This window comes from Prunus dulcis, chromosome 4 (assembly GCF_902201215.1).
Source record: "Prunus dulcis chromosome 4, ALMONDv2, whole genome shotgun sequence".
NCBI lineage: Eukaryota > Viridiplantae > Streptophyta > Magnoliopsida > Rosales > Rosaceae > Prunus > Prunus dulcis.
This window is the reverse complement of record NC_047653.1, coordinates 13570909-13632990: the sequence shown is the minus strand read 5'-3', so window position 1 is coordinate 13632990 and position 62082 is coordinate 13570909. Positions and strand designations below refer to the sequence as shown.

General features: G+C 37.5%; 11 protein-coding genes across 32 annotated transcripts in view; 5 read left to right on the top strand and 6 right to left on the bottom strand.

Annotated features, from left to right (window-relative positions):
* Positions 1–1826: 1826 nt before the first annotated feature.
* On the bottom strand, positions 1827–7796 carry LOC117626614. 5 transcript variants are annotated; one of them, XM_034358386.1, is made up of 10 exons: positions 7393–7796; positions 6742–6863; positions 6497–6651; positions 6004–6154; positions 5388–5645; positions 4785–5042; positions 3472–3558; positions 3302–3352; positions 2724–2811; positions 1827–2383 (listed from the first exon to the last, which is right to left on the bottom strand). In XM_034358386.1, the coding sequence occupies exons 1-10, from the start codon at positions 7565–7567 to the stop codon at positions 2265–2267; spliced, it is 1464 nt and encodes a 487-aa protein (XP_034214277.1). In that variant the 5' UTR covers positions 7568–7796; the 3' UTR covers positions 1827–2264. The 5 variants fall into 5 exon arrangements, with proteins under 5 accessions (XP_034214277.1, XP_034214273.1, XP_034214275.1 ...); XM_034358382.1 differs by having other exon boundaries at positions 2038–2383; positions 5388–5663; positions 6004–6157; XM_034358384.1 differs by having other exon boundaries at positions 2038–2383; positions 2724–2799; positions 5388–5663; positions 6004–6157.
* A 2210-nt stretch (positions 7797–10006) lies between these two features.
* LOC117624860 (polyadenylate-binding protein RBP45C) lies at positions 10007–14939 on the bottom strand. Its single transcript, XM_034356350.1, has 7 exons — positions 14535–14939; positions 13613–14090; positions 11187–11242; positions 10983–11113; positions 10785–10881; positions 10527–10700; positions 10007–10402 (listed from the first exon to the last, which is right to left on the bottom strand). The coding sequence occupies exons 1-7, from the start codon at positions 14811–14813 to the stop codon at positions 10400–10402; spliced, it is 1218 nt and encodes a 405-aa protein (XP_034212241.1). The 5' UTR covers positions 14814–14939; the 3' UTR covers positions 10007–10399.
* Positions 14940–15152: 213 nt separating this feature from the next.
* On the top strand, positions 15153–29248 carry LOC117624859. 2 transcript variants are annotated; one of them, XM_034356347.1, is made up of 14 exons: positions 15153–15200; positions 15353–16475; positions 16572–17289; positions 17756–18251; positions 19276–19427; positions 19504–22920; positions 23034–23246; positions 23712–23915; positions 24009–24212; positions 24443–24601; positions 25120–25470; positions 26267–26702; positions 27587–27671; positions 28752–29248. In XM_034356347.1, exons 1-14 carry the CDS (start codon positions 15167–15169, stop codon positions 28960–28962), a joined length of 7803 nt encoding a protein of 2600 aa, XP_034212238.1. In that variant the 5' UTR covers positions 15153–15166; the 3' UTR covers positions 28963–29248. The 2 variants fall into 2 exon arrangements, with proteins under 2 accessions (XP_034212238.1, XP_034212240.1); XM_034356349.1 differs by lacking the exon at positions 25120–25470.
* A 1015-nt stretch (positions 29249–30263) lies between these two features.
* On the top strand, positions 30264–33092 carry LOC117625898 (purple acid phosphatase 18). The gene is made up of 5 exons (XM_034357487.1): positions 30264–30457; positions 31289–31957; positions 32100–32288; positions 32373–32461; positions 32561–33092. Exons 1-5 carry the CDS (start codon positions 30320–30322, stop codon positions 32778–32780), a joined length of 1305 nt encoding a protein of 434 aa, XP_034213378.1. The 5' UTR covers positions 30264–30319; the 3' UTR covers positions 32781–33092.
* Positions 33093–33501: 409 nt separating this feature from the next.
* Positions 33502–37811, bottom strand: LOC117624708 (CRS2-associated factor 2, mitochondrial). Of its 17 annotated transcripts, none has more exons than XR_004585359.1 (8): positions 37485–37811; positions 36607–37154; positions 36323–36450; positions 35999–36224; positions 35697–35824; positions 35413–35545; positions 34060–34147; positions 33502–33958 (listed from the first exon to the last, which is right to left on the bottom strand). XR_004585359.1 is itself a non-coding variant. In XM_034356119.1 (7 exons), exons 2-6 carry the CDS (start codon positions 37106–37108, stop codon positions 35423–35425), a joined length of 1107 nt encoding a protein of 368 aa, XP_034212010.1. In that variant the 5' UTR covers positions 37109–37154; positions 37485–37811; the 3' UTR covers positions 33502–33961; positions 35409–35422. The 17 variants fall into 17 exon arrangements, 9 of the variants coding, with proteins under 9 accessions (XP_034212010.1, XP_034212009.1, XP_034212007.1 ...); XR_004585360.1 differs by having other exon boundaries at positions 33502–33950; XR_004585357.1 differs by having other exon boundaries at positions 34060–35545.
* A 389-nt stretch (positions 37812–38200) lies between these two features.
* On the bottom strand, positions 38201–39824 carry LOC117625759. Its single transcript, XM_034357306.1, has one exon. It carries the CDS (start codon positions 39751–39753, stop codon positions 38452–38454), a length of 1302 nt encoding a protein of 433 aa, XP_034213197.1. The 5' UTR covers positions 39754–39824; the 3' UTR covers positions 38201–38451.
* Positions 39825–42639: 2815 nt separating this feature from the next.
* On the top strand, positions 42640–45450 carry LOC117626603 (protein FATTY ACID EXPORT 6). Its single transcript, XM_034358355.1, has 3 exons — positions 42640–42955; positions 43885–43972; positions 45134–45450. The coding sequence occupies exons 1-3, from the start codon at positions 42757–42759 to the stop codon at positions 45204–45206; spliced, it is 360 nt and encodes a 119-aa protein (XP_034214246.1). The 5' UTR covers positions 42640–42756; the 3' UTR covers positions 45207–45450.
* Positions 45451–46196: 746 nt separating this feature from the next.
* Positions 46197–52423, bottom strand: LOC117625432 (ankyrin repeat-containing protein At5g02620-like). Its single transcript, XM_034356985.1, has 3 exons — positions 51805–52423; positions 47332–47855; positions 46197–46832 (listed from the first exon to the last, which is right to left on the bottom strand). The coding sequence occupies exons 1-3, from the start codon at positions 52421–52423 to the stop codon at positions 46197–46199; spliced, it is 1779 nt and encodes a 592-aa protein (XP_034212876.1).
* A 3156-nt stretch (positions 52424–55579) lies between these two features.
* On the top strand, positions 55580–57606 carry LOC117626488 (cytochrome P450 716B1-like). The gene is made up of 4 exons (XM_034358202.1): positions 55580–56261; positions 56437–56878; positions 57008–57195; positions 57304–57606. The coding sequence occupies exons 1-4, from the start codon at positions 55767–55769 to the stop codon at positions 57604–57606; spliced, it is 1428 nt and encodes a 475-aa protein (XP_034214093.1). The 5' UTR covers positions 55580–55766.
* A 745-nt stretch (positions 57607–58351) lies between these two features.
* LOC117625431 (cytochrome P450 716B1-like) lies at positions 58352–60358 on the top strand. Its single transcript, XM_034356983.1, has 4 exons — positions 58352–58849; positions 59245–59686; positions 59776–59963; positions 60056–60358. Exons 1-4 carry the CDS (start codon positions 58352–58354, stop codon positions 60356–60358), a joined length of 1431 nt encoding a protein of 476 aa, XP_034212874.1.
* A 1268-nt stretch (positions 60359–61626) lies between these two features.
* The window catches only part of LOC117624772, a 4361-nt gene continuing 3905 nt past the window's right edge, over positions 61627–62082 (bottom strand). Inside the window, exon 7 of the mRNA XM_034356216.1 lies at positions 61627–62072. Coding sequence (XP_034212107.1) covers positions 61857–62072 — 216 coding nt within the window. The 3' untranslated portion in view covers positions 61627–61856. The remainder of the gene's footprint in view (positions 62073–62082) is intronic.

Below are 62082 nucleotides of genomic sequence, written 5' to 3'. Positions count from 1 at the left end.
TTGATGGAGGGTACGTATATGCTCGCAGTTAGGGGTGATAACTTTCATACCACTTCGAGGGCTGTTTTGTCAAAGCCTATAGATCTTACCCTCATGTCTTAGCAGAGAATGGTGTGGGCCCTGGTGATCCAGTGATAAGAAGAAATGAAATTATCCAGATGTTCATGGTTCATCAACTTGTGTTCCATCAGCTCCTCCTCCATCAAATGGATCAATGGTTGAAACCCGAGGCAGAGAAAATAAGGGTTAATCAACCCTCCATAGAGGCGCTGCTTCAGGCAGAAGCCAGATCGATGATACTTCCTGAGATGCCTTTTGAAGAATTGGTCACTGAGTTAGTCAAGAGAATTCATGATCCTTTTTCATAAGGCCAGTCATCATCAGCTGATGTGGTAGAATCAAACAATTCTATGTAGAAGAGGGTTTTGTTTTTCTTAAATTAATAGATTCAGGATGGTGGATAACTTGTTGTACAGAGAGAGAGAGAGAGAGAGAGAGAGAGAGAAGCTTATGGTTGTTTTCTTGAACTAGGAACCGAGGAAGATGTGTTTTACCCATTTATAGTTTATTTGATCAGTCGTAACTTAATGGATATGTCTCGTCTCATATCTTTCAATTACGGCCTTTTGAATGTGTATCAACTAATGAACAAAACTTAAGCGCACACCAGGGTGTGCCTCCAATTACACTCCTTGGTCATGATGAAACAATTAAATTTTGACACATGTGATGTTGTCATTGGATCCCTCCATATTTGCATTAACTTTTTGCAGTTTGTATTGACCCTTAGGACTATTGTATTTGTATCTGGCATTATGTTTTACCATCTATACGAATGAATTATGAATGCAATCTTTCGACTTTGGCAAAACAATTTAAAAAAAAAAAAAAAAGTCTCTAGGGTGTGTCAATGAGAGTATGAGAGAAATGAAGGCGAGTTTCCTTTTTTTGGTTTTTTGTTTTTTGTTTTGTTTTTGTTTTTGTTTTTTTTCCTCCTTTTATTGTTTTAGCCTTTTAAAACCATAAAGCAGAAGACAGAAAATGATGAAACATTCAAAATATCATAAATGCTCTTCGTTAATTCAAACATTAAAAATTAAAAATATTAATTAAATGAGGATAATATGGTAAATTCGTATTTTTTTTTTTCATATTAAAAACAAAATCAAATAATAAGTCCTATTTTTATAGAACATAACTACCCATATTATCTTTTCTTAATTCTAAAAATAAATAATAAATAATAAATAATAATAAAAGAAACCAATTGGCACATGCATAGCGTTTATTAAAATTTTGTAAAAACACATGTATTAAATGTGAAGAATACATATATACATATATAATACATGTATTGTATGTTTAATTTTAAAAAGTGTATTTTACCAAGTCTTTTAGAGGTATACAAAAAACAAAAGTATTTTTAAAAAAATACATAAGTATAATACAAGTATTTTCAGGGAAATACTAACTAGGGTAGAGTAGTATAAAATACAAAGACACTCCCAACCATACTGTATTATAAGAACATTAACTAATGAGACCATGAGCTTTAGCACTGTTGAAAGAAAACCTCCTTCCCCCTTTGATTAAAAATAAACAAAAACCCAAAAGAAAAGTCAATTAGTAACTTCATTTCCTCAAAGCAGACAAAAAAAAAAAAAAAAAATGGAACAAATAACAAAGAGAGGATTTAGGAAAACAAAAAGATCAACTATGGTTGATCTCGTATCAAAAGATCCAATAGAGATAAACATAAAAGCATCTCCACTGCTTAATGGAAAACTTCCGGGCAATCAGTTGGAACATATAAACATGAGGGGATATAACATTTTAAAATCAAACGAATCATGTATCCAAAAAGCAGTCAATCGAATCAATGCAACTCTTGTTCAAATACTTTACATGTTACTCTATTGACAAAATTATTCAAGGAAAAGCATGAAACCCACTCCCTTTTTGTAGAAGACAAGATCCCTACATATTTCAAAAAACAATGAAGGCTACACGCCCTTTAACCAGGTTTGACAGAAACCCTTGTGCAAAAGTTGTCCGACTTTTATGTATAGAAAAAACACAGTGAGCGAATACAGGTTGACTGGACTCTTGTCCAGTAAAAGAATTTAAGGCCAAAATTTTCTAGAATTATAATATATAAGGATGGGGAAAAGAACCCCTAGCTGAGGTGACTAGTGAAAGAAACCAATATTCACCCAAACTTAGGATCAACAAGATCATTAGATCCTGGGACTTAAATGAGACAATTAGAAGGGAAGGGAGGTTGCAAAAAGGGGATGTGTCTTGGCAATGGGGAAAGGCTGCTGTCCAGTAGCCATGAACGGCGGAGGCACACACAGCTGAAAAGCTTGGGCTGCTGCAGGTCCTGCATTAAATAAGGAAAAGAAAGCAAAAATTACCCAAAGAGAGATTCAAAATGTGGAAGAAATTCAGACCTGCTGTCATTTGAAATTTAAATGGTGAAAGTTACATTAGCATCCATGAAAATGACACGAAAAGAATTCGTGAAAAAAGCTATAATTTTGTTCCTCAGGGTTTCCCTCAGCAAATAATTCACATTCAACATTTGTTTTAACAAAGAAATTTTTTTTTGGAGCGGAAACAGAAACAGAAAATACCACGCAAAATAATACAGATGCTCATTAAATTTTCCATTTTCATTGTCAAATGAAGATTCATTGGGAACATAATAACTTAGCCCATACCCTGGTGCTTCGGAAACTGGACCTGATGTGGGGTCAACACAGGACGAGCGGGCAGTGCTGACATAGCCGTTGCACCCTGAACCAAATCCTTCAATATAAGATGAAGGGAGATCAATAAATTTGAAATAAATGATACAAAAATCATTACCACCACAAGTCTTACTATTTACTTTTATTGTTATCACATTTCGAAAGAATATTATTATCATTTTTGTTGTTGTTACTGTTACTACAATACCCATTATTTGTACTCAGCGATAAAAAATATTCTTTTTTATTTCAAAAATAATATGACGGGGTTCATGGCACATAGACAGAAATCAGAATAACTCTAGTAAAATGTATCAACAGGTGCGTCCTGCTACACCCCACAAGTGGACTAAAAATGAATATTTCTTGACCACTGAATAATTAACATACCCTGTAGAGCATCAACTTCAGTATATACTGTAATACTATTTTTAGCCAAATACAACTCAGTGCAAATCTCAAAAAGCATCCAGGTACCACTTCAAACTTAACTAATTAGAAATCATATCATAAGACAGCTTCAATCATAGGACCATGAAGTATCTTACTTGAGAAACTGGATGCATGTATACAACCTGCCCGAACCGTCCAACCATAACCTAGACAAAGGGGAGAGGGTTTAGTAAATCAGCAAAATAGAGTAAAAGATTTATCCTGATCCTAAACCACCGAAAATAAGTTGACATAAAGATGGCATTAATGTCGTTCAATTACTTACAGCTTGAGAATTTGGATGCACATAGGTAGGTCCAGCCTGAACAGGATACCTAAGCGTCTGCACCCTGCTTCCCACGTGTCCAACAATCTATATGCAGAAAGGGCAACCAAAGATGAATCCGAAAGTTCCACAACACCTCTCTCTTATATATTGTGTATTATATACAATGTTAATGCATTATAACAAGGCACATACCATGCTCTATTCCTGTGTTATTTTAACCATTGGATTTTCATTCTAGGACTTATATGTATCTCATTGAGATACTAAATGTTATCAGTCTAAAAACTCCTATATGTAATCTTCATTTCCTACTCACAGGTTAACACAAAAATCAATGTTGACCAACCATTGGACAAAAAACAATGTAATATTCAAATCCCTACAAAGCATTTTATCTTAAACAAATGTAAGCTATTGGATTTTGACCTAGTGATTAGTGATAAGAGGTTTTTGTGTTCACTAGTGAGTAGAAAAGATCACGACTACACACACGCATGCAATTTTTATCTCAAACTCATTAATAAGAACAAAATCTAAGTTCACCAGTGAGTAAGAAATCATCACTGTGGGTGTGTGTGTGAGTGTGTGAGTGTGTGTGCATATGTACATTGTATATGGGCAGACAAGAACTGGTAAGGAGCTAAATTAAATAGTCAATCTTGGGCCGTAAGATCACTTTCCAAGGCTAAGGTTAAAACACTTGTATTTCAAGTTGTCTGAATGCTTTATCTCCTTATTTTAGATTCAAGTTGTCTTGAATCTAATGGTCCAGGATTGACTACTTACTTTATCTCCTTATTTTAGTTACTAAAGAATATTAACATAATCAACTCTACAAGTGTTTATAACGCTAACTCTGCTACACTAATGCTGCTAGTAGTTATAAGCAGAGCTTTAACTAAAAGTCAAATTTCATATAATAACATCAACATGAATTCTGTATTCTATGATACATTCATATAGTCATCAATGCCCTATTCACAAACTACTGGAACAAAATCTAACTGCTGATATTCAAATCAAAGAGAAGTTATTGGTATACAATTTTATGTCCACCAGTGAGTAGGCTGAAGTGCACACACCCCCATTATATATATATATATATATATATGCACACACACATATATAGTTGTTGTATGATACGGTTAACCGCACTTGCGTATAAAAAGTTTTGTGTCTGGCCAGTCACCGCTCACAAAACTGGTTATCCGAAACTGCAGTTAATCATATCATACAAAGACTGTACTATATACATAGATTGTATCATATAATAACCCGGATATGAATTTAGAAATGCCTATGGTACATACAGGTTGTGAAAATTGAGAACCACTGCCACCATGTCCATTGGTGAAATTATTGTACGGGACCACCTTAACAGGCACAGATGAACGAGATGGGAAAGGATTTGATCCGACTTCTGGCTGAGCAGCAGGAACAGCTACCACGGGGGAGTTGTTTGGTATATAACCCATGCTCACCACTGTTGGCACCGAAGGAGGGGTTGATGTTATGGGCTTTGTAAAAGATGGAGAGAATGTTTTTGCTCCTGGGTTGAGCTTAAATTCCTAAAAAGGAATACCAAAGAAAAAGGTTATCAACTTGACTATGTAATTAGGAAGCACATCATCAACTTTAAAAAATTTATTAACGCCACCTCATAATATACTAGAGTAGTTGCACTTGGGATCACCAAGCATTAAGTTTCCTTAGTATTAGGACACTAAACCCATAATCTATTAGAACACAATTACCAGCAGATTTCAACATAAGGTTCTTAGTGAACCAAGTGACGCATAAATTAGACAGCAATAAGGTGACCAACCAATTCTAAGACAAGAATATACAAACCAATATAAATAAATTAATCATTCAAATTGAATTTAACATGGTTCGTCCAATAATAGTGTTACCTTGGCACTTCTATTAAATTCTGGACCCTGAGGATGGACCATTTCAGTTGATGTTGCCACCAAACGTCGACAAGAAGCATCTGCAGCTGGATTAAATGAAGTTGAGACACCTGAAGAAACAACATCAGAAGAAATGTCTGCTGAAGTTGTCCTTTCACAGCATTGATTGTCTGAATTAACAATTACAGTAACAGGATCACAAGATACTCCGGAAGGCAATCGCTTTGATGTCATCTTTTTATCATTGACTTTATCAGCCTGCAGAAGCATTTTGCACTGATAAATAGTAAATACAACGTATATTAGAATGTGACAGAACAATCTTAGCAGCGGTTATCATTATATACACTTTCTTCCCTATAAAACTCTGATTTATGTTTGAAATCATTAGGGGTTGATGTTATGCACCTCTTATCAAAGTGGCTTTTCTGCATGTATCTTGAGTGCTAAAGTTGGCCATGTTTTTGTTCTGTTCAATAGAATTGTTCATTGTTTTCTAAAAATGAAAAACAACCTCTTAAATTCCAAAAGAGATATGGTCGAGTAAATATATGATGTCAAGTACAAACTAAGGTATAAAGTAGACGGATAGAACCATGCATATAGAAAAATTTACCTCTGATAAGTTCATCCCTTCACCTTTCCCATGTTCAACTTCCATGGTATTCCCACCATGTTTCAGTGGCAAATTCCTCCCTTCATGTTCCTTTCCAGCTCCTGTGGAGGTGACGCCATGAGCAAGTCCATTGCCATTTTGCATTGGGCCCCTGCTAATATAAGTAAAGTATGACTACATACTATACATAAAATCGAATTGAACAGCAATAATTGAGCAAAAGATTATACAAGGGTATCCTTTCCCGTAGGAAAAACAGGCAGTAGCCATCGGCCAGTATAATCAGTTTCTATGATGAACAACTGAAGAAAACATATTTTCAGTTGAAACAGCAAATACGAAAACTTCTTTTATTCTCGAGACTTAGTGCAGATAACAATCCATACAAGTCCAACACTGAGACAATACCTGACACCATTCATTTTCTTCTTATTTATGGCAGACTCAATTAGTCCATATAACAATCCATACAAGTCCAACACTGAAAAAATACCTCACACCGTTCAATTTCTTCTTATTTATGGCAGACTCAATTGGCTTCTTCGCATCATTCTTTATACAAACATCAGAAGGAACAGTACCCGTAACAGCTTCAGTTTTGTCACCAGCCATATTTCCAGCAATATCAGCCGCTGGAAGCAAAACTCCCTGAATGATGCATAAAGAGCCACATTTACCTACAGCAGATTGCTTAAGTTGTTTTCAAAAAATATAAGAGGAATGACATGAACTACATACCTTAGCAACAACTTGAACAAGGTCACCTGAGAGAATTACTAGAGTGTCAATCAATGTCCCATTTCCTACATTAGCATCACTCTTTCCCTTTTTAGTCATCCTTGCTTTCTTCAGAACAATACCTAAACAACACAAACACCAACTGAATGAATCTCAATCAGAAGTCTGTGTGTGAGTGAGTGACAGAGAGAGGGCCCATTCTAAAGTTTAAAACACACGTCCTGTGTCGATTGCTAATTATACTTCAGGATAATTGAATAAAAGCACATGCACACACAAAAGTAGTGGTTACACATAAAGATCCAGTTTTCTCAAATCCAATATATCTCAATGCCTTTGTTCTAGTGTACATTCTCCTATGGTTCACCCTTTCTCAGTGAAAATGAAATCAGAAACACTCATAAGAAAATCCACAGAAAATGAACTGAAAACCCAACATAACAGTAAAAGCCAGATCAAATACTTCCCATCCATCCCAATCTATAGGATCACCATAACCAGTCAAGCAAAATGTGAACCCAGATACAAATCCCTCAAAATAATAAAACCCAGATACAATACCGCATAATATTAAAAACCCAGAAAGAGTTCTGAGAAATTCGCCATTTTCAAAAACACATTGAAACGACAACAAAGATCAAGAGAACCCACCGTATTCGTTCTCCACAGAGGCGGTGTAGAATATTCCAGAATAGACAGAGCCGTCCTTGACGTGAACATCGACTGGGAGACCAATGATGCACATGGTGGCAAAAAGCAAGGCCTCACTTAATGAAGAAGAAGAGACAGTCTCGTCGTCTGTGAACTCTCTGTTTCTGCAACCCATGTTTCTTTTTCTCTGCTTTTTTCTGATCCAGCCCAATTTCTCTGACTACAAGTTTCAGTACTTCTGTGTGTGTGTCTACGATTTTGGAGGGTTAATATAGAAGGGGAAGAGATCTGATGAAGCTGCGCGAGGGAATTCGAAAAGGAAAATCACTTTCTTTTCTTGTGCGGCAATGCGCCTCTGTTCCTAAACATTGAACAAGTTCGCTTTTTTGTTTGTTTCTTTTTACTTTTTCCATACGATACATACATGTGGTTTTATTTGTTTTTGTTTTCTCTTTTTTATACTAATTCCTTCATTTATTACAAACCCTACACGAAATCAGAACGAGAAACGATCGGAATAAAAGGAGTCGAAGTCAAAATGAGGAATGAGTTGAAAACATACATTTCTTTTCTTTCATTCTTTTTCCAGGTAATTAAACATGTCATTGGTGTATATATGTTTTTTTTTTTTTTTCTCAAAGAATTTTATATTGAGAATATACGAATTTCTAATTTTATTACTTGTTTATTTTTAATTGATATTAACATCTTAGCACGCGTTTACCTGCACACAAATTTATGGGACTTATCACTTTTTTTTTTTGTTCCAACTCCCTATTATGAGCATATCATTCACATATAAACATGTAATGTCACAACCCTTATATAAATACATTTATCACATTTATTGTATAATCAAACGATTCATGTCATTGTTTTGGTGCAATATGATTTCAATTTTTTTTAAAAAAATTCCATTTATAACTAATATGTTTGTTACTTGGAGGTACGTCAACCAATTTTCATGTGCTTTTCTATGAAGTGGATTCAATCTCACTTTGTATTGCTTCCTTCCAATAAGGGGCTTTTAGTGAAAAAATATTGTCCTGTTATAAAGTAAGAAGTGAAGTCCACATGAATAAAGTAAGGGGGTATTAGTCAAAAGATGAAATTATGATGTTGGGAGAAAATGTTGAAGATGCATCCACAGGAGGCCATTCTAATTGACTATAAATAGGCTTCCTCTTAAGTTGTAAAATACACAACCAATTAGAAGTGAAGAGAGTGAGAGTCAGAGAAGAAAAGAGAGAGTGAGTTCTATCTGAGAAGAAATTTGGTCAGTGTAAACACCACAAAGAGAAAATATAATTCTACTCATAATAACTCCCAATATTTAGTGGTACTTCTCATACTCTTTGATTATTCTAGTTCTATAACATGTCCAACCTTTTTATTGGGGTTTTTCATCCTTTTCCCCTCCTTGGTTCCAAGTCCTGTTCTTGGACACTAGAAGATGCATCATGATCAACATGATTTCCATCATGTGTAGCATGACTATCTTGACTATGATCATATGCTTCTATATATATGTAGTGGATCTATCTTTACCTTATAAAAAAAATATATATTGACAAAAATTCAAGATGAATATATTTCGTAACTGGTGGAAAATAAACACGATGATTGCACGCGTTCCAAATTTATGCACTATGAAACCATATGCTACATTAATATGACAAAACCATACAAATGCAATTCACGGTTTCATGTCCAAGTTTTTTTCTTATGGAAAGAGGAACCTAAACTTTTGCAAGTTAACCTCACATTTGGAGTGTCTTATATGTGGGTAATCAATGTGTTTCCACACTGTAGAATTGCACTTATTAATTAGCCTTCTTTTGTAGAAATATTTACTCCACATGACATTTGCAATGAGTTAAGCTTCACCCCACATGTGAGAGCCCTAAACTATTTAATATGGAAATGATCATGTTTTTACTACCTCATTTTATCGAGGAGTATATGGTACAATTATATTATGTACAATTTCATGTAAAGAACAAAGTTTTGAAAATTATAAATACGACTTAAACATATTAAGGGTTTTATTTTTGCTATGCACTTATATACATAACAATTCTTACTGCAACCAACCGTCTTTTCTTCCGCCCATTGGTGTAAATCCAAGAAATTATTGAATTTCTTAACATTTTTAAAAAATGCCCATTGGTGTAAATCCAAGAAATTATTGAATTTCTTAACATTTTTAAAAAATTGCCTTGAAAAGACCTATTCGGTATCCTATTCAAAAAATTGAATTTAAAAATAATGATTTTTTTATTTTTAAAACATGAATTTTTAAATACGGATTTTAGGATCTAAACTAGTGGCAATTAAGATCATAATTCAGGGGTAAAACGGCTGAAAACCCTAAGTTTAAAGCTTAAAGGTATCCTTTCCCAACAAGCATTCTTCCTTGGTATACAAATCAAATCACCCACCAACATAATGGATAGCTTGTAGCTCATCGGGTTTTACCCTTCATATTCAGCGTCCTAATATTAATGTAAAATAAACCTGGCTGCCTAACACAACCCAATTTAACTGATTTAATTGATCTATCTACCGAAAATTAATCATATCACATTGTTATACTTCAAAAAAGACATCCAGATTTGAGAATATGCACTCTTTTGACCAGGGAAAACAATCCAATGTCCAAACCCATACCGTGAATTCTTACACGCCAAAAATACACGGGTGACCAAAAACAACTAACAAACAAGCTTAAAAGAAAGAAATGATGGCGCATACAACACGAATAACTGATTAACATATTAAATTGCAAATGGCATATTTAAAGTGCACCGTCTCCCGAATCTCATTCGAGGCAATGAAAGGTTGGGGAAGGAGGGAAAAAGAAAGCATGAAGAAAATGACAAAGATAATGTTAAAAGTTGATATTCGACTCCACAACATCATACAACAGTCGTACTAAAACTGCAACCTAAGATGCACCGGAACATGATGATACCCAGCTTCAGCCTCCAGAGCAGGCAGCTACAAATCACTGCAACCATAGAAACAAACTCATGTCATGAACAATCCTAATCCCACTTCATTATAACACACTAGCAAGAACCTCCAATTCTAAATCTCTACAGGGCAAGGAAGCTGAATCTAGTGATAGTTACCTGCTGTTGCTGTTGGTAAGCACCAGGCTGCTGGTAATTTCCATATCCATGATAGCCTCCATAATACAGGTTAGGGTCTTGGGCAGGAGGTGCATATGTATACGCATCATATCCTTGTGGATATCCATAATATCCACCACCACCGCCATTCCACTGTGCCTGATCTGGTTGGTTCTGAATCAATCAAACCAGTTAAAAATTATGGTTAGCATGCATACCAGCAAAAAGTCAAAAAATTATAAGGTCGCCAATAAAAACCTGTTTGCTTGTAGGACTGCGGCCCCATGAAAGTCTAATACTTTGTCCTCCTAATTGGGTTCCATTCAACGTTCCCAATGCTTGCTCTGCACAAGATCTGAAGATACATGCAGACAACATAATCACATACGAGGATTATTTTCTAAGGAGGAAAGAAAAGGGAACTTTTATCTAGACTATAAGGTGTAGAACTGTTACCTATTACCAAATTGAACAAAACCACAACGCTTGCCTACTGGTATTTTCACATGAACTAGCTCACCAAACTGGCTGAAGACTTGTCTCAACATGTCATCATTGACAGAGGGATCCAAACCCCCAACAAATATCTGCACTCAAATGTCAGGGGTTACTATCATGCAGAAAGAAATGTACAATGCAACATTAGGACAAACTACCCACTGTTGTATTATTTGGATCAGCCTCGCCTGGATTTCCTTGAGTACTTGGGTAGGAAGCTGCAAATAAAAAACACATAAGCACTAGTATATGTGATGTTAGGAATCTTAGGGACAGTAGCACAGACAAAATTTTCTGCAGAATGATCTGTATCATCTGGTTAAGCATTGAAGAACTCAGGCATAAATCTTCACCTTGTTATTGTGGTTCCCAAACTTATATTCCCAAAACCACAATCAATTTATCAAAGGAACAACACGTCACTTGGAATTTTGCACGAAATATGACTTCCTTGCAACTTACCCATATATTAAGGATTTCAGATGCACGCATCTCTATTAAGGTTATACATTTTTTAAAATTTTTTTATTATATCTCCTCCAACCTCATACTGGCAACGTGGCATGGAGGATTTCACTGAACAGCTATGGTAGCATGTAATATGACTTCCTTGCAACTTACCCATATATTAAGGATTTCAGATGCACGCATCTCTATTAAGGTTATACATTTTTTTAAATTTTTTATTATATCTCCTCCAACTTCATACTGGCAACGTGGCATGGAGGATTTCACTGAACAGCTATGGTAGCATATAATATGATGTGCCACCAACCAACAATAACAAGTGCATTGCCTATATAATTATCTGAAGAGGGTTTTTTTTAATACAAATTTTAACAAGAAACTATGGCCATAACAATTATCAAGAGGACAAAGTACAATCAGATTTGGTTGGATAAAGCAGAAATGAAAACCCTACTAAAGGCACCCTCTGTTGTAACTGTAGATTTTCTTTCATGGGTTAAAAAAGCAGCAAAACGTAGCTTTTTCTAGGCTCGAAAATGTCCCATACCCTTCTATGGACATGTGCAATAAAGACTCATTTTGGGGTTCACACTAAATATTGACATCTGCAATAAAACTTATTTTGGGTTTGAAAGGAAGATCATTTACCTAAAAAGCTGCATCATATGGCTCCTAAACCTACACTCCAACCTTCAAATCAAATTATATTTCCATGCATAAAAAGGTACCATAATAGAACATAACATCTAACAGCTAATGGGACCAGACATGCATTTGATTCTATTACACATAAAACTATGAAAAATACAGGAAACGTAATAAAATAGAGAACTAAACAAAAGAAGGAACCATAAAAGTAGCGAGTTTACAACCAAAGTACAATTTAAAATGGAACATACTTCAATCATAATAAGATAGATAACCAGAAACAAAAAGATGCAGACAGCTCAATTTCTATACACGAAATTAAATAGGTCACTCAAAAAATTTACAAGCAATAAAACAGATCAAGTACACTTGATCCGATAGGAGTCTAGATGAACAACTATTTCCAAATCCTGGCCCAGTACAATATTGGGATGGTCACCTTATGACAAATTACTAAGTGTCACTTCTACCTTAAAACAAAAGTAAGAGTGGCACCACAAGGTGCAACAAAAGAAAATATCTTCAAAGATTTAAAGGTATTTTGCATTAAAATGTGAACTACTGCATGGGCTACAACTTATAGTTAGCATTTAATGTGGATTTATATTCTGACTACTTAAGATGAAGGCTGATACGTGAAACCACAGAGAGACATGGGCCACAAATTTGGGAACAAATTCTATCCTATCAAACATAGAGAACATTGTGGAACCGATCCACAAAGAAAAAAAACAATGCTTCTTCAAAATAAGCGAAGTATTAAAAGAAGGATATATAAACTTCGGAAATTGGAGTAAATGTAAACCTGACTGGTAAATGGAATAAATGTAAACTCGACTGGAAAATGGAATAAAGTAAGCCAGACTGGTAAATGGAATAAATGTAAAGCTGATCGGTAAATGGAATAAATGTAAAGCTGACTGGTAATGGAATAAATGTAAAGCTGACTGGAAAGGTAATTCTTGAGTAGCATAGCAAATGCCACGAGAAAAGAAGAAGCTTATGACATAAACAAAATAACTGACCTAAAATGAGGCCACGCATTAATGTGGAATCATTTCAGCTGAAATCAGTTCCAGGCCCCCCAAAATGAGAGCCTCTCGGTGTCCTGCTTTAAGACAACATGAGTTCTACATAAGTCTTTGCATGTTTTAACATAATTAAATGCGCCCAAGTTTACAAAGGAAAGTACTCGAAGGAAATGACTAAGTTCCGCCAATCTTCAACTGAATAACTGAAAGGGCGCCAAATTTAGAACACTTCTGACAATTTCATCTCGAAAGTATAAACTAAAAGCCCTACTGCAACTTACCAAACCATGATTAACATAAAGCCCAAAATATTCATAATGTAAAGTAGCAGAACAAACATATAGGAAAAAAGCTAACTACAACCAAGCTGCAAACACAGGTTCAGAAGCTTTGTATAGTTATTACCACAAAGCATGTGCAAAATCTAACTAGGAAACATACCTTTCTGGTATTGCTGTCCACCACTAGCTGGTTTCTTAGTAGCAGCAGGGCCAATCCGCATGGGCCTGGTAGAGCAATACTGACCATTCATCTCAGTCATGGCTCGCAATTGCTCACCTTCATCACCAAACCTAACAAAACCATATCCCTTGGAGCGTCCAGTGGTCCTATCAGTGACAACTTTTGCACCCTTAACAGAGTGATAAGCGGCTCTAAATGTCTCTTGAAGGAGGTAATCAGTCACATCAGCAGCCAAATCCCCTACAAAAACTGTAAAATCTGGACCATCGTCCTGTCGCCTCTCGCCAGCACCTAGGGTTGCCCAATTCAGTCGGAAATTCTGCTCTGTGTTGGGCATCAGTGTTCCATTGTATTGCTGCAAGATCTGCTCAGCCGCACTGCGAGACCTAAACTCGATAAAGCCATAACCTTCTGGCAAAGCCGTCTGCTTATTACGGATAACCTTTGCAGTCACAGCCTACAAACACCTCAAAAGCCACAATGAATACAACATAATGGGATACACGGATCATACAAATAGTCCACACAAAAAGTACCAGAAATATAAATAAACAGCAAATCTCAATAACCAGTTCTGTAGTTTTGGTCGAAACCTGGGCTCAGGCATCTAAAGTTAGTAGTTTTATTGTAATTTTTGGTTTATAAAAAAACCCAGTTGGTAAAGTCCTTAAAAGTTATGTTTTTTGTTTTTCTTTCAGATCACATCTAGAAACAAGCCTTAACTTCCAAATTTGAAGTACAAAAATATTCATCCACATCCAAGCAGAACACAAAATTGAAAAGCAAATCACATAAAAGTCAAGCCCTAAAAATACATATCACATAAAAGTCAAGCCTTAGAAATACATGTACACATAAACGCACAAAGTACAGATAATCACATAGGTGCTTGTGAAACTACCTCTCCGGTGGGACCAAAACAGCTGAGGATGTAGTTCTCGTCCATCCACGGCAACAAGTCACCGATCCAGAGCGAGCGGATCTCATCGGGGCCAGGATTCTGTGTGGTCGCGTACTGCTGCTGAGGTGCCGGCTGGGCCCACCCAGCCTGTGCCGGAGGGGCTTGGCCCTGCTGCCGCGGCGGCATCATCATCCACTGCTGCGGCGGCTGCTGCTGGTATTGCTGCTGCGGATCTGACGGAATCTGTTGTGGGACCACTCCTCCTGATGGCTGCTGCATTATGGTGAAGAAAGGCGGGTGTTTGGGTACGGGGATAACTGTGTCCTTGTGGAGGAGGATGAGGGATTGCGGCGTGGTTTGGGAACAGCGATAACCTTAATCCCGGATTGGGTCTGAGAGAGAGGATATTTTCGTGGTGGGAGGGGCTTATATAGGCGAGGGTTGTATAGTGACACGTGGGGATGGAGGATAGGTTGGGTTGTGAATCTTGTGAAATTGTGATAGGGTGTCTGAATGATAGGCCGGGCCTATTTCAAAATGTGGGCTTGGGCCGGAGCCAACCCTTAATTTCCTTAAACCCTAATTTCCCCAAAACCCCACAAGGACATCAACCAGACTCTCTCTGTTCTTCAATGGAAGTAGCAAGCTCAGCCTCCGAAGATCAAGGTACGCATCAAATGCATACAAAACTGAGGCTTTTGTTTTTATTTTGGTACCCTTTCAGTTTTCTGTTTGTTTGGTTGCCTAGAAAGTGTCTGAATACAAAAGAGAGAACAAATTGGTTGCCTAGATTTGTAATGTTTGTTTTTGAATTGCAGCTATGGTAGTTGAAAATTATGACGATGAGGTTGAGAGAGCGGAGATGCCTAAACCTACGCTTAAAGTGACCCATGAAGCTAAACTTAAAGAGCTGTTGCATAAGATTAATTCTGTCGAAATTAAATTATGCTCTGACGGTACAAAAGAATTCATTAAGTTGCTGAAAGGGAATTCTGGAGGTGAATTGCTCCATTATTATGTGAAGAATTCAGCCAAGTGCTTGGAGCTTCTGGGTGCTTGGAAGCTGCGGCGAGGGAAATCGGGAATGTTTTGTATACTTAAATTAATTTCTGTTATTTTGAGTCATCCTGATGGAATATATAAACCAAATGATGTGGAGAGGATGGCTATAAGTAGGGCATTGGATAGGTTTGCTCGGTTGCTTATTGAAGAGCAGTTGCAAGATGTGTATAAGGAGTTGAACAGTAAAGAAGCGAAACGCCAGAAGGTGGCACTTCTGCTTTTGGGTTCGATTGTGAGGCGTGGGTCTGGTTTGGCATCTGAGGTTGCAAAGAATTTTGATTTCAAACTCCAGGGGTTTTCCAAGATGGGTGAGTACAAAAAGAAGCAGAACGAGAGAAGAATGAAGCTGTCATTGAGAAGGGCGTTTGTGGGGTTTGCAGTGTCATTTCTGGAGGTGGGAACGCCAGGATTGCTGAGGTCGGTTATGCGGCAGAAGGAAATGTACTCTGTTGTCCTTCGCGGGCTTGGGAATGATGATGATGAGACTGTTTTATATGTTTTGTCCACATTGAGGAACAGGATTCTTGTTGAAGAGTCATCAGTTTCCCCAAGTCTTCGAAGTGTTCTCTTTGGGAGTGTTACTTTGGAACAGTTAGTCAACGTTTGTGGAAGGGAGAATGGTGGCGCATCAGCAGAATTGGCATACAGTGTCTTAGTTATGGTTTGTACCGATCCTTGTAATGGCTTGATGTCAGATTTGAAGAGACGCCTGAGGGGTAATTCAAAGCGACTTGTGGATCTAATGAAGAAACTTAAAGCAACTGAGATTGGGTACCACAGGGATCTGCTTTTGGCTATTGTTAATGGGAGACCGCCTATTGCTGCAGCATATATGGTAGAGTTCCCCTACAACCTGGAGGACTGTGCGTCGCCTACCTGGTCAGATTATTTATACCTATTCATCATATTGTTTAATACTCAATTTAGCTGGTCCTCTATTCCTCTATATTTGCATGGTGATTGAAGCATTTGCAGGTTTTCTGCTGTTACTCTGGCAGCAAACGTGGTTTCTTCAGTGGGAAGCGGGCATCCTTTTGGTTTCCATGATTTTCAGTCTCATGATCAAGCCTTGTTGGACAATGTGGACGTGCAGAGTATCATGAAATGCTTGTATCCCCGTTCATTCAGCCGGTCCACAATCAATAAGGGACTGCTTCACTCTGATTTTCTAGTGAAGCACGGAACTTTAAGGGTTCTTTTAGAGGCATTGAAGTTGCTGGACTCCTTCCTTGGTGTTTTAAACCAAAATGGGAAGTTATATGTTTCAGAGTCTTTCAAGCAAGATTTTCAAAATGAAGTCCGTACCTTGCTCCCTGATCCTCAAGTTTTGTTGACTCTACTTTCTTCTCTGAGTAATCACTCCAAAAATCAACAGTTAAAGAGGACAGCAGAGTTGGAGAAGTTCCCCGAATACAGCCGCAGTAGTGTGAAAAAATTGAAAACAGATATAGAGAACAAGGATGCAGACATTATTATAGGTGGGCTAAATTTTGATCCAGATGTTGCTTTGCCCGAGATTAGTGAGAGAATTGTAGGTACGTCCACAGACGATGGATTGGACAATGAAAAGGATGCTACAAATGTTGTGGCGGAAATTTGGGGTTTGGATCTTCATTCCACATCCCTAACGACACTTAAGGATGCAGAGATATACTTCCACTGTAGGGTGCTCGATGCTTTGAAAATTTATCTTGTAAGTTATTCCTAGTCTTATTTTCTCTTGGATCTTTTATTGAGGCCTTATGGGGCATAAAAACGCAGGGTTAGATACTTATGCCTGATATTTTTTTTATTTGGCCAATGTAGGGATCGTTGTTGCTTTTTTGTTAAAAAAAAAAAGAAGCTGATTTGGCATATTGGATTTGCTGTGTGAGGGATGTGATTTTCTAGCTCTATCAGGCCTTTAGGGAGTGCATCTATTGTGTTTTGATGCTTTCAAGTCAAGGCTTGTCTTAATCCCTCGAGGGAAAACGTTTCTCACACATAATAGAACTAGTAATGTAGGGTGCATCCTTACTACAAAGGATAACTCATTTGCTTCATGCTTTGGAACTAAGTATATGCCTGAATGTATGTATTTCTTCGTTTATCAACAGTCTGAAAGCATATGCTCCTATGTAGTTGTTGCTTACAATGTTCTTTTAATTCTTTTATCGCAGCGGATAATGCCCACTGTCTTGGAGGGATCATTTGAGTTTTTTATGAATCTCCTAAGCAGTCCTTCAGCATCACAAACTGATCTGCAGCGCTCTCTTTTGTCTTTGCTAGTAGAATTCGTTGGATGGTCTCCAAGTGGTAGAATTCCAATTAGGACTCCACCACTGATGTACAAACATCTTTTGGCATTCATGAACTTGCTAGTTTTTTCACAAATCAATGACATAAAGGATCAAGCATATCGTCTTGCGCAAGCGGCTATGTTGAGTACTGGTGCTTTTGACAGAAACCAACATGAAATTGCATCATGGTTCTTGTTTTTACCGGGTTTTGATGGAGAAAAATCTTCTGTTCAAGTCCTCGGCTTGGATGTATTACAGAGCTTGTGTCATGTTGTCAACTCATTCTTATGTGATGCCATTTCTACAACTGGGAATAATTTGTTCAAATACTGGGAGATTGTTAAGTGTTATACCCGCCCTTTGGAAACAAATAAAGGTAACTGTTATTCATCTGATTTGTAAATTTTAGCATTGGTACATCTTTATTTTCATTTTTTGGTGGTGGTGGATTAATTGATACTTGCCAAGTTTGCTTGTTAGGCACTAAGCATATCTGGCATTCTCAGTTAAGATGTGGCGCAGAAAATTTTAAATGATAAAACCCTTTACAGTTCTTTATGGGTAGGGCCATGCAATGAATGAGTGAATGAGTTGTGATGTTACAAATTTTCTCTTTTACAGGTCTTTACAGGTTTGATTTTTGACTTTTAAATGATTAGATATAAAGTTAATTGATTAGAGGAGGCATGATCTGTTACACAAGTTTCATGTACTGTTGCAGGATAGTAAGGGAAAGAAGTATGTTAATGTCCTCATTTCTGATAAATTAGATTTATGGTAGTGGTGCTTGAGCATGTAAGTTGCATATGATGTCTTGAAGTAGACCTGGAAACGAGTTGCGTTTTTGCAGGTTTGTGTTGTGTCTTGTGAAAATTAGCCAAAACTGAGCATGACCGTAAGTGAACTGGTGGAAAAATGCAAACACAAACACAATATACAAAAATAATGGGTAACGCGCGCATGAAATACTAATGTTTAAACATTATACACCAAATGTTAAACTCATCTTAAAATAACAGTGTTCTTGATGGGTTAAAACAGATTTCTCAGGTTGACGCGAAACTTAGTAGGTGGCTAATGGATCCGCCTGTTTTCCAATACAACCCTTTAAGCTTCAGCTTTAACACTAAATTTTTCTTGCAGGTTCATGTGGTGTTAACGTGTTGTGTACAATTTTGCCTAGTGTAATAATTTTAAGTTGTCCAATAATTTCTTCACCTTCTTACTTTTTCTATTGAATTGAGTGTGTAGTTTTAAATTCGTTTAATAAGCTTTTGAATTGTGCTATTATTCAGGAATAAATCTTGTTTTTTAGATGAAAGTGGTCCTAATGTATCCTTTCCTTCAACTGTGCGAAAGGCTATTTCTTCATGCTGAATTTTCCTTTGTTTGTCTTGCAGAAGCGAAACCTCATTTCAGTCCTCTCAGCATATGTGTGCTGCAGAAGTGTCTAAGGTTGATCGATTCTGGATCTGGATCCTTTACAATGCATGAGAAGTCAATGGTATCAACATATGTATGCAGCACACTGAAATATCTCTTGCAAACTCAGGTACAGATCTTCTATTTTTTAGCTTAGAATTGAATGTTTTTTGAACACAATCTAATATGAAGATCAATTTTGATAGGTTGATGCAGTATTGTTGTCTTCTTTGATTTGTTCAGTCTTGGCTGAGAGGCTTGGTGACTGTTCTGTCATTGATGATTCTGGGGTAAACAACTGTGAGTGGAGGCCTTTAAACGATTTACTTCTCTTTTCGAAAAGTATATCTGATCAGAAAACTTGTGGTATTTTTTCTATTCCCAATAAGGCTATGCCTGCTGGTAGTTCTTTAGCAACTGCACTTGAGGAAGTTAAAAGATTTGAAAAGAGTAGGGATGATAGTGAAGTAGCTGGAATCACCAAAGCCTTTTCTTTCTCAATTCTCTGTACTATGTCTGATGGAATATTAAAATTTTTTCCATCCGTTATGACCGTTTCACAATTTGTTCTGGGTGTTCCTGTCTCTCTCTTATCATCGAGATTCTTTCTTGAACAAACCCTTCTAGGCAGTGTTTCCAAGTTGTGGCCAGAAATTTTTTTTCCTGCTCTGGATATGGCTCTATCCAATAGTTGCAGAGGTAGAAACAATTTTTCTCTTGACCCTGCTTCTTATGCAGGAGAAATGGTATATAACCAAGATGTTGATGCAGATGAAGCTGCTTCTGCTGCCTTTAGCTTCTTCTTGAAGAAGGCACCTTTCCATGTTCTATTCCCTGCCATTATGAGCATTCATGGTCCTCCATCAGAGCCCTCAAAGATACAAGACTTGCTTCTAGCTAAATTATCTGAGTGCCCAACTGATTGCCACCCTATTTCCTATTTGCGTCTTGTGCTATTTTGGCTTTATCAGATACGGTCATCTCATAGAATTGAACAATTAGTCAACTTCCAGCAACTGTCTGAGATTTGTTTAGTTCTTGTGGATAGTTTGTTATCTCAACTGTTGGTTTTGAATACTGATTCTGGTTCGTCTAAAAATTCCTGGGCTCTTCTGTCAAGCCAAGATATTCAAGAAGTGGCTGAAACCATCTTCTCTCATCCTGCAATGATAATGTCATTTTCCTGTCCTTTGGGATGTAGTGAGGACTTGCCAAAGAGTAACCTAGCGGAAAATACAGATGCTTTGATTGGTTTATCCAGGCAGAGAATTCATATATTAGATCGGCATGGCTTGAATATATTGGCAACAACTTGTGACTACTTTTTTTCTTTATGCAATGACCACCAATTTACACCAGAAGTTGAAAATGGTGCTGGTAAACAATTTGTGAAAGCTTTTAACATCTTGCTGCAGAAGCTACTTCAGGTAGTCAGGGACAAATTTGATCAATGCATTAGTGCTAAAGATCTAATGCCTTTCCTGCCAACATATTATGCTTTACATGCTTTGATTCGTTTTATATCTCCTTTTGAGCTTCTTGAATTGGTGCGATGGATGTTTAGTAGAGTTGACATAGATGACAACCAGAAATCTGCTATTTCTTTTGGGTCTTGCATTGCTGGTGGTGCTTTCAGAAATCTGTCTAGTTATTTGCAGCAACCACATACAAAGAGAAAATCATATGATTTGTTTTGGAAAATGGAAGAGACCAGTATCAACACCGACATTTTTGAGGAAATCTACAGTAAAGTATGTAAGTTTTCTTTGCATTTTAAAGCAGAAGTTATGGATGTATGTTTGCTGGAGGCTATAAACGCCGTTTGCAGACACAAATATATGCAGCAATGTAATCTTCATCCATTACATATAGTATTGTCGAGAGTTATAGCAACCACTCCTGTAGAAATGCTTTCCCATTGCATTTACAGAACAAGCAAGAAGAAAGCTAGATTTTTGTCTCTTCTTACTGATATGAGCTCCATGCATTTGTCTACCTTTGGGCACTTATTTTTGGGTATCCTGAACAAAGATTTTCTACATGAAGGCAATGTGATAGAAGAGACTTGTGTCCCTGCTCTTCCAGATGAGCACTATATGATGCTTTTGCCTGCTGCATTGTCTTATTTGAATTCCGTTTCCATGAAATTTGGAAGGCTGTGTTACAAGCATTTTAGAAATATACCTGTTTTTTATTCAAAGATTCTTTTGAATGGTTTCCAACATTGGAATACTTTTGTGTCTAGAGATGTGTTTCAGGAAGAATTTGGAGAGTTTTTGCCATCATCTGCTCCAGAACTTCTCTGTCTCATTGATGATAGTCTTCTTGGAAAAGCAATTTATATGTTGCGTTATCACTTTAGTTTGAATGAAGATTCAATGAAATTGAAGAAGCGATTAAAGCTTTTTAATTCAATTTTCCCACCTTCTTCGGAACACAATGAGCTGATAGACTGTGATGTTGGTGGATTGGGTTCTCAATCACTCAATGAATCATTAAACCTTGTAAATAAAATTTTCGCAAAGATATCATTTTGTAAAATTTTGTTATTCCCAAAAGGTAATCAGTCAGATGAAGCAGGCAGGGACTTGAAAGACATTTCTGTGGACAATGGATCAAATAAAGAGGACTCATCAAGAATGCAATTTTTAAACATATTGGTGGGTATCTGGCAATGGATTGTTAAAAGAGTCTCTTCAGTTTCTGATAGTTCTCAAAAGGAAACAACCACAGCTAGTTCTTCACTGTGGAGATGTTTGGAAGTTCTCATATTGACAAGCATTCTTGAACTGACCAGAGAGATTTCTGATGGTCTTACCCAATTACAATCTATCCCCTTCCTAGAGCAATTGATGAAATCAGCTCTTCTATATAGGTTTGAAGATCCAACAACTTTGAAAACCGTGCGAGATGTCCTAACTTTTCTGTCAGAGGGAAAATTTTCACGTGTTCCCTATCTTCAGCTTCTACTTGCCCACTCTCAGTTTGCGCCTACTATTCATTCTGTCTACAAATCATCTGATTGTTCTACTGTTGGGGCATTTTCCAGGCCTCTGTCTGGCATTCTGAGATCACTTGTTTTCCCTTCCACAAACAAAAATGTAATTGATGGCAAGTGCAATCTGGAAACAACTAACTTGTATGTAAAACAGTTGGAGGTTATTAAATTACTTCGAATACTCTTTCCAATAAAGGTTCATCAGTATGGTTTTCACTTTGCAAAAGATTTAGGCATAAATCTCAGAGAGCTGCATTTACTTCTCTTGTCTTCTTATGGCTCAACACTCAGTGAAATTGATGAGGAGATATATAATTTGATGCGCTCAATTGAGTCTATTGATGTTATGGAGCCTGTCAATTTTGCTGGAATGGATCACCTGTGGGGCAATGCGGTGTTAAAGATAGAAAAGGAACGGACTCTGGCACAGAATTTGTCTTATGATGGCATGACTGATACTGAAGCAGTAAAAGAACGCCGTAGAAGTCAATTTCGAGAAAATCTTGTCATTGACCCCAAATTATGTGCGTCCACGGTGCTATATTTTCCATATGATAGAGTGACATCTGAGGAACTATTATCCTTGAACAAGTTTCAAAAAGATAATTTTGATCATATGCATGTGGTATGTATTTTACTTGTGAATTAATGACAAATATAATTATGTTTAAGCTGAGACTTGAGATATGTGTTTATTGTCATAGTTCTCATCTAACCACATCATTAAATTTTATGCAGTTGCATTCCCCTGATGTTGAAAACGTAGAACGATATAATCCTGTTTTCATCTTGCGCTTCTCTATTCATAGCCTTGCAGAGGGTTATATTGAACCCTTGGAATTCGCTGGTTTAGGCTTGCTTGGTATTGCATTTATGAGTATGTCATCACCTGACGATAGGATAAGAAGATTGGGTTATGATTCTCTTGGAAGATTTAAGAATGCTTTGGAGGTAATGCTGTGTTCAAAATAGTTGCTGGCTCTGTACCTGCTTTCTGTGCATGTGTTAGTAGCATATATATATGCAATACATATTCAGTATGCTACTGGACTTTCCTAATTTCTCGAATATTTATTATTCATCCAATCGCTATATGATGTATGTTGCAGCAATATTATATGTCGTGTTATAGTTATTCCTCTTCAAAATTAGGAAGTCAGATTTTTGTACAGTAGCACTAGTGCATGTGTGTAATTAAAGAGCTATTAATTACTGTTTCATGGCTAGAGTTCTCAATCTTCTAGAATTTTCTTATGTTGAAGTATCATATATTATTTGCTTGCAGAGTATCTTGGTATGTCAATATTTGTGACAGATCGTCCCTTTACAAAAATCAATTTCACTTAGGTTATAATATTCCTTTCTGCATTCTTTGTCTAAGCTGTTTATTTATCAAAGTTCAACTACCATTCACAGAAATCTGCAAAGAGGAAGGGTGTCAGGCAAATTCAACTTCTGTTAACTTATGTGCAAAATGCTATAGAAGAACCATGGCAGAGGATCCCTTCTGTAAATGCTATTTTTGCTGCGGAGACATCCCTCATACTATTAGATCCTTCACATGATCATTATGCAGCTTTAACTAAGCTTTTGATGAGATCATCCAGGTTGAATGTGAAGGTATGAGTTTCATGAACTTGGTAAACTACACTTTTTATTTCTGCATTCAGACATGTACTTACATGTTTCTTTTCTAATTTTCTTCAATTGCAGAATATACTTTTCTTTAGCAATTTTTTTTGGAGTTCCTCTATCAATTTCAAAGCAGAAAGGTTGTGGATACTTCGCTTAGTATATGCAGGGCTGAATTTTGAGGATGATGCTAAAATCTATATGAAGAACTCCGTTCTTGAGACTCTGATGAGTTTCTATGTTTCTCCAATCTCGGATGATGAATCCAAGGAACTAATTCTTCAGGTAACCATTTGGCTAGTATTAATGGTTTCTTCATTTGAACGTTTGATACCGGGCTCTAATACTCCTGAGGTTGGGTGCGAGCTAGATGTGCTAGATTGAGGTGTCTATAAATTACAATGTGTGATACTAAACATGAGTAGTTTGAAAACTTGGGTCGTCTTTGATATTTTGATACTAATTGCTTATGTCTGGTTTTATATGGCTTAAGCTATTATCTTATTTTCACTCAGGTAGTGAAGAAGGCAGTTAAATTACATAAGATGGCACGTTATCTGGTGGAACAATGTGGTCTTTTTTCGTGGTTATCATCTGTGCTCTCAATATTGAATGAAAGTCATTTCAGAGATGAAAAAAGTTTGTTCTTGTTGCAGTTGGCTGTGGTATCCGAGGTTATTACTGAAACTTTTTTGTCTGCTGTTCTGTAAAATTCTCTATTCCCCTCCCCCTGAAATTTCTTGTTCATGTGTATCGCATAACATTTGAGGTGTCTGCTTTATGTCAATGAAAATCTGTCATTGTCTGTACCGTCAAATTGTAACTAGAAGCGTCATAACGCAATGTTCATGTGTCCATGCCAGAGAGCAGAATTAATTGAATTTTTCATGTACCTTTGTGTTGCTTAGCTCTGTTTTGCAGTCTTAGTTGAATTGTCTAGCTAGTATCTTCTACCTACACTAGTGAACTTGTCCCCTGTTTATTTCTTTGTTCATGAAGTATGTGTCTTAAACAAAATTGTGAAAGAGAATATAGTCTTCTAGATAACCTCTTTTATATTGTCAAGACATATTCCAAGGTGAATGGGACATTTACAATGGCTCACTATTTTTATTATTTGTTAATTTAAGCTTGCAGAAGGTCTTTCATAGTTTTTACTCCTTGCTTACTTGCCATGCCCCTTGGATTTCAGGTTGTCAATGATGTTATTTCTTCCAGAAACATGACTGAGTGGTTGCAAAAATATGCTCTTGAGCAACTCATGGAACTTACATCTCATCTCTATAAATTTCTTGTCAGTTATATGGCTTTGATAAAGCAAAAAGTTGCTGTTGTCAATCCAATTCTGGGAATAATAATATCAACACTCAAGATATCCCAAAAGAGGAGGATATATCAGCCACATTTTATTCTATCAATTGAGGGTTCATATAACATATATGAGGCTGTTAAGATGTGTGACAATACAAGATCTTGTGATACGGCAGAGCTTGGCCTTCATGCTATACTTATGAGTGCACCTCCAGTAACAATATTTTGTTTGGTCTCTCTCTCTCTCTCTCTCTCTCTCTCTCTCTCTCTCTCTCAAACACACACTTAACAGTAGCTATTTGTTTGTCTGCTTGTTTGCATCTGCTATCCATCCGTGTATATGTGTTGCACACGGGAAGAATGTTTTAGTTCCTCTCCTTTCTTAAACCTCTGAGAAAAGTACACACCAACAAAAGTTTTTGTTAGCTGCCCTTTGGGATGGTATCATTTTTGAGTTGGAATTGTAGGCTTCGCTTTTCGTTAATGTGTGGCCAATTTAAAAATCTGGGCAGATTTGAAATTGAATTTTCAAACGTGTTGGTATGCTGGTTATATATGTGCACATAGATATGCATGCTTCCTTGTATGATTGGATGTTCTGTGAACTTATATTTCTTGAATGTAACATGATAAATTCCCCTTGAACTAATTTGATATTAATCTTCACTTATGCCCTAGATTCCCATAAGCTTAGATTATAACATCTTTTAGAAGACCCATGGAATGTATCAATGGCAAAATATTTTCCGACATATGTTTTTGAGATGCGTAATTAAGGTTATTTATGCATTTTGGACAACCGAGCAGGTGTATCATATATTCATATGGTAATCTTTCTTCCAAATTAATTATTTTATCCCTGCTAAAGATATCCTCAACATTCTTGATACCTTAATATAGCAATTAGATGTTACGCCATCAACGATATTCTGTATTTATCCAAATTTGTTCATACACTACAAAATTAGTCTTCACTATTTTGTCTTGATTTTACCATGAAAATTGAATCTTGATCTGATATGTTTCAGAGTCGTGAAAAGCTTTCAAGTTTTCTTATGTGGGCAATTTCTGCTGCTGTGGAAGTAGAGTCTGCGAAAATGCTTCAGCACAAAGAATCTCACCAATGTTTTGCTATTATTCCAGAGGAAGAGCTGCAAGAAAATTCTTTGATATCAAAACTTTTACGTTGGCTAACTGCGTCTGTAATTCTTGGGAAGCTTGATTGGAAATCAAATGATCTGGACCCAGAGTTTCCAAAAATGTTAAATATAAAAACTTTGCAGTCTTTAATGGATCATGTTGAAAGTGCATGCAGAGAAAACAGCAAAAGCAGTTATGGTTGTGAGGAGATTTTAGCTTCTGCAATTCTCTACCTCCAACAGCTCGCTGGCACTAATTACAAAATGCTACCATCAGTCACAACTGCCCTTAGTCTTCTCCTTTCCGATGCCTCCATTTTTGCAGGTATCATGCTTCATTTGATTAGCTATGCATTTGGGTTTTGGAGTTTATTGTTTGGGTGCGAACATGAGGAGTTGGTTTAAAAACTGCTTTTGTTATTTCAAAAAAGTGGCATATCTTACTTCAGAACCTCAACAGTCGTACAGGGAATTGAATAACGAATGAGAATATTCAACTGATCCCATGGCATACCTTCCCTGGATACGAATTCTGGAAATAAATTGGTCCGATTATGATCATTATGAGTGTATGCTGGTGAGACTTTAGATTGATTTTGCCTAATAATTTTGTGGGAGAGCCATCAGTTTTAACCGGATGCCTTGGGTCAAGGACAACAACTGTCTTTGTAATTAAGTTTTAATTTTTTATTTTAATGTTGACTAAGAACAATTGAAACCACATAGACGGACTTCTAGTTGTGGTAGGCTTACATCAAGAATTAGCATACAGCTCTTAGTTTTATTGTATTTGCTCATGGATGAGCTCATCAATTGTGGGCTCAGAGCTATGATGTGTGTTTATGTGACTTTGCTCTAGGTTATGATAGAAAAAGAAAGAAATAAAGTAGTGAGCTGCTTTGTAATCTAGACATATTAGTTAGGAAGGTGATATGATATGTATGCTGTTGTATTAAATTGCTTCTATTACCATTAAAATTTTATTTAAAAAAAAAAAAAAAAAGTTCTCCCTTCCTCTCTCCCCAATATTTCCAAGATACCCATAAATCCTAACTCTACCTTTGAAAAAAGTTTTGAGATAGTTAAATGGTTCTATCACGCTGAACCATTTTCAGAACTGTAGTTTTACAGTGCACTGACGATCAAATGCATTTGCACAAAAAATAGATTTACACCTTTTACTTACAGCCTTCATGTAATCTGTTTCAGGGTTCTTATGTAATAATAGGAGTGTTGTGAAATCACTCTGGTCGAAGGTAGGCTTCCCTGCTGAAGCTAATCCTGCTTGGAGATGGTAAGATATAATGTTCTCCCACCCCTTTTTTTCTTTCCTCTTCAATCTTTGTACATGGTATTTGGCAGGGACCTGTTTGCACATATTTACTTTTTCTACCAAGACTTCCTAATGGTTTATTGAGGTCACTGGGTTTGAAAAATTGACCAAAATAGATGCTCTGTTTAGACTTTTCCTGGACACCTTATGGTTATAATTAAGGTCTAAAATATCGAGGGTTTCAGAAATATCGGGAGTCCAAAAACACGGATATATGGATGGGAATATCGGGAAATTATTGATATAGGTAAAAATTGAATAAAAACCACGGAAATTGTAAGAAAACCTTGGAAATTTTGATTGAAACTTTAGAGGATGTTTATTTAGTCAATTTATCTATTGCTTTATCACAAAAAAATTGGAAGGAAATGCATTGCATAGTGGGTTTGACTGATTTAAGTTGATTATGTAGCGAGCTGACAAATACTGTGACTTAAAAAATTGTTTAATATGCAAGTAATAAAATGGGTTTATATACTATTATGTAGGTCAAGAATAACAATAACGAATATAAAGATAAATAACAAAAATAAATTAGAGTGATTTATATAGTATATATATAAATTAAAAAAATTATATGCAAATATTAAGTAATAAAACGGGGTTATATAGTAAAAAGATTAACATTTGTGTAAATTATAAAAAATATATGCTAATTTATATGATTGAGAAAGTCCATATGCTTTTCTGTAGTGAGTTGCTCTGAATACGTTAGAGATACTATAATGACAAGCAAATTGCAATAGAGCGGGTGGTTGAGAGATACAGGAATTGGTCTCAATTTTATGTGTTCTTGTCTTTATTCCTGATTTGAGAGAGTGGCGATAAATTGGTGATAATTTCAAAATTTCGAGATATATCGTCGATATATTGACCAATATAGCCTTGTGAAGGATGGAAAATATCTTCACAAGCACATTTTAGGAATCGAGTCTCTCTGATATTTTGATGTTCTGCTAGCCTACTTGAATGCTGGGTGCGTCATTTGTGCCCAGAAACCCTGATCAAAGCTAACTTGTTCTGGCCATACAATTTGTACAGGTCATTTTACCAGCCATGGAAGGATCTTACATTGGAACTAACTGGCTCACAAAAGATGGAGGAACTCCATGCCTGTCAATCTCTTTTAGTTATTATTTCAAATGTGCTTGGAAAAGGACCATCAGAAATGCAGGTTTCATTAACACAAGAAGTAGATAGATTGGGTGTATTTGAATGGGAAAGAAGTATTGCAGAGACTCAGTCATGCTAAGAAAAGGCTGCTAGATCCCGGACTTTTCTTGCTCAGGACCCCCGGACGCAGAACTTTGGGCTTGAGGCTTCTGTAGGAAAAAGGGATTCAGAAATTAATTTTTGAAGTTGACTCTGCCCTTACTGAGTTTTGTTAAGGGTTTCTGTTCAATCCAATAACCCTTGGCATTATTTATGAATGTAGAAGCCTTTTGTATAGTAGTTGGAGTTGAGTTGTTCCTTGTCCGTAGAGAAAAATAACTTGGGTGCTAATTTTTTGTACGAGAAAAACTCTAGTGCACTGGGTATATTACTCCTCTCTCTCTCTCTCTCTCTCTCTCTCTCCCCCCTCACACGTGACAAGATGAGCTCTTAGAGCCTGCACGAGAGGGTCTTTTGAGTTATATTCACGATGCTCTCTTCTCAAAAGAATAAGAATCCATTCAATCCTTTGCTGGAATTTCTCCCTGAAAAGACGGGGGTTTGCGTAATTTCATGTAATTCTATAAAAATGCAGGCTCTCCCTAGCTGTCCGCAGAAGAGATGTTCAAGTCCTTGTTTGGTTACTCAAATAACCTCCAAAGTTGCATCTGCTAAGTTCATGCTACACAACCTAGTTTTTCTTCTCAATATATATTTCTTTTCAACAAACGCCGCATTATTTAATCAATTTCTACAACATGATTGTTTGCAATGCAATAATCTAGTGTGCATATCATGTCATGTAAGCTGAGAAAAGGAGAAAACATTGGGGGCTTATAAGCATAAGAGAAGATCTTTACAATGATGCAAAACTAAATGCAAAAAGAAAAGCAGAAGTTGAAAAAAGACTTACTTGTGAGAGTAAATCTGTATCCGTTCTATTTTTAATTGAAGTTGATTCACAATTCAACGAGTATCCCTTTATATAAATATTACGGGATATCAAAACAATGTTATTCTTGTGATATACAAATTCCTTTCAGGGTTTACAAACACAAAGCACACTATTGCAGTTAAAGTTGAGGTGGAAACATTTCACCCACTAGTATCACACAATTGCACCTAAATACATTAGTTAAGGAATGCACCAAATGCCTTCGTTAAGGAATGCACCAAAAGTCTTCTATGCGGCATCCACATGTTCACAAACCTTTAATTTTTCTTTGTTAGATGGGAAATCACAAAAAACAGATGTAATATTTTATTTTCCAGATCCACCCTCCCCAAGCAAGACCATAGAAGAAATATACAAAATTGTCTCCAATAAGACATGGGTAATTTAGTCATTCCACTATAACATTCCAAAAAGAGCCATAAACAGCGCGCCCCCAGGCTGAGGTACTACTAGATATCAACAACTTTCATAAAAATGATTGCAGACAAAGAGGGAGACGACAATGGACCCGAAGCCGATAATCACTTTCCTTCTCTTAATCTCGGCAACCGTCATCGCAGCCCAAGAATACGTCCGGCCTCCGCCTCGCAAAGCCCTCCATTTTCCATGGAGCCGAAAACCCTCTTCTCATCCCCAGCAGGTAACTTAATCATCTTTACCTTCTCATCTTCTCACTCTACTGTTTCTTTCACTTTCTGGGTATGTCAAAATTTTCTCAGGAAAAAAAAAAAAAAAAAAATCAGAGTCTGACTCCATATCTTATAAAACTATAAATGTTTTGCTCCATTTTAAGTTGGGTTCGGTTTGTTTTGCAAGAAAATACTTTCCTTTCTGTCTAATCTTTCTTTTATTTATTTATTTATATTTTGTTTAGTATGTTGTGTAGCTTGATTTTGATCTTGTATGGAATAATGGGCCATGTGAACAAGCTTGTTAAAGAGAAGTTCCAAAAGTTTGTTGTTATTTAAACTCTATGTATAATGCTAGTGCAAGCTTAACAGAGCAGGGGTGGAAATTGACCTAAATGGAGATGGCGGCTCAAACAAACATGCATCTGATGAACAGTTGCGGGTTGAATCATAATTGGATGTGTGCCTTCTGTTAAAAAGCAAATCTATCCTAGGTTTTCTGCTGAAGTGTATATAAGATTTGTTGCTTGTGATAAGTTTTATAGCGTACCTCCTTGAATCTCAACAAATCCTTAATTATTGGAAATGATCAATTATTGTTCATCGGAGTGAAAGTTAAATTTCTGGATGTTATGACTGCACAGTGAACATGATTATCATTAATTGTGACTTAATCTGTGTTGATTTGTGCCCGGGGCAAGTATCTTTCAAGGCATTTGTCTTTGTTTGATATTTTCTCATTATTGTTTCCAAATTTATGAAGTTCTTCAGGTTTTAAACCGTCTTATTTATGGTAGTCATTTACTATAATATATACTTTGCTGCACAAATTCCTATTGCAGGTGCACATCTCTTTGGCAGGGGACAAGCACATGCGAGTGACTTGGATCACTTATGATAAATCTGCTCCGTCAATTGTTGAATATGGAACATCGTCAGGGAAGTACAGTTCTGTAGCTCAAGGAGAAAGTACCTCTTATAGTTATCTGCTCTATAGATCAGGAAAGATACACCATACTGTCATTGGGCCTCTCGAACATGGCACCGTTTACTTTTATCAATGTGGAGGACAAGGTCCTGAGTTTCAGTTCAAGACCCCTCCAGCTCAATTTCCAATTACTTTTGCCGTGGCTGGAGATATGGGACAAACTGGATGGACAAAGTCAACCCTAGACCACATTGAACAGTGCAAATATGATTTGCATCTGCTTCCTGGAGATCTTTCATATGCTGATTACATGCAGTCCCGATGGGATACATTTGGTGAGCTGGTGCAGCCACTTGCAAGTGCAAGGCCATGGATGGTAACCCAAGGGAACCATGAAAAAGAGAATATACCATTGTTAAAAGATGGGTTTGCATCCTATAATTCCCGATGGAAAATGCCGTATGAAGAGAGCGGATCAAGTTCGAATCTTTACTATTCCTTTGAAGTTGCAGGTGTTCATGCTATCATGCTCGGTTCATATACTGATTATGATGAGTATTCAGATCAATACAGGTGGTTGAAGGTTAGTTAAATTTCTCTTCTCTTGTCATAAGGAATATGCTTTTTCTTCTACATTAAATTATACATTAGATTTGTTTGTAAAAAGACACTTAGAGGTAGACCTATGGCTATGACAGTCATATATTGTCATTCTTGTGAAACAGGCTGATCTTTCAAAGGTAGACCGTCAGAAGACACCTTGGCTGGTTGCGCTCTTTCATGTGCCCTGGTACAATAGTAACAAGGCTCATCAAGGTGAAGGGGACAGCATGATGGCAGCAATGGAGCCATTACTGTATGCTGCCAGTGTGGATATAGTGCTCGCTGGTCATGTTCATGCTTATGAACGCACGGTATAGCTATGCTAATTCAGCATATATTTGTTTAGTATAAATTTGGGGCTTTCAGTTTTTAATTCATGCTAGCCCATTTGACAGAAACGTGTGAACAGTGGAAAATCAGATACATGCGGCGCTGTCCACATAACCATTGGTGATGGAGGAAACAGAGAAGGTTTAGCTCACAAGTATGTTGTTGTGCTCAAAATTTTCAATATAGGAAAATAGAATATTTGTTTTCTCATGTGATTGGCAATACAATTTTGAAATTCGATTCGCATTGGTAGGTATATAAACCCATCTCCTGAGTGGTCAGTTTTCCGGGAAGCAAGTTTTGGTCATGGTGAGCTGAAGATAGTGAATTCGACCCATGCCTTTTGGACCTGGCATAGGAATGATGATGATGAGCCTGTAAGGTCTGATCAGGTCTGGATAACCTCGTTGGTCAGTTCTGGATGTGTTGCTGAGAAGAGACATGAACTAAGGAGTATACTTGTGGCACCATAGAACTTGTCATGCATGTGATGGCTTCACCTGATTTTGTCAAATCAGGGGTTTTTATGTATAAGATGTAATCATCTACCAACTGGTTAATGTGCAAATAGAATCCAATCATTGCTGCTTGAATTGGTAGAACACGGTTGGGTCCACGATGTGCTAATTGAGTTCTCTCAACTGGTTGATGTGTCTGGAAAACTGGTTTTTTAAGCAGTTTGAATATGCAAGAACTTCAGGATATTGTTGAACTCTGTGTATAGTATATGTGGTAAGATTCTCCCTTTATTTTTGTCTAATGTAACGTATATAGTTCGCCTTTTATGTTGTTCTTTGCAGTATGTCTTTCTGGCTATACATTCAGGATCGAAGGATTAGATCATACACAACTCTGGTTAAAAGTTCCTGGCCCCATTGGCTACTGAATGTTTCTTTTAAACATATCGGCACATCTGTGGTGTGGCATGGTCAGCCCCAGTTTTATTTCTGGAAGTTTCCAAATATCTTAAAAACAATTCTCTCTTCGTTTTGGTTATAAAACAATTCCATGGTGCAATATGAAGTATTTATCTGTACAAACAAATATACAAAGATCATTTCCAGAAAAAGGACAGATTAAAAATATAATTATTAAAAAAAAAAAAAAAAAAAAAAACCATAGGGTAATGGTGAGGTGAGGCCTCAAGAATTGCTTTTAAAAAATGTAAGGCAACAATTCAAAACTACTTAAAAATGCAAAATTCACAACAGGAATCATTTTTGAGTTTATTCAAAAAAGAATACATTCACATTAGATTACAAAGGTGTCACACGCATATGCAAAGAGATTACAGTTGAAACTTGAATGCTAACAAGAACCAAAAGGTGGGAAATTATGGTCTCCCAAGTGCCTTCTGCAATTCTTCTCCCATTTTGATGCAGCATAATGGCCTTGTACATTAAGAACGTCCTCCTCATGAGATCTGTTAAATATGAAATGGCACTGTCTCATTTGATTTTACCAACTTCTTCAGTCTAGTGGCAACACATGCAGAGAACGTAATATGGTATCATTCCTACCACATCGCTAAGCGCACCCAATCATCTTCGATAGAGTTCCTCTTTTGCAGCTTGCCGGGTGTTGGAGAAGACTAATTAAACCATTGGCAGTACGAAAATGACCTGAATTGGTGAGCACCAGACCTGTGCGACTTGGATGAGATGAGTGATTAGCGGTCTGCAAGAGCTAACTGATATGCCAATGCCATATTTGACAAGCTACACTACCAAAATACTTCATATGGAACTTTACCTTCCAATGTTGTGTGCCAAAGAAAACATTTGATTTCCAACAACTGTTAAATTTTCCACCGCAATTTCTCCTCCTAGTTACACTGTTCCTATATTATCCACCAAACCATAATCCATCTATCAATTCCTTTGGCTATATTTTATTTTTCTTTGTGTAATATAGTACTATCGCTTGAAGAAGCTGGAGGTGAATTAAAGTTTAGATATTAAAACTAAAAAAAGCAAATAGGAATAAAACAGAAAGGTCAGATTGTCTATTTCAGTTGTTTCATCTTGTTGCCTATTTTTTGAGGCCACCAGAAATTTGTTGCAAATCCTCATAGTTGTACTTTAACAAGATGTAAAAACTCTTGATCTCTCATTGTCTTGTATGTAACTCTTGAATGCCTAAAAGTTGTGTCTGCTTCTACCAAATTGACCAGAAATGTTTATTAAAAAAAAGTAGGTATACGACGTACAAACTGATTAAAAAATTATTTAAGTTTTCAAAAATTTGATCTTGGATGATCCTCAACCAATTGTTGCAGATTACTATATATCTTAATTAGTTCTGAATGCATTCCCAGATTTTCCTTATTGTTTGTTGTCTTCTCCTTTCCTAATCTGTGATGAGAATACGCACTAAGAAAGATGAGAGAACAGAAAAATTGAAAAATTGACAACAAACAATGGATGAGAGCTCTAAAGTTCATGGATTCTTTCTTCATCTAATTAGTGGCTATATGGTAGGGCCAGACACACACAAAAGTCTAAACCCACAAAATTTTTGCCCAAACCACACACAAAAGGTGTTATGAATCCAGAACACTAACACCTTGTACCATACAACCATCAATATGGTAGAAGGACCTGGGTCATTCTACCATGCAAGTGGGGTATTCCACGTGAGTGTAAAATTGTCTATGGATTCATAAAACTTTTGCGTGTGCTGTGCATAAAAGCATAGACATTTATAACACCAATAATGCTAGGAAGACCACATGTTAATACCACATGATGTGACAAGTGATGTACAACTCATGTCAATTAATTTATCCCTTTGGTTGTCATTTAATTTATTCTTAATTTTTAAATTTAAGTTTTAATCCATTTCTAGGTTCTTCAAGCGAACATAATGAGCCTAAAGATATGGCAGGGGAAATGGTAGTTCAGTGGTGAAGGAAAACAAGAGTTGTAACTAAATGCAAGAGGAATGGAGGTTGACGAGAGAATAGTAATTGGAAGACTTTTTCGGTATTTGGCATACAACATTTTAACGCACTGTGTCACAAACAAAATTTTGACATAAAAAATTTCCAGATATAGCATTGGCATTTATATTTGAGAATTTTTCTTTTAGAATTGAGTACCAAACCTGACCACACTTAAGCATCTGCAAACTTTTCACTTCTATCCCTGCACTTGGAGTCTTGTTCTTGATCTCTCTTTCCCCTCCAGAGTACAATCTGCTCATCCTTGAACAAAAGAGGGATGCAAGGTACCAGATCCTGAATATATAGAATACACAAGGGGATAGATCACTTAAGGGAGAAACTCGAGATAGATGCAGAAAACAAGAAGCATAAGAACGGAATAGAAACCCACAACTACCACCTAAAACAGAAAGAGAACTCCAATTCAACCCAATACTAGTCCTACCCTTAATTTCACGCCTATCCTTTTGCAATCACTGGTACCAACATGTGTGCAGTCTAGTCTCACTACCTCCTCAGTCTTGAAAGCCTCCCTGATTCTATCCACAACATTCACATACACACCATTTCTAGCTGCAGGGAATAACATCAAACAATAAAAAAGCAAGCTAACAGAAGGGAACCATAAATTGTTTCCATATCCCGTTTACTATTATAAACAACAAAGAAAAGCAAAGCGTCATCTGAAACTTCCCAAAAATCAAATTCACTTCTTTAAGTTTCTTTCTTTTTTGATAAGACACTTACTAAGTTTCATAACAGGTGGGGAATTTAGTCCTCTGTTTCTTAATTCCTTTGTTTCTTCAAATGTCAAGCCATCAGCAACATTCTTCACAAGCTTTGAATATATCGGAGTGTACGGTTTCCAGAGCATTACAGGTATTACGGGTCGATTCTTCGGATCATAGTTTCGACCCCGGTATAAAATGAGGACATTAATGTGCTGGTAGACAATCTTCCCACCAGACTTGTCCTGCACAGACACTAGTATCTCCATGAGCTAATAATTTCCGAACACCAAAAATCAAAACCAAATCCAGATAAATGGAGCTGACTGAGTTAAGTTCGAACCTCAAGGTGGAAGCAAACATTGTCCATGTCAAGAGTTGGCACTCCCAAACACTTGATCCTTACAGCTTCTGCCCGCTTCCAATGGTTATGGATGTCATCTAACATGTTATGAGTAACTCCTCCCTTTCCTGATACAAAATTAAATAATTTAGTCCCTCATAAAAATGACTGCAAAACCAAACCAACTTTCAAGCCTAAAACATATATAAAGAACTGCATATAATAGAATACAATGCAATACATAGTTTAATCTCAGGGTAGAACCATAAATCCTAACCCCTTACCCATGTTGATTTGCCGAGCACAATCACTATGACGGTACCGTTCCACCAGCTTAGCCACTTCCTCCTCCGTTAGTGGGTCTCCAAGAACCCGTATCCTCTCCTCCGCGACCCGGTTCAAGTCCACTTCTTGTTGGGTCGGGGCAACAGTGCCGGTCCATTTCCTATCAAGCCGACCTGGCCCAAAAGGAGAGAACTTTGGCGACTCCCGGAACGCAATAGGTTCGACCTTCGGGTTTGTTTCTGAGTACGAGTAGCTGAAGTCGAAGGGTAGGTCCGATTTTAGAGGCCGGGTCGGTTCATTCTTCGTATCTGGATCTTTATTCTGTGTCTTGTTCTTCTTGGGCTTTGGGGGTTTGGAAACTGGAGAGAAAGGAGGGTCGTATTCGTATTGGTCTTCGGAGAGAGAATGGCTGAGAAAGCGAGAGAGGGAGATAAAGGGTTTGGCCGGGTCTAGGGTTAGGGTTTTGTGAGGTGAGGGACGCCATGGGAGTAGCTTAAGCATTGCAACAGAGAGTTCAAGTTAAAGAGTGAGCCGAGGAAAAACTGTACTGCGGGTTGAAAATGAAGGGGAAATATCGTAAACAAAGCACAAAACAATAACCTCATGTGGGCAGTAACATTAAGTTCAAAACATTAACAAAACACATAACTTCATTCAAATCTCCACAAACAAAACACACAATACAAGTATCCATAAACAAAACACAAATTAGCCACACAACAGCTTATTAAAGAATATACAGCCCTTTTTACCCAAAAAAGAAAAAAAGAAAAAGAATATACAGCCCTCCCCACCCCACTACCACAACATTACCCATATACCCATTATCTAATTAACAACACAACACAGCAGCTTATTAAAAGAATAAGAAGAAAACCTTAAGCTGCGTAAGAAACCCACCCAACCAAATGAATCTGAGATGGCGACCGAGATGGGTGCGACAGCGATTGCTGGTGGGTTCTCTTCCTTCTTTCTTCTTCTTTTTTCGTTGCCGTCTGAATCGCCCAAAAGAACTAGCCTCTCGACAGAGACACAGGCAGGGTCTTTAAAAATCTAAGTTTTAAGTTTACACAACACAGCAGCTTATTAAAAGAAACCCACCCAACCAAATGAATCTTAGATGGCAACGGCTATGGGTGCGACGGCGATTGCTGGGGGTGGGTTCTCTTCCTTCTTCCTTTTTCTTTTTTCTGAATCGCCCAAAAGAACTAGCCACTCGACAGAGACAGAGGCAGAGGCAGGGTATTTAAAAATCTAAGTTTTAAGTTTACATTTTAACCCCAACTATTCAATAACATCCAAATTCACCCCCAAAAATTTAAAATATTTTCGTTTTAAACCATTGACGTATCGTGACCGTATCCCGAGTGTATCGTAACCATATTGATGGAGTATCGGAGCCGTATTGTAAAGTCAACATGCCATAAAAGTCTGGCATATCGGATACGTATTGATGCTATATTGGGACCGTATCAAATCGGGCCATATCGGATACGCAAATACCCCCAAAATGTGGTGTATCAATGCAACAGAGTCTAATACATTGCTGATCAATCTAGCATAAATAACAGATGAAAAAAAAAGAAAAAAAAAAAGCAAAAAATGTCATGTTTGTTGTTGATATTCATGAAGCACGGCTTACACAAACAATTTCTTTGAAACACGAACCCAGCACCTACAATGGGGCAATACTGCTACCACTTTTCAAAAATCAACCTGAGTTTCAGTGACCACTGACCACATCAATCAAAATGTAATGGGGTACATTTGAATATGGCTTTCATCACTAGGTTTCAAGATGATGTCAAAATTGTGTCAAGTGAGAAATTGTGCACGAGACTCACTCACCCCGGCTGGGAGACGTTGCTTAATCTCTCTTTTTTACATCGCTTCTGGTCCTCAACCATAGACTCAAAAACATCCAAGAGATTATCCAGCCCCTCAGTACTGTCCCCTACTGCCTGCAGTGCATATACAATGCTTTCAATGGTGGACAGAAATCCGGGCTTTGGTTGAAGCCTCACTTCATCGTACAAGCTCATCTTGTCCAATTCCAACTTCAGGTGTGGCAAGAGTTTCAGCCAGGGATTTTCTACATACATTCTCTTTGCCTTTGACCATGTTCCGTCCAAAACAATCAAATTCTTCACCTCAATATTCATAGCCTCAAGGTCACTGACACTAACTGCTTCTTCAGATGGAAATAAGAGTACAGATCCAGGAGGAACCTCCATTTCAAACTCTAGATATTCATCCAACTCCTCACTTCCCTTCAATGGCTGCTTTTGCAACTTTTGTACAACAAACCCCTCTGCCAGAGCATCACACGCATTGTCTAAAATCGTATCCAAATTTGGATTCCTACAATGGCCTTCTGCCATCCAAATATGGGAAAGAGAGCTAATGACACCATACTTACCAATGGTAGCAGCTATAACAGGCACATCATTACCAGTTTGGACACCTTCAACTGAATCAAAACCTTTGTTGGAAAGCTTGGATACTGCATCCAATGTGGTAGCAGTTGAAACCTCATCAGCATTGTCTTGTCCATCTAAGTGCTTATCATCAGTGAACTCATGTTCTTGCCCTACAACTAATACATCACTGGTTGATAAGCCAGAATTGCTTACAAAATATACACCTCCTAATTGGTTTTGAGCCTCACTCCCAAATTTGCATTTCTCATCACTTTCAATCAAACTACTAATATTTTTCTCTTTTCGGAAATTTGCAGATAACCCAAATTCTGACTCTCCCGCATTTTCCTTCCCTGAACTGACCTCATCACAATACTCAAAAACCAGCTTCTGGGTCTCTCTACTTTCCACAACTGGATCAAAACCTGGACTTTCTGAACCATTTCGGACAGGACCCGTTTGAGAATACGGGTCCAGCGACCGGATAACGAACCGGGCTTCAAAATTTACGTCACAAACGGTAACTACTTTGAGATTCTTAAGGCCCAATCTGGCAATCCTAGTGGAATTAAGCGGGTGGTTCTTCTCTAGGCTGTGTTGAAGAATGGTCACACTTGCAGAGTTATGGAGCCCCGGGGTCTGAATCCGAGTGCAGAGGCAGAGCCGGATGGGTTTGGAGCACGACGGGCAAATGGGTCTCTTGGAAGTAGCCTGGGTAGCCACCATTTTTAGGGTTTGAGGAAGAAAGAAGGGCTTTCGGAGAAGTGTGCAGAAATGGTTGTTCCGGGTCCGAGAACCGAACCAGCATCTATGTGTTCTAGCAGCCATAGTAGAGAAACAAAAGAAAAGAATCAGTGATAAGACGACGGGTAGCTAAATATGGAGAACGACACGTCGTTTAATGAGTCTCTACGGTTGGTTTGACAATTTTTTTTAATTTAAAAAAATGCAAATAATAGTTTAAATTATTCTAAGTTAATTTATTTTTTTTGGATCAAAGTGAGATAACTTCATTGAAACAACAATGTTAGAGTACAAAAAGAAACTGGATTTTAGTAATGTAACAAGTGTGACCTCATTAAAACCTTGCCTTTAAAAACTCCCAAATAGAGGGAAAATAGGTCAAGGAAAAAGAGTACCACAACATCACATTCAGTATAAAATTAAATTAAGAAAATAATTTGTCATAGGCCAAAACATCAGAAATCCATAAAGGACCATCCTTTAACCACACTTGAAAGTCGATCGCTTGCTTAGCTAAAAGATGAGCAACCTGGTTACACTCCCGAGGAGCAAAGTGACAAGAAATATGAACAAAACGGTTAAAAAGGCCCCTGACTTCATCTACTAAAGCACCCTTCACCGACCAGCTTTGCTCTGAAGTTTGAAGATTCATAATAATCTCTTTAGCATCCATTTCCAAAATGACATAACGATGCCCCATTTGACTTGCAATCTGTAATCCCAAAATTGCCGCATAAAGTTCAGTAGCTTTAGGAGAAAATGTGCCATGAAGACCTTTATAGGCAGCCATCATTAAATCACCCATACTATCCCTTATTACAACCCCTAAACCTCTAAAGCCAAATAGCAAATTGACAGCACCATCAACATTTATCTTCACAAAATTACCAATAGGTGGAGACCAATGCCGCATAATATTAGTTGCTGGAACATGAGAAGACATAAAATAATAGCCCGTTGATATTCCAAACAATCTTCCGGGTACGAGCCAAAAGACAAAGATGTGAAATACTTCGGCCAGAATGTAAAAGATCATTACGAGAGCTCCATAATCCCCAACTCAGAAAAACAAAGAAGACTAGCTTGTCATTAGTCAAAACAGAGGAAGCATATCAATATAACCTCTTCTTTTCCAGAAGATTGCAGAAGTAAGTCTAAATTCCACCAGCCAGCTGAATCTATTAAGAAGTGAACAGTAGCATCATCCTCAAAAAATGGTGGCAAAGAAGACCGAAAAGAGGACGGCAGAGGCAACCAAGGGTCTCAATTAATTTTATTGATAAACCATCTCTTATTCTCCAACGAAGACCAGCAGCCAACAATTCCCAACCCCAAATTAAAGATCTCCAAATAAGTTGAGGAGAATTCGCCAATGGAGCATTCAAAAAATCACCATTAGGAAAATACCTTCCACGATACACCTGGCCCACAAAAGAATTTGCGTTGATGAGAAGCCTCCAACCTTGTTTGGCCACCAAAGCCTTATTAAATTGTTTCAAAATCTCTAAAGCCCAAGCCACCAACTTTTTTGGCTTACATAAAGAAGCCTATTTGAGCCAATGAATCCCATGACGATTATGAGTTTTTCCCCACCAAAACCTCGCACACAGAGAAGAGAGTTCTTTACATAGACTTTTGGGTAATTGAAACACCCCCATTGGATAAGAAGGAATAGCTTGGATAACAGATTTAATCAGAACTTCTTTGCTAGCTTGAGAAAGAAGTTTTTCTTTCCACCTATTGAGAAGATGCCAAACACAATCTTTAACAGATCGAAATAATTCCTTTCTTCCCCTACCAGCCAGAGTAGGCGTAATGAACATGAAAAACCACTACCGGAATGAGTAAAGAATCAGTCACTAGTTGTTGGAAGTCCAGAGAAGTATTTGGACTGAAAGACAAAGCTGATTTCTGAAAATTAATTACCTGACTTGTTACTTTCTCAAATACTTGAAAGATATTTTTCAATGTGACACACACATTTGGAGTTTGCTCCAAAAATAATAAACTGTCATCTGCAAATAATAAATGTGTAACTGGAAGAGCATAACGACCGGCACAGACACTAATTAAACTTCCATTCCTCTCAGCAAAACGGAGCAAGCTAGAAAAACCTTCAGCACAAAACAAGAAAGGATAAGAGGATAATGGACAGCCCTGACATAAACCCCTCTGTGAACTGAAGTGACCAAAAGAAATTCCATGCCACAACACCGAAAGGGAAACAGTCGAAAGACAATCCATTATTCGCCGTACCCATTCTTGTGCAAATCCCAAACGTACCATAACATCCTCAATATAACACCACTCCACCCCTGTCATAAGCCTTAGCCATATCCAGCTTAATGGCCAAAGCTCCCTGCTTACCATTTTTCTTTCCTCCTTTTGACAGTATGCATAATTTCAAAACCCACCATGACATTGTCAAGAATATTCCTTAATGGTACAAAAGCGAAAAAAAAACTTGCATGTCAAGGAAATAACATTATTTTGTTATTTCAACTAATTATGTTTCTCCACATATAATAAAAAATTTCATATAACATAACGTGATTGAATGAGATAACAAAACAATACTTTCCGATGACATACAAATTTTTCTTCTATTATATTCGTGTGTGAGTTTACTCCCACTCCCTTCTCCTTCCTAACTTGAGGATAAAAATAAAAATAAAAAATAAAATCGAACTTGAATGCGATGAGACTCATCACATGGCATATCCAACTGCTTTAATTTGATACAGAAAATGTCTTCAGTCAATGGCTTATCTTCAGCAGCAACTGTGGAGTTGGTATGATTGGCCACATTAGCCTTTTGACCAACTGTCTTCCACGCGCCAATATTTGGTAGTTTATGACATTTCAGGCCCAAAAAAAATAAACTAAAGATAAACCCAAAAGTCTTTTCTTTAAATTTTTTTGTTTCTTCTATTTGTGAGGGAAAAACTGGTGTGATTTTCCCGAGAATCTGAGTTCTCAGAGAAAATGCACGATTTCTGCTTCACGATCCCGTACGGGTTGCTGCTGATCGGTGGAGGATTATTTGGGTACTTTAGGAAGGGGAGCACAGCTTCTTTGGCTGGAGGTGTGGGCATTGGATTGCTTCTCACTCTTGCCGGCTATTTCAGTCTCAAAGCCTTTGAGAGGAAGAAGAACTCGTACCCTGCTTTGATTCTTGAAACGGGTAGGCTTCTTTTTTTGCTTTCAGAATTTTGGTGGGTCTGGATCCCAGATGTGTTAGTGATGCTGCACTGAAATTAAAGGAAGTTAAGGTGAAAAGAAAAACAATTAAATCATGATCTGGGTCTTTGTTTCTTGAGATAATGCTTTGAAAAACATTAATGGATCACAAAATATGCAAGTTTTGCAGTTTGATTAATTTTATAGCATTGACTTTGCTGATATCCAGGAAATGTGACTTTTTTCTTTTGTTGAGGTTATCTGGGTCTCTGTTTCTTTCTTGAGATAGTTCTTAAAGAACATTAATGGATCACAAAATGTGTTAGCTTTGTAGTTTGATTCATTTGATAGCATTGACTTTTCTGATATGTAGGAAATGTGGATTTTTTTTCAAGATTGTTATTTTGTTCTCTACTGGTTTGGAAGCTGTGTGCTTTTCCATGATTGGAAGCCTCAGCTTATTTCCTGTTGAAAACTGTTTCTAGGTTTGTTAATTGAATCTTTATAGTTTGTCTGCGGATATGAGTTGCATACATCCATAACAGATTTAGGCATTTCTTCATTGAGCAATGCTGGAGACACCAAAAAAGTCCTAAAGTTTTGGATCCCAACTCATATAAAAGAATTTCCTCCGTTCATATCTAGGCTTACTTTAAGTAACATTTTTTCATATTATATAACTACAAAGTTTTATCTATTATTGATTGCAAACTTGGTAGGGTGATTTGAAAGATGTACTTTATGTGTAATATGCTCAGTGATTGCCTTTCAAAATTTCAAGAATTTTAAGAAGTGAAGAGATTGAGATAGAGAGAGTTTGCATTCTGTTCTTCTTTTTCTTCGTATTTTTCTTTTTTCATCCTGCTCACTGTTACGTTGATGCTCAATCTCTGAAAAATTTGTTTTGGAACTGATTCATGTACCTTAAAACAGTTTGTGCTGCCATTCTCACGTGGGTCATGGGACAGCGGTACGTGCAAACTTCTAAGTTCATGCCAGCTGGTGTTGTTGCTGGCATCAGGTAAGTTCAGATTCATTGTGCCCTTTTATGGTTGTTTATCAATTTTTTACCTCCTCATACTACTGCATCTGAGTTTTGAGTGCCATGGTTCAGTTTGTTGGTTTATAAACATCAGAAGTACTTTATGTACCTTGTGCATCTGGTTGTAATTTATTGCTGCATATGACTGCTTTCCTACATTGCAGCCCTTGTATTTTGTTTCCAAAAAACAAATTCAATATGATGTTTAGAATATCTTCTTTATCCACGCTAGCTGGCTTTGGCATAGATTGAATTGAACAAACGTTATCTTTTACTACTGTGCTGGTAATGAGTCTGTGCACCTAAGGCATGTACATATTTCTTGTGGTTAGTAGATTTGGGATGGTAGGTTATGTTCCCAAAGACATGTAACTGTAAAGTAGTTCTGTCAAAGACTGGCAGATTGTTGAGGATGGGCTATTTATAGGTCTTTAAATTTATTGACATCAATTATTGGTACAACTTGGCTCAGTTGAATGTTAATCCAAATACATATAATATTTTCTTGACAATTTTGAATCATGTGTCCGTGCTCACTGAATGACCGAAGCTCTCCTGAATGATAGAACAAGGTTAATCTGTTCTATTGAAACCTATTTTCTGAAATTTAGTTGAAAGGAGTTTCAGATGCCATATATGTTGTAGCACCTTACAATCAGTGCCATTGGGAAATCATACTTGCTTGACTTCTTCTTGATTCACATCATAATTCAGAAGTTTGGATTCAGCCCGTCCTACGTATCTGTTTTCTTGTGTTTACATCTATTATCTTTGCAGAATAGAAGGGGTTCTATGGTCTCTAAAAGAGGTAGGATGGGAAATGGGAGAGTAATGAGAGTTGGAGTAGAATCTATATCTCCCTCCTGTTATATGGTTAAACTTAAACAGGAACGGAAAGGGGTCTTTCTATTTTTTGTTTGGTTTTGCAGGAAGGCTGGCAATTCACATATGTTAAATTATAAAGTTATTTAGTTAGCGTATTGTTGTAATTGCAGTGTTCTGTCATTGTCCCTAATTGTGGAGTATACCTATGATTAAAAGCTTTCATTTGGAACTCCTCAGTTATATATGTTTATAGGTTGTCCTTAATATGACTTATATCTGAAGTTTCTGAAGCTAAAACCACTTCATTTGTTGCAGTGCCCTCATGACTGGATTTTATCTCTACAAAATTGCAACTGGAGGGAACCATATTCCAGCCAAGACCAAGTGATGGTGTGTGAGGACTTATTTCGACTACTTATAAACTGACATACTAAAATCACACCGATCCAGATGCCCATATTCAATGTTAATCCAATAGTGCTAGATACTATGTTATCAGGTTGGGTATAAAACAAGAGATGGCTTGTCTTTGAAATTTGTCGAAACCTTGTCTCTGAACTTGCATTGATCATTTACTGTACTTTTAATCGAATCAAATCAACTCCAGTGATAGACATGACCCTTTTGTTTTGTTTTCTTGGTGTACCAAACCAACCTTCTTGTTCACTGGTGAAGGGAAAATCCCTTGAGAGCAGAAGAACAACCTCACGCATGAATTGAATTAGAAATGTTTGTTTGAAAGCAATAATTAGATGGATGAAAAGGCTTTATTTCAATGGGGCATTCAAACGAGTCCTAAGTTTTCAAGTCAAGGTTCAATCGACCCGTAGTAAGTTTTACAGAGAAGTTTGACAAACTCTCTCCTCTTTGTAGATGAATACTGCATCCCCTTTATCTTGGCTTGGGGGCATTAATAGGGATGCGGATGGTTCCCCTGCTGTCTCTGTGATCCTCAACTGTGTCCCCTGTAACAGTTTTTCAGTTTAGAAGATCCTAACTCGGGGCACGTCCAGTGATCCTTACTCTGTCTTCGGTATACTCAGCAAATGGTATTTTCTTGGTTGCAAATGGGATTTGATTGAACCTCATTTTATTATCAAGAATCAAACCATACAATAGGGAAACTCAAAAAGCATACGAGTTCATGCATGTGCATGTAGCAGTTTTGACAACAAAAACAGAAGAAAAAGAGAAAATAAACATGGGTTGGGTTTCTGTAGCAAAATCATGTGAGCTGGACTCAAAGCATACAATATTTAATTAACAGTGGCTGGGAACCAAAACATATTACAATATACTCACTCAATTATGAATATGTTATAATTTAAAGAAAAAAGGAAAGTACACACACGCATATATATATATATATATATTTGTCTTACAAAGCGTGTGGCTTCTGAAATTTCTTCCTTATATAAGCTAATACATACCAAGCAGAAAATGAAAAACCTCTATTGTATAATTTTTTTTGGTTTACTTTCGTCCTCAATGCTTCCGTGAGTTCCGGCAGAAAACTGAAGCCAAGAAAAATAATTGTCGGAGAGACTATAAAATCTACACTTTGAAGCAGACTCAATTTGGTGTCTCCGTGGTGCGTTGCACACCACCACACAATATTTGCTACTAACATTGCTGAGACGGAAATCCGAATGACCTCTGAAGCTGTATGGGTTGGCATCACCAAGTTTTTGCCTACTATTTCATTATAAATCACCAAAAATGAGGAAAGGAAGGATACTAGGTTCAAGAAATAAAACATTTCAAGCGCTATTCCTCTTCCATCGCTTCCTGATGCTCCAGTATCGACGAAAGTTGCTGGAAATGTAATGCTTGCAACAACCGTTGCTATCAGGAGTCTGGATCCACGTCTTTGCTCGTGTTCTTTCTCGCCTTCAATGGTATCCTTCTCGGGAACATTCCAGAAATCACGTCTGATTTGGCCATGGAAATATGGAAGACCAATGGAGCTGCCTAGGTTGTCCAGAACCCTAGGACTACTACTGCCGAAGATTTCCTGAAACATAGAGAAAGCACAATGAAATTTGTCTGAATTAATGCTTTTTAAACCTGGCCGCTTTTTTTTTTGTTTTTGAAAGACTTTATTATTTCAACAGAAAACACAAGATACATAAATGTCAGCTTGAATAAGAGAATCAAGCCAAATTGGTACATCTTCCAGCCAATACAAACTGGACTCCAAATTCAACTTGCTCCTCCAGGCCTAAATTGAATATGCACGGTATGAAACAAACACAATTCTCTTAATTCAAGAAGGGGGATTAGAACTTAGGTGCAAAAGGTAAGCTCACAACCATGGCTAACTGACATAACCCACGTCTATGTGAAAGAGAGAACATAAGGAAAATAAATGTGGATAGTGAAGAATTATGGAGTTTCGTTTGTCACGTTGAAAAATTTAGAGAGGCAAATATAACTCTAAAACCTTAAACAACTTAATCTAGTTTCGTTTATGAAATTATGAAAATATAGCCTTGAAAATTCGTTATATATACCTGTTCTCCAATATTCTGGCTAAGACAAATGTTGTAGGCCTGTGAGAATTTCCCATTGGTAGCAATCTTGTCCACTCTAGGGTCGCCTGTCAACGCCCTTATAATTTCAGGATTTTTCTTGATGGCAGCCAGATGCAACGGAGTGTTTCCATCTACATCTGCTTCGTTTATTAGTACTGCAAGCTTAGACACGTTCAGTGAATGCATGATGACATTTGTTCGTCCACCTAAAACTGCAGCATGTAGAGCCGTTTCGCCATAATGATTGACCAAATCACAAATATCTGGCCGACACCGAATCATCTCTTCCATAACATCGGTGTGGCCTGCATAGGCCGCGACATGGAGAGCTGACATTCCAGATTTGTCCAAGATGTAAGAAACAGAACTATCACGTTGCATCAACAGTTGAGTTGCTTCAAGGTTCCCTCCAAATGCTGCGTAGTGTAAGGAAGTCCACCTAAGTGCATCATCAACCTTTTTTATTATATCCGGATATTTCGACACCATAGTCTCCACAATACCTAAGTGTATCATTTATACGAAAGTTAGATACACGAACACGATTATGAGAGGAAGATATTACAAAACAATGCCAGAACTAGGAATTTTCTAACTAGTGGGCTAGTTAAAGTGTAAGAACCCAAAACAAAATATCTAAAAAAGAAAGAAAATATCTAAAAAGTAAGGAAAATATCTTTTAACAAAAAGACCAATTTGCCCTCGCATATTTTAATGGGGGAAAATTTGACTTTTTAATCGAGAAAGAATTTGGGGATTCCGCTTATGCCATTGCGTAGAGCGCGGCGAAATGAGTTCGTAGACACGGAGTAGACTCGAATCGGAGCTGTAACGAAGAAATTATGGTCTAAAAACCGCGAAGGGCAAAATGGTAATTTGGTCAAAAAGTCAGATTTTTATAGCGCTCTCTCTCTTCTCCCCCGTCAGTTCTCTCTCTCTCCTCTCTCTCTCCTTCCGCGCGATTTGGGTCGTGCGACCCTTCGCCTTCCAAGCGACGGCCCGGCCACCACAGGCCGAGCCGATCTCCGTCGTGGATACCATCGGGTCCGCCTCCGTGTCGCCGTCGCAACCTGACCAACCTCCACCCAATGGGCCGCCCTGAGCTGGCCGGAAAATCGTATTTTCCGACGGAGGTTCGTCCGAAGCTACCCAAACTTCCAGCTCAAAATTCTCCTTCGTTTCTCCACCAAATCGATCGAGTAAGGTATGGTTTCTCAGCTATTTTTCGTGTTCTAGCTGATGGGTATATGGGTCTCGATCGATTTTAGCTCTAAGGGGTTCGATTTTCGACTTGAAGTTTGGCCGAAACTTCGGCCCTTCGAAACTACTATTTCTGGTCACTTTTTGGGGGTGGTCCAAGAACAAAAGTGACTCCAAATGGGGTGTTTTACCTAGGGTAGGGGTTTGGAGTCTTGGTTCCGAGATTTTTCGGCCACCCGAAATCGCTTTGGACACCCAAAGCTGCCCGCGCGTGCTGGAGCTCGTGGGCGAGGGTAGTGATGTAATTATGTGCAGTTTTGTGACCCTCGTGTCGTCACGAGCGTGTGGGATTTCGCAGATCTCGATTCGGAGTCCGTTTGAACCCCGAACGGATTTTCCATATCGCGCGATCCGTGGGTGCAGTGTCGTTAAATAGTCGGATCGCGCTGAATTTCGGATATGTCGGTCTACATGATGTGAGGATCGTGTAGAATTCAACGGATTGCGAATCGGAGTCCCGGATACTCCGGAATCGTGAACCCTGGGGCTAGGGTTTGGGTTTTAAGTGATAACGCGATTTTGGGCTAATACGACCGTCCGTTTCGGACCAAAATCGCAGAACATGGTTCCTTTTCTGTAAGGAATCTTAAGAGGAGCCCAGATTGGCCATCGGAGACCTTGGACCCATGGGGTCCCGGATCGGCCGATTTGGCAGCTTATCACTTATTAAGGTTTCGGGTCTCTTAAGGCCGGTCTAACTGTCTAAAAAGCTAATGTGGGCATAGGAGTAACCTGAAACGAGTACACGTATTTCTAGGAGCTGGGGGCAGGGCGTTTAGTTGAAATTCTTTTTATTCAGCAGTTTTTTAATTTAATCTTTATGGGTAATCAGGCACCAGGAGCCCGACAGGATTGCAAAAGAGACCTTCAAAGGGTCCAAATTTGCTCGGACCATCTGTGAGTGGACTTTCTTTCATAAATCAGATTTCATGAATGATTTGATGTGATTTTATATAAATAAGTTTTATAAATGAGTTTATATTGATTTTATATAAATAAGTTTTTAGAAATGAATTTATTTGAATAAGTTTCTTTATTTGATCTTGAGTAAGTTGTATTTCGATTCTGAACATGATCAGTACAGTAACAGTTTTATAAATATGTGCTGCTTATTTATAAGTTATAGAAACAGAGTTTGAGGTTGAAACCAGATGAGACAGCAGCACAATTTGAGATTTCAGTTTTAATCGGATTTTCTAAAGGAATCTATTTTAAACCCACCTTGTACCCATTTTCTTTATGGTGATTACCCCGAGTCGGACCGATGTCTACGGACATCCAGTCTGATTATAGTTCAGTCAGTGCACTTGACTTGCCTCACGAGTTTCGGGGACGCTCGGACCGTGAGTGCCAGGATTTGCGGCTCCGCAGACTTGGTGTCCCGAGACCTGCCAGGATTGCGGCTCGGCTGACTCTGTGTCCCCGAGACCTGCCAGGATTGCGGATCAGTCTGACTACGGTCCCCTGCATCCTGCCAGAGCGACTCGAGTTGACTTGGTGTCATCGAGGAATCTGCCGGCGGGACAGATTGATCATAGTCCCCTGATTTCGCCAGTTTGCGGCTCGGGTAGCCTGCGTGACGCCCGAGTCCTGCCAGGGAATTGACGGATAAGACAGGGGTACAATTAGGTGGTAATTTTTAAAGAATTTTAAGCTCTTTTATACAGTTATGGCTTTCAGCTATTTTATACTAGCTTCTCTGATTTTTCAGGCATTGATACATTTATATAGTTTTGTTCAGTTATGCAAGGTTTGAGTACAGTGCTTTTATACAAGTTTGATTTCAGTGTTTTATACAAGCTTTGATTTCAGTGCTTTTGAATAAAATTTATCGAGCTTGATTATGATTTACATGGAATGCTTTGAGTTTAGTAGGCTTTAAATGGAATGTACGTATTCAGTTTATTTAACAATTTTTATAGTGGGGGTTATTATGATTGTTAAACTGTTTTCAAGAATTCTTATGTTTGGTCCACTCACATCTTCAAACTGTTTTCACCCCCAGGCCGTAGAAGTACGCGGGATCCACCACCGGGCCAATCTTAGCTTCCGCGCCAAGGTAGAGTTTTGTAGAAAATCCTTGAAACCTTGAAAACTTTAGAGTATGCTCTGATATCTAATATTAGTGGAAAAATGGAGTTGAGATCTGTTACTTGACATATTCTGGCTGTTGGGTTGGATGTACTGATTGTTTAACAGGTGAAAAAATTTGGAATTGGTCAAAAACAGGGGAAACTCTGCCGAAATTTCGGCAGAAGTCTAAGGGAATTTTATAGAAAATTTGAGACAAGAAGGGTAAAAAGGTCATTTGTGCCCGACATTGCCAGGTGTCGAACACGCACAGGACTTGGCTCGAATTTCAAAGTGGAAATTGGGTCGGGTCCTGTCATAAAGGGTTTAAGGTAAAATTTAATGCATTTTTTTTTTTTTTTTTGTACTTACAGTTTATATAGTCTTTCTAGAAATAAAAGTATGCATTGAATCATATAAACCACACTAGTTCATAGCTCCATCGACTAATTTTCAATAAATTTTAACATAAATAAAACAAATACATATTAATGCAACAAAAAAACAAATATTATCAAAATGAAAATATGTTCAACAACAAAATTGAAGGTTTTATAATTATGTTCAACAACAAAAAATACATACTAGGGTTTTATAATTGAAAAGAGATTATAGGGTTTCATATTAAATTTTGATTCCCAGAAGGTTAATTGTTTGTTGACGGGTTTGTATGCGGGTGTTGGGGTTGACTTATTAGGAAGGATAAAGGGGATGGTGCACAGTTCGTTGTCTCCATTCTTTTCCAACATATGATTTGCTCCTCTATGAAAAAATCAATTGAGCATAAAGCTTCGGCAAAGAGACAGAGAACACAAGAGGGAAACGAGAGAAGGAGGGGGAGAGAGAGGAGAGGTTGGCTAGTGGTGAAGAGGGACTTGGGTTGGGAACTTGGGCGGGCCATAGGTGGTTGTTGGAGGTGAGTGGCTGTTTTTATTATTATTTGTTTTTAATTTTTAATTTTATTTAGACTTAACGGTGTTTTTTAGAGAAGACTTAACGATGTTAAGTTGGAGTTTGACGTGTCATATTTTAAGTCGTTAGATTATTGCAACGATCAAGATTTAATGAAATACGAATAAATACAAACTATCTAAATGTAGAGACTCGGAATCCATAATTTACCTTTCCATTCTTCATCCATATAAGTTACCGCTACATGCAAAGTTGTAACACCGTTAAACCCCCTAAAAGAAGGAGATATTGGACACTCGTTCACAATTGAACGAGCTACGAGTGGAAAGCCATGCCGAGTAGCCAAGAATAAGGGGGACTCCTTACTAAAATTAATCAAACAGCACAATCCAGGATCTTCAGCCATTAACAAATTCACCACCTCAACGTGACCGCATCTGGCAGCGACATGCAGTGCTGTATCTTCTTGAAAATTAGTCATTCGAAGTAGTTTGTTAGCTTCACCGTCAGTCGGTCCTCTTTCCTCGTCAGGTCCTTCAATATGCAGAAGTTTCTTTGCGTGTTCAATGAGGAGCTTGACAATTTCATCACACCCTACTCTCGCAGCGACGTGGAGAGGAGTGTTGCCCTTCTTATTGGGAGCCCAAAACAGCAAAGATGGATCATCTATGACATCTCTGAAGAAATGTATTTGTTTGTATTCAGCTGCAATATGAAAAATACTGTTGTGAGTTGGGGTTTTCTGATAGAGAAGATCAATTGATGCATCAGCTCTTCTGAAAAAACCAACATCACCCGATTCTGCAGCCTCATACACAGAAGGATCCATGGCTCCTGGCTCTAGCTTCCAACCTATTTTCTCTCAAGCTTTCTCAAGGTAGTTGAGTACTTGATTAGCTAGCACCAATGGAATTGTATGAACACTACGTTTAAAGACCCCTTCATTATATATAGGAGGAGATCGGCAAGAAAACCATAAGCTATTATGACTTATTTTATTATTACTTTTATAATCGACAAAAATGACTTTTTAATATTTTAGCAAAGCTAATTAAATGATGCGGAAAGTTCCGTAGGGTAATTTAATGGAAGCTACACACTGCTCGCCTTCATCTTTGCAAGGAAATACTTCTCTTTCCGGTTTAACACACATGCAAAAATAAAGTCCAACATATCATACGAACGTTGACAAGAATGTAAGAGTTTCTATATATTAAAGTTCAACATACTTCATATTATATAAAAATTATTGAGAAATAAGGTGTATCGGTATCAGTAACTTAATAAATGCTAGATGATAAATACTTTCCTCACCCATTGATAAAAAATAAAATAAAAACTTTCTCACTGTAATTATTTTCAATTGTATACCAATAAATAATATGGCTTATTAAACGAAGAACTTTGAAAGCGTGCACAAAACTTTGTTATTTGTCAAAAAGATGATACCTTTTGACCTGTCTTCTAGGGAGAGCGACCTGAAGACTAAATTCGCGCAATGGAACAAACAGAAAAATAGTTTGTTAGTTGATTATATATCTATTTAATTCAGGCCTTGAAGACTAAATTAAAGGGAGACTTCCAGTCAGTTTCTTCTCTTCTTCATGTCGCTTTTCCCTCGAGGAGAGGACATCATCTTCTTGGCAATTTCTGGTCAGACTATATTTACCATACTTTAAGACCACAATGTGAAAAGTATTACAACCAACCTCCAAATCACTGTAGCGTCATTATTGGTTCAAATTATATTATGAACTTCTGTTTATTAAATAGAAATATGGGATTCAAATATGAGACTTTTATTCTAATATTTGAAGGAAGTTAAGGTTTCATCCCAAAATCGATTCGTTAGGGGGAGCAGTCCAACTCTTTATAAACCAATTGGCCATGTGGGGAGCAGTCCAACTCCTTATAAGCCATTGATAAAGTTCTCAACTTTCCAATATAGAACTTTTACCTTCACATTCTCACAATATTGTAACTAAAAGCTAGTTGGTCACAAGTTATATCATATACAGGTCATGTTCAAACAATGTTGTTAACACAAATGTAACACCTTTGAGGCCATTAAATCAAAGCACTTTTCAAGATATGAGTTATTGGTTACTCTTAGTAAAAGAATTTAATATGAGATCGGAAATAACATAATCTCTACCAATTTTCTTTGTCTTTTCTCTGTTCCAATTTTCTTGGTCTCCTTTACATTGCATACTACAAGTCTCTATCTATAAATATTGTAAGAATCCATGGGTAGAACTTGCCCCTAAAAACCGACTTGGAAGGAAAGGGCGCCCATAAGCTCTTAAAACATTCTGTGATATACTAGTTTTCCAATGTGGGATTTTGAGTCTTAACATGTTCATCCAACAAATGTTATATTAAATTTTATGAAAAATAATATTTGGGATACTTGGCTCAGTTGAATGTTCATCTAAATACATACACTTGGATATCATATTTTCTGGACAAACTAGAATCATGTGTCCCCACTCAATAAACAAGCAAAGCTCACCTGAATGATTGAACAAGGTTTATCTGTTCTGTTCAAACCATTTTGAGGAATCTAGTTTAACAGAGTTTCAGGTCCCATATATTTGTAGCACCTTACAATCAGTGCTATTGAGAAATCATACTTTCAAGTTTCCCTTGATTCACATCATAATTCAGAAGTTTGAATTGAGTTCACTCAACCTTTCTGTTTCATGAAATTGTAGACTATAGTTTAGCTAAGATTAAAACCTTTCAATTGGAACTCCTAACATATGTTCAGTTTCCTGAAACTAAAACCACTTCAGTTTGGCTCAGCGCTCTCATGACTGGATTTTATCTGCACAAAATTGCAACTCTAGATACTGAAACATATAACTTGTTTCTGAAAGTAGTTCAAATCTTGTTTCATACCTTGAATTCATTGTTTATTGTGTACTTTTAATCGAATCCACGGGAGCGCAGGACCGACCCAAGTGTTAGACAGGACTCTTTTGCTTTGTTTTCTTTGTTTAGCTAAAAATTTCTTCTTTACTGGTGAGGGGGAAAAGGCTTTCAGAGCATGTGAAGTGAAGTAACCCCAGTTTCTCATCAAAGCAGCAATTAGATGCATAAAAAAGGTTTCATTTGAATGGACATTCAACTGAGTCCTACACTTCTATTTCAGAAAATGGGTAAAATACTCAGTGAACCTAAGTGTACCCTTTTGTCCATACTCTCCAGGGAATCAACTTCTCGGCTAACCCTAGATTCCCCATATAATATCTTACAATGTAACGATGATACTACGAAAATAAAGGTGGCAACAGTCATCATTATTTGATGACATTTGGTGACTGTTGTGGGAGTGACTAAAGGCTTTAGTCACCAAAAAAAGCAAACAATGTGACTAAAAGCCTTTTTAGTCACCAAAAAAGTCAAAAAATGTGACTAATATGCCTTTTGTCACGGCCACAAATGTCACCAGATAATGGTAACTGTTGCCACTTTTTTTAGTAGTGATTACAATTAGTCTTTGTAGAGTTTATTGGTCACAAAAACATTATCTAATTCCAGAATACAAAAAACAACAAAAAGTGAAATCAACAAGGCATCAATGTGATGTTTTCTAAATACCTAGCAAGGATCAAGTCAACCTAATTTGTCTTGCACGCGTTTGGGGTTCAGAATCATGACAAAGATAATATGTGTCTTCATGCATTTGACATTTGTGACACATGAAACCTATGTATTTACAAACTAGGCGGAAATTGCCATGAAATGAAGTTTTTTATTGATTAAACAAACCAAGTCCAATGATAGAAAACCATCATTCCTTAATTTCACCAAATGGGTGGTGTGTACAAACAGCTAAACACAAACAGCTGAGGTACTTATCGCTGCACTACCAAACAGCTGAAATTATATTCCAAGCCAAACTTGCCATCATGAACAGAGTTTTCACTGCACTATAAGAACCAGTACCATGTTCTTCTCCATAATTGTGTTATGTATCGATTCTTTCTAGTTCTGCAAAACCAATGTGCTTCTGCATATTTCGATACACCCGCCCGAAACCCTAAAAAGAAAAAAGTTTTTATCTTCTTTTCCTTTCCTTTACAAGACCTCCCCCATATGCATTGATTTTTCGTTCTCTTGAATCCCTCCCTCACACTCTTGCAAAAACAAATTACGCCACACAAATCATGAATACCCTTCTTGTCACCATTTTCTTCTTGGTCATCCCCATCTTCTTTCTCATTACGAGAAGAAGAAAATCATCGAAAAGGCTTCCTCCGGGCTCATTGGGACTACCCATAATAGGGCAGAGCCTTGGCTTTCTTCGAGCCATGCGCAACAACACAGCAGAAAAATGGCTTGAACAAAGAATAACCAAGTATGGTCCGGTTTCAAAGCTGAGTCTCTTTGGCAAGCCAACAGTCTTCATTCATGGACAGGCTGCAAACAAGTTTGTATTCAACAATGATGGCAAAACCATTACCAGCCAACAACCTGAGTCTACTCGAATGATTTTAGGTGACCGGAACATATTGGAGCTGAGTGGCGAGGATCACAAGCGAGTTAGAAATGCTCTAATGGTGTTCTTGAAGCCTGAGTCATTGAAGCAATATGTAGGAAAATTGGACGAAGAAATCAGGAAGCATCTTGAGTTGAATTGGCATGGGAAGCAAAAAATAACAGTAAGTTATAGCGCTATAAAAAGCTTTTGAGTAAATTACACTTAGCACTCATATAGGTTGGGACCATACCTACTGCAAAGGCGTTTAGCCGGCCAATTAGTTTAACAAATATGTAAATCTACACTTGTTGGCTGAATTAAAATTCACATTAACAAAGTTTTTCGGTTGTTCATAGGTCTTGCCTCTCATGAAGAACCTCACGTTCAACATTATATGCTCACTGATTTTTGGGGTTGAACGAGGACCTCGCAGAGACGAACTCATCGAGTGTTTTCAACGAATGATAGAAGGACTGTGGTCAGTCCCTCTTAACTTGCCGTTCACGCGTTTCAACTGCAGCATCAAGGCAAGCAAGAGGGTTCAAAACATGCTTAAGGAACTAATTTGTGAAAAGAGGATGCAACTTGAGCAAAAAACTGCTTTACCACTCCAAGACCTTATTACTTGCTTGCTTAGCATTCGAAATGCTGACAATGAAGAAGAATTAACTGAAAAGGAGATCTTGCACAATATCATAATAGTTATGGTTGCAGGATATGACACTTCATCTGTGGTCATTACTTTTCTTTTGCGGCTTCTAGCTAATGAACCTGCTGTTTATGCAGCCCTTCTTCAAGGTATGCATAATCCCCCTACTCCTAAAATTCTACACGACGTACGAAAAATGAAGCGTTCGAGTTTACCTTATTCCATTGGATCACTAATGAGTTGGAACCTTTGTAATGTGATTTCATTTGTGTTTGCAGAACAGGAAGAAATAGCTAGAAGCAAATCCTTAGGGGAACTTCTGACATGGGAAGACCTTGCTAAGATGAAGTACACATGGAGGGTAACGATGGAAATTCTGAGGACAACTCCTCCTGTCTTTGGTGGCATGAGGAGGGCTATGAAAGATATTGAGTATGGAGAATTCCTCATCCCTCAAGGGTGGCAAGTAAGTTCAAATTTTCTATAACCATATATATTTACAGAAAGTCTCATTCTCATTCTCTTTCAAAAAGATAGAAATATTGATGAAAATCCTAACATCAAATATTGCTAGATATTCTGGGCTATTCCTATGACACACAATGACGATAGCATATTCCCTGAGCCATCAAAGTTCGATCCAAGTAGGTTCGAGAACCAAAAATCAGTTCCACCCTACAGCTTTGTTCCATTCGGAGGAGGAACACGAATATGTCCAGGATATGAGTTTGCCAGGATTGAAATCCTTGTTGCAATCCATTATATGGTAACTCAATTCACATGGAAGCTATGCGCAGACAACAAGTTCAGTAGGGTTCCCATGCCAGTACCCACTCAAGGACTGCCTATAGAAATCACGCCAAGGAAACAAATGTAATGTTAAGATGTTTGATCAACTTCAATACTTATCAGGCTCGCTATACAAAATGTCTCGATGTGGAACGATATGTTATGCTATTCGTGCATTGAAAGCAATCAAATTCTATCGAGCTACCTCTAGAGGTTGTATATCATGTTACACGAAAACGGGCCATGAGAGCGTTTAAGAGATTTATGGGGTCCTGTGTGCAAAAATTGAAAAGAAACCATTCTAATCTGTCTCTGTGATTTTAGACTAACCTTTCCAACCTAGTTCCAGCTATATTACTTTTCTTCTTTTATCAAGGGAAGGGGGGAATTCGAACTTGGAACCTTTTAATAACAAAAACGAAAAACAAAAGTTCTAGCTATATATTGTCAAGTTTTTGTGTCTGATTAAATAAACAAAAACAATGAGGGAATAATTCCAGAGAACTTGGACACCCTTATACTAATTTCTTTAATTTATTAAATGTATAGAAACAGTGAATTATACAACACATGATGTTGAACTATTACTTATTATATTACAAGGCATACTTTGCATTCTGTGCATTCTTTAATAGAAGTATAAGTGCACTTGTAAACCAAGAAGTTTGGTGGGGTTTTGTTTTCAGAGTTCTAAATGGAATAGTTGACTTACAGGCACATGAGATACCCTCCCGGAAGCCAACAAAAACATATTTAGCTTTCCTTGAATTGCATTGAATTGAAGATGGATTAAACTCCTGTTCTTTCACTCCACAAACAAAGCCTCACAAATCATGGATATCCTACTTCTCATCACAGTTTTCCTCTTCCTCATCCCCATCTTCCTTCTCCTTGCAAGAAGAAAAAAGACATCAAATAGGCTTCCTCCAGGCTCACTAGGGATGCCCATAATAGGCCAGAGCCTTGGCCTTCTCAGAGCCATGCGTGTCAATACTGCTGAAAAATGGCTTGAAGAAAGAATCAGAAAGTATGGTTCAGTTTCGAAGCTAAGTCTCTTTGGGAAACCAACAGTCTTCATTCATGGACAGGCTGCAAACAAGTTTATATTCACCGCTGATGGCAGCACCATTACCAGCCAACAAACGGAGTCTATTCGTATGATTTTGGGTGACCGGAATATACTGGAGATGAGGGGCAATGATCACAAGCGTTTAAGAAATGCTCTTATGTTGTTCTTGAAGCCTGAGTCACTGAAGCAATATGTTGGAAAAATGGACAAAGAAACCAGGAAGCATCTTGAGACGCATTGGCATGGCAAGCAACAAGTAAAAGTAAGTTATTCCTATCAAGAACTTTCAGTGAGAGAATTTCAAAATAGAAAGAAAGTTGAAAGGGGTTTTGAAATGATATAACTTTACTTCAAATGCCACCATTTGGTGAAAGAAGAGTTTACCCTGTTGTTCAACATTTTTTTTTTTTTCTATCAGATCTTTTCAACCATGTTTTTCTGATCATAGGAACTGTGGCAGCCAAAGCCATTTTTTCTATCCACCTAACTGCATCCTGTCCCTAGAATGTGTGAAACAAGAGTTACCTAGCAGAAACCTCCCTGTATTGCCTTCTGCTCCTGTTTTTTCTGTTAAGATTAAAAAAGAAAATGAACTCAAAGCAACAAACAAAGATCAATGTCAATTAACGAAGGTTTCTAAATTCTATTGCTTGATAGGCCTTGCCCCTGATGAAGATTCTCACGTTCAACATAATGTGCTCTCTGCTTTTCGGGCTTGAACAAGGAACTCGCAGAGACGAACTTGTGGAGTGTTTCCAACAAATGATAGAAGGAATGTGGTCAGTCCCAGTTAACTTTCCGTTCACGCGTTACAACAGCAGCCTCAAGGCTAGCAAGAGGGTTCAAAACATGATCAAGGAACTCATATCCGAAAAGAGAGCGGAACTTGAGCAGAAAACTATTTCTCCACTCCAAAACCTTGTCACTTGCTTGCTTAGCATCCGAAATGATGACAACGAAGAAGTTATAACAGAAAAAGAAATCTTGCACAATATCATGCTAATTATGGTTGCAGGACATGACACTTCATCTGTTGTGCTTACTTTTCTTTTTCGGTCTCTAGCTAACGAGCCAGCTGTTTATGAAGCCCTTCTTCAGGGTATGCATATTAGAGGCAAGATTTTCAAATTTCCTGCATAAAAGGCACTGATCCAATGCAACTGATGCCTTTTGATTTGTGGCTTGCAGAGCAAGAAGAAATAGCTAAAAGCAAATCCCCAGGAGAGTTTCTGACATGGGAAGACCTTGCCAAGATGAAGTACACGTGGAGAGTAGCAATGGAAACTATGAGAATAACTCCTCCTGTTTTTGGTGGCTTCAGGAAGGCCTTGAAAGACATTGATTTTGATGGCTTCCTCATCCCCAAAGGGTGGCAAGTAAGTTCAAATATACAATAAAGTGCTATTAGCATCCGTGTCCCATTTTCTTCCAGAAACATACAACTGATCATAATATCCAATACTGTCAGATATTCTGGGCTACTTCTATGACACACATGGACGATAGCGTTTTCCCGGAGCCATCAAAGTTTGATCCAACTAGGTTCGAGAACCAAGCATCAGTTCCACCCTACAACTTCATTCCATTCGGAGCGGGGCATCGAGTATGTCCAGGATACGAGTTTGCCAGGATTGAAATACTTGTTGTAATTCATTATATGGTAACTCAGTTCACATGGAAGCTCTGTGCAGACAACAAATTCAGTAGGGATCCCATGCCTGTACCTACTCAAGGACTGCCCTTAGAAATCAGGCCAAGGAAACCTTATTAAGTATTAAAATGTTTTGTCAACTTAAATAGTTATCATGCTTTGTTTAGAAGGATAAGGTGTCTTAATGTAAGTGATGTGTTAGCTATCTATATATGCCTTTGAAACAAGGTCTGCAAAGCTACATTTGTGAGTATTAACTAACAAAACCAACACTGAAAGTTCTTGCTCTTTTGGGATTGGTGTTTTTGCCCCCTTATAGCTCTTGTTGGAATTGATCTAATAACTAAAAAGGGATGCTATTTTGCTTAAGACAACAAAAGTGATATGTTTATTGTATCAAATAGACTCTGTTGTGCTTATCATATTTTGGTGTGCTACACTTTTCTTTTTGCCGGAAATTTTGGTGTTACATTATTATTGGTAGGGGTGTTTGTTGGTTTAAAAAGGACAAAATTTAATCAATCCACACATGTGATGCTATCCAATTAGAGCTTAGGATCCGATTCAGTCTAATCCATTTTGTATTTGATTGATTGAATTCGATGATCGGTTTTAGTTTCATCAAATGACTTAAATTGTTTATAACTTTTAATTTCAAATGTGAAAAAGCATGAAACTAACTAGGTTGGATTGCATTAGATTTGATTTTAAAATTTAGGGATCCAATTCGATCGGCCAAACCATCGAAAAATTGACCAAAATTGAATTGAATCGGTTGGTTTAGACAAATTGGATTGGATGTTGAACACCCCTAACTATAGGCCAAAATTCAACTTTACCCCGTCTACATCTTTGTTCTTTTATCATTCATAAATTGGGCTGCTAATGAGTTGGCGACACCCCTCTTGTTATTAACGTCTATCTAAATTTTCTTCATACAGTCTGAGTTCAAAATTCAAATGATGACAAGATCATGTATCTTCATGTATTTGACAGTTATGATGCTTGACATCTCTCTTGACAAACCTAAATTTGCAGTCTGATTAAACAAACGAAATAATGATCGAATAATTCCCCTGAACTTGACCCACCTTACTCGACTCGACACTTGTCTTCTGTTTTGTCAAATGTGTACACGCATACAAAAAATACTTGTTAACATAAATGATTGCAGTTTGCATTATATTACAAGTCATACTTGCATCTTTAATAGAAAAGCATGGCCGAACCAGCAATTTGTGAGATACCCTAGAGTGACAGATAAACCTCAGTGATTCTTGTAAACAGAAAAATAAAAACCAATATGTTGTTCCCAACTCCTTTCTGAGACTAGGGAACACTTCAATCAATTTGGAATGACATTATAAAAAAAAAATAAGAAAAAAAAATAGTGGAAAAGAAAGACATGCATTACAATTCATATTCCTTTTCATGTACATTGTACAACAATTGGAACACTATCACCGCCCTCCTTTTGTACCTGACTACCGAAAATATTTACAGCTTCGCCATCTTTCATTCATTTGTATCCAACAATAGAACTACACTAAAAGCAGAAGAAACTGGAATGACATCAACCATAGGCCTAACAAATTTGTAAGAGCAACGAATTGAGGACTTAGCAATTCCGTGACCTGGAGTACTTTGGGGGCAGTGATTCGCACCTTTCATTCATATGGGAGTATGGTTCCATGCTGTTGTATTCAGGTAGTTCCATTCGATACTTCCCTTTAATCTGACAGAAAGGAAGCTTCACAGTGTCCCCGTCATTGCACCACTTTGGCAGGCGGCTTGAATTATTTTCAAAGAATTTCAGCATATAAGCATCTTTTATCTGCATTTAT

Bases quoted from the DNA above. Each gene is read 5' to 3' on its own strand.
- LOC117626614 (XM_034358382.1), bottom strand. From the start codon at position 7,567: ATGGGTTGCAGAAACAGAGAGTTCACAGACGACGAGACTGTCTCTTCT. The intron at 6,652-6,741 runs GTATGTAGTTCA...TGCATCATTCAG, and splicing joins TTGTTCAAGTTGTTGCTAAG to GGAGTTTTGCTTCCAGCGGC. The intron at 3,559-4,784 runs GTATGTACCATA...TTCTGCATATAG, and splicing joins GTTCTCAATTTTCACAACCT to ATTGTTGGACACGTGGGAAG.
- LOC117624860 (XM_034356350.1), bottom strand. From the start codon at position 14,813: ATGCAGCAGCCATCAGGAGGAGTGGTCCCACAACAGATTCCGTCAGAT. The intron at 14,091-14,534 runs GTAGTTTCACAA...AGGTGTTTGTAG, and splicing joins GTTTTGGTCCCACCGGAGAG to GCTGTGACTGCAAAGGTTAT. The intron at 10,882-10,982 runs GTAACAGTTCTA...ATGTATCTTCAG, and splicing joins TTTGTTCAATTTGGTAATAG to ATCTTGTGCAGAGCAAGCAT.
- LOC117624859 (XM_034356347.1), top strand. From the start codon at position 15,167: ATGGAAGTAGCAAGCTCAGCCTCCGAAGATCAAG. The intron at 23,916-24,008 runs GTATGAGTTTCA...CTTCAATTGCAG, and splicing joins CATCCAGGTTGAATGTGAAG to AATATACTTTTCTTTAGCAA. The intron at 26,703-27,586 runs GTATCATGCTTC...AATCTGTTTCAG, and splicing joins CGATGCCTCCATTTTTGCAG to GGTTCTTATGTAATAATAGG.
- LOC117625898 (XM_034357487.1), top strand. From the start codon at position 30,320: ATGGACCCGAAGCCGATAATCACTTTCCTTCTCTTAATCTCGGCAACC. The intron at 30,458-31,288 runs GTAACTTAATCA...TTCCTATTGCAG, and splicing joins CCTCTTCTCATCCCCAGCAG to GTGCACATCTCTTTGGCAGG. The intron at 32,462-32,560 runs GTATGTTGTTGT...TCGCATTGGTAG, and splicing joins AGAGAAGGTTTAGCTCACAA to GTATATAAACCCATCTCCTG.
- LOC117624708 (XM_034356113.1), bottom strand. From the start codon at position 37,108: ATGCTTAAGCTACTCCCATGGCGTCCCTCACCTCACAAAACCCTAACC. The intron at 36,225-36,322 runs GTTCGAACTTAA...GTGTCTGTGCAG, and splicing joins ATGTTTGCTTCCACCTTGAG to GACAAGTCTGGTGGGAAGAT. The intron at 35,546-35,696 runs GTAGGACTAGTA...CTATATATTCAG, and splicing joins GGATAGGCGTGAAATTAAGG to GATCTGGTACCTTGCATCCC.
- LOC117625759 (XM_034357306.1), bottom strand. From the start codon at position 39,753: ATGGTGGCTACCCAGGCTACTTCCAAGAGACCCATTTGCCCGTCGTGC.
- LOC117626603 (XM_034358355.1), top strand. From the start codon at position 42,757: ATGCACGATTTCTGCTTCACGATCCCGTACGGGTTGCTGCTGATCGGT. The intron at 42,956-43,884 runs GTAGGCTTCTTT...ACCTTAAAACAG, and splicing joins TGCTTTGATTCTTGAAACGG to TTTGTGCTGCCATTCTCACG. The intron at 43,973-45,133 runs GTAAGTTCAGAT...CATTTGTTGCAG, and splicing joins GGTGTTGTTGCTGGCATCAG to TGCCCTCATGACTGGATTTT.
- LOC117625432 (XM_034356985.1), bottom strand. From the start codon at position 52,423: ATGGATCCTTCTGTGTATGAGGCTGCAGAATCGGGTGATGTTGGTTTT. The intron at 47,856-51,804 runs GTAAATTATGGA...TGATACACTTAG, and splicing joins TATGGATGAAGAATGGAAAG to GTATTGTGGAGACTATGGTG. The intron at 46,833-47,331 runs GTATATATAACG...TCTATGTTTCAG, and splicing joins GCCAGAATATTGGAGAACAG to GAAATCTTCGGCAGTAGTAG.
- LOC117626488 (XM_034358202.1), top strand. From the start codon at position 55,767: ATGAATACCCTTCTTGTCACCATTTTCTTCTTGGTCATCCCCATCTTC. The intron at 56,262-56,436 runs GTAAGTTATAGC...GGTTGTTCATAG, and splicing joins ATGGGAAGCAAAAAATAACA to GTCTTGCCTCTCATGAAGAA. The intron at 56,879-57,007 runs GTATGCATAATC...TTGTGTTTGCAG, and splicing joins TTATGCAGCCCTTCTTCAAG to AACAGGAAGAAATAGCTAGA.
- LOC117625431 (XM_034356983.1), top strand. From the start codon at position 58,352: ATGGATATCCTACTTCTCATCACAGTTTTCCTCTTCCTCATCCCCATC. The intron at 58,850-59,244 runs GTAAGTTATTCC...ATTGCTTGATAG, and splicing joins ATGGCAAGCAACAAGTAAAA to GCCTTGCCCCTGATGAAGAT. The intron at 59,687-59,775 runs GTATGCATATTA...TGTGGCTTGCAG, and splicing joins TTATGAAGCCCTTCTTCAGG to AGCAAGAAGAAATAGCTAAA.